General features: G+C 42.0%; 2 protein-coding genes and 1 long non-coding RNA gene across 3 annotated transcripts; 2 read left to right on the top strand and 1 right to left on the bottom strand.

The window, feature by feature from the left end:
* Positions 1 to 16,940: 16,940 nt before the first annotated feature.
* On the top strand, positions 16,941 to 28,799 carry SH2D1B (SH2 domain containing 1B). The gene is made up of 4 exons (XM_065423004.1): positions 16,941 to 17,074; positions 20,213 to 20,276; positions 22,943 to 23,114; positions 28,762 to 28,799. The coding sequence occupies exons 1-4, from the start codon at positions 16,941 to 16,943 to the stop codon at positions 28,797 to 28,799; spliced, it is 408 nt and encodes a 135-aa protein (XP_065279076.1).
* Positions 20,065 to 38,083, bottom strand: LOC135894958 (uncharacterized). The gene is made up of 4 exons (XR_010562459.1): positions 37,955 to 38,083; positions 33,469 to 33,546; positions 28,795 to 29,000; positions 20,065 to 20,295 (listed from the first exon to the last, which is right to left on the bottom strand). It is a non-coding gene; the product is annotated as an uncharacterized LOC135894958 (long non-coding RNA).
* Positions 38,084 to 38,305: 222 nt separating this feature from the next.
* Positions 38,306 to 69,602, top strand: CIP2A (cellular inhibitor of PP2A). The gene is made up of 21 exons (XM_065417065.1): positions 38,306 to 38,407; positions 41,991 to 42,138; positions 43,687 to 43,799; positions 47,086 to 47,180; positions 47,840 to 47,936; positions 49,483 to 49,605; positions 49,782 to 49,927; positions 50,289 to 50,364; positions 52,348 to 52,575; positions 53,157 to 53,316; positions 54,491 to 54,632; positions 55,516 to 55,615; positions 58,740 to 58,858; positions 59,521 to 59,713; positions 62,033 to 62,107; positions 62,213 to 62,323; positions 63,312 to 63,508; positions 64,780 to 64,893; positions 67,526 to 67,608; positions 68,223 to 68,362; positions 69,432 to 69,602. The coding sequence occupies exons 1-21, from the start codon at positions 38,306 to 38,308 to the stop codon at positions 69,600 to 69,602; spliced, it is 2,733 nt and encodes a 910-aa protein (XP_065273137.1).
* Positions 69,603 to 71,917: the final 2,315 nt, after the last annotated feature.

Raw genomic sequence — 71,917 nt, 5'->3', positions numbered from 1 at the left:
ATTGTTCCATTTATAAGCCCCATGGGGGGTGTTTGGCAATTGGTTAAGCCTTATGGGATTGGCGTTTTGCTTTGCTGATTTGTTTAGTGTGTACCCAGTCTGATGGCATTGTGCATGCAACCCTGCGAGGGTGCTCCGTTTAAACACCGCATATAAAATAGAATGGGGGGGATGTAGGGACGCATAGCTCCCGAATCGTCAGCTCACAGGTGCGGCACACTGTGTCTGTGGCTACGAGGCAGGAGTGGCCTTCACCCCAGCGTCTGTGATTAGGAAACTTACTGGCTGACTTGATCATCACCCTCGCAGCTGGCTTTCACGTGCACAAGATATGGGTTTGTTATCTTATGTTGTTGTACACTGTATGCTTCTTCTATGCGCAAGAATTTGACCAGTGAGAAGTGTTGTAAGCAGGGAAGTAGAAAGAATAAAAACCTCAGGGAAAAGTCCCTGAGGGTTTTTTTTGGCTGTCTGGCTACCACAGACCAGGCGTTCTGTTTCCTTTCTTCTCTCGTCGCCACACACCCCTGTAGGGGCCTGGGCCCTTCCCTCCAGGGTTCTCTCTCCCCCTTTCTCTGTTGGTCTTCTCCCCCTTCCTTCTTTCCTTTTTGGGGAAGGGTTCCAGTCCAACCCCAGGACCATGGTGTAAGGCAACCCCTTTATTACCCCCACCCACTTCCAGGCAAACCTTCCCTGCACCTCCAGGGGTACCTGGGCCATGGGACAATACTCCCCATCCCCGTGGATGCATTCCACCAGCATCCTTTCCCCTGGGATAAGCCAATGCAGCTTTACCAAGTGCCGCTCTATGAGGGAGCGGGCTGAGGCCATATCCACTAAACCCCTCTGGGGCTTTCGCCCCACCCGCACAGGGATGGTGGCTATTCCACGCCTCTTCTTCCGCCCCCCCACCAACCTTCGTCCACCCACAGATTTCAGCAACCCCACAGTCCATCACTGGGCAGTCATGGCTCTTATGCCCCGGCTGTCCACAGCGCCAGCACACAAGCTGCCCTGGGCGGCTAGGGGTTCCCTTGTGCTCTTCCAGTCACTTGTCTACCGGTTTCCCAGCGGTGTGCTCACGAGGTTTCTTGCCTCCCTCTGCGTCTCACAGGGTCCGATGCTCCCTCGGGGGGGGAAGTCTGCCTCTGCATATTCCTCCGTCCTTTTGACGGCGGCTCCTATGGTAGCAGGCCGATGTCGCCGCACCCAGACCCGCATGCTATCTGGGAGGCACTGTATAAACTGTTTGAGGATCACCTGATCCATGATCTGCCCCACGGTTTGGGCGTTGGGCCTCAACCACCACGTCACCCAGTCCGTCAATCTCTGGGTGAAGGCCCGGGCCACATGCCCCCCGGGCTGCCCGAAACTTTTGCTGGTATTTCTCTGATGAAAGCCCCAGCAGGCCAAGATGGCTGCCTTCACTGTGTCAGTCCCTAGCCTGGGCATCTGTCAGGGCCACATATGCCACCTGCACCTCCCCAGCAAGATATGGGGATAGCCACAGGGCCCAGGTTGTCCTGGCCCATCCCGCGCCCAGGGCCACCCGCTCAAAGGTACCCAAAAAAGGCATCGAGGTCATCTGCTGGGGCCATCTTACAGAGGCTGAGGCTCAGGGGCTGGGTGCCATCTCCCCCTGCAGGACTCACCAGTTTCTGCAGGAGCTGCTGCTGCACTGTTGCCTGTTCCTTGATAAAGTCCGCAAAGTCTGTTGTTGCTCAGCCTGCCAAGCCAGTAAAGCTTGCTTCTCTAGCTGGTGGGACTGCTGCAAGGCCTGCAGTATCTTCTGCATCTCCCCATGTTGCTCTCTGAGCCACTGCAGAGTAACCTCCATCTCTGGGTCGCCAAACTATGTCTCTGGCAAAGGATCCTGGATGAGCCTCCACATGTAACAGGGTTCACAACCCGCCCCTCTTCCTGGGGCCTGCTTGCTGCCCCCAATAAGGCTCAGAGAGGCTTCAGGGTTGTGCAACACCTGTGTCTTTATTTACATACCGATCTTCCACCACCGATGTCTGTCTATATACAAGTCTTGCAGGATTAGTCACTTCCTTTACAGGCAGAGTCTGGCTGACTTCTCCCTGGCTGCCCCCTGCCTTCTGGGGCCCTCCCAGCCTTTATAGCCCTTGGCTTGTCAGGCCAGCAGGTGTTGCCAATCCTCAGGCCGGCATCAGGCCTTTTCCATGAGCCCCAATCTGCTTCCCCTGATTGGAGCTGACTGTGCAGGGGCTAATTAGGTGCTTTTGCACCAGCACCCTGCTACAAGACCATTTAGTTTCAGAACCAGCTGCTCCACTTACACATTTTGCAGCCACATTCCAGGTTTCTTCATTGTTTTTTCCAGGTTTCAGGACAAGTTGGAATTTGATACCCTGTTTTTTCATGTCCTCAAAGTACCTCTCCATACACAGGCTTCTGGTGATATCAGAAATACAACATCAAATGGAGGAAAGGACAATGGAAAGGGAAAGATGCAGAGTACGGAAACACTAACACAGGTAAGATTGTCCAAAGACATAAATGCAGCACCGTACAGCTACTCTAAGGTGCCTTCTAGCCTTCAAATTTCTGCATGTTAATATTCTTGCAGCCCAGTGAAAGAAACAGCAGTACCTTATCCTCAAGCAAAAAACTTGTGCTGGAATGTGGTCAAAGTATCTTAGCCTTCAGAATGTCATCTATTCAGTCCTTAGGGTTATTTCTAGCTAAAGGGTTTCTGCATTTCAATCCCTTCCGGTAAGTTGAAAATCACAAAGCTGCAGCATATGACTGCCCTTTTGCTCATGCCCCTGCATGAGTGGTGTTTCACAGGGCCGGCTCCTGGGTTTTTGCCGCCCCAAGCAGCAAAAAAAAAAAAAAAAAAAAAAAAAGCCGCGATCGCGATCTGCTCTACCGCCGCCGTTTCATTCTTCAGCGGCAATTCGGCAGCAGGTCCTTCGTTCTGAGAAGGAGTGAGGGACCTGCCGCCGAATTGCCGCCGAAGAGCCGGACGTGCCGCTCCTCTCCGTTGGCCGCCCCAAGCACTGCTTGCTGGGCTGGTGCCTGGAGCCGGCCCTGGTGTTTCATGCCACACTTATACTACACTATGTGTTTAAAAACTTATGAATTGATTGAAAAGCCTTATGAATTGATTCCCAATGAAGCATCCACCCCAAATAATAAAAGGTTGGGAAGTGGACAACAATCAAAAACAAACACAGCAAAGCAACAAATAAAAACTTGCTACACTTGTAAATGGCAGAACAAATTTATACTTGCATTAAAAAAACTTAATTTGAAGAATGTTTGTTAGGCTGCACAGTCAAATACTCAAAAGTTAGAAATGCAGAGGCAACCTTAATTCTAGCAACTTTAATTTTAGTCCCTTTATGCATTATCATAGTCTTTAATTACATGATCACATGCTATTTTTCCCCACAGGACTCCTTTATGTATCTCCATCAGCTTCGCAGACAAGGCCCTGAATTTACTAAGGATGCAGAGGTGGAAATTTGACACTACCCATTTTCTTTGCTACTGCTTCTTTTGTAATGAATATAGTTATCAGTACGATTCAAATGTACAAAGGGCAGTTAAGCAACCAATTCACAGTTATTTCCTTTCAAAACTCTCTTCTTCTGAGATGGAACCACATATTTAAAGTGCACCTTCAGTAGAAGGCAGGCATTCATTAGAATTGTTTATCTGCTGTGCTGAATTGAAACAAACCAGAACAGAACTTTATGAGCAAGAGTTACTGAGTTGTACTAGTGATACTGTCATATTGAGGAGGCCTTTTATTTTAAGCCCCTCTTCTCAGGTATTTAACTTTCTGGAAGGATGTCATCCTCTAGGTCAGTGATTCGAATCCAGTCAAGTAACAGAAAACTATTACCAACTGATGGCAGAGTGACCTATGAAAAATGAATTGCTGTCAATACCAAACATGATGGTAGCTAGTTAGCACTAGGACCTGGATTAGTTGTCAATCTTAGCACGAAAGCTAAGTTAGCAGGCAGGCAGTTCACCAACGGTAGATTCTCTTTCTTTTCAAAATGATAGAAAGCTAGAAGACCAGTTAGGGATTCAGTATAGCATTGTTCACTAAGCAGCATAGGTGGCTTTATGTATAGTCTGATGGGTGGCAAATGGTACCACGGTACTGTTTGCTGATATCCTCGGAAATCCTCAAAGCCGCTATGGGAGGAACCCAAGTGGGAATTACTAGTGCTGATTTCATAAAGTACAGTACTTGATAAAGAAGTAGTTGAACCAATTCTGTCTTACCAGAGATGTCACAGAATTTAGACCATTAGAGCTGACACAGTGTGCAGTTCCTCAGTGAAGCAATAATAATGTGGTCACACTGTTTTACAGTGCAGTTTGTGGGTTATGTTCACATGGAAGCCAGGTTATTTCCCAGTAAAACTGTGCAAAGTGCTAGAATTGTCACTTCTACATGAGCAGTGCTTAATTATTAAATGTGTTTAATCAAGTGATCAAAACAACTGGCTACAGAGGAGAAGGGGATGGTAGAGACAAAAAAAACTCATTAAGTGTGAGCATCACAAGAATTCAGAAAACTTAGAGCCCTCTGGAATTTGATATTTATCTAAGTGAAAGCACTGTCATTCTGTTTTAAAGCATGCAATGGTGGATTAACATAGTGAAAATAATCTTACTTACACAATATCTTTAATTTAGAAAGATCCTTGAGGATTTTGTAAACTGAAACCATTCAGGTTTCAGAGTAACAGCCGTGTTAGTCTGTATCCGCAAAAAGAACAGGAGTACTTGTGGCACCTTAGAGACTAACAAATTTATTTGAGCATAAGCTTATTTATGCTCAAATAAATTTGTTAGTCTCTAAGGTGCCACAAGTACTCCTGTTCTTTTTGTGAAACCATTCAGTACAACTCCAATGCAGCCACCTCCAGGGTGGCAGACTAGCCAATGGACACCTAGTACAACCATGGGCATTTTGACCAAGGACACAGAGATGAAATCCTAATTTTAAGAAAAGCCAAGGCAAAGAAAAACAGGGCCAAGGTTTTAAGGGCTCAGGAAAATTGGAGAGTAGACATTATATACTGTTGCCATGGAAATCATTAGTTTGGATAAACTTTTTCTAAGAAGAGGCTAAAGCAGACCATCTCAGCCAGTCAGACTCATACTCATAAAGGGCTTGTCTACAATGGCAAGTTTTGTCGCCAAAAACTGCCCTTTGGCGACAAAACAACAATAGTGTTCACACTGCAATGGGACTTTTGTCAAAAAAAATGCCCAGTTTTGGCGACAAAAAACTTCCACCCCTGCGAGAGACTTTTGTCTTTTCCCCTCCCTTTATTGTCGACAAACAGCCCGTGTAGACACCACACCTTTCCTCCCCTCCCTCCCCGATTTTATTGGCCTCCAGAAAGTGTCCCACAATTCCCATGCTGCTGCTCTGGTCAGCGGTTTGAACTCCACTGCCCTGCAGCCAAACCGCTCCTCCCCTTTGCAAGCTCCTGGAATTTTAAATCTCATTTTCTGCTTGCTGGCTCCCGCTTGGACCACCACTGAGCTGTTGGATCTGATCAGTATATGGGGAGAGGAGTCTGTTCAGTCGCAGCTGCGATTGACTCATAGGAACCGGGACACATATGGGCAAATTTCTCGAGACTTGTGCGAAAAGGGCTATGATCAGGACACGCAGTAGTGCAGAGCAAAGATAAAGGAGCTGAGGCAGGAGTACCATAAGGCGCGGGAGGCAAACCATCGCTCCGGTGATGCACCTAAGACCTGCCGCTTCTATAAGGAGCTGAATGCTATCCTCGGTGGTGACCCCACCTCCATCGCCGATAGCCCCGTGGATACTTCGCAGGCAGCAAAAAGAGGGGGTAACCCGGAGGCTGAAATTCTGGATGAAGAAGTGGAGCTATTAACATCAGAGAGGCTTTGAGGAACCACTTTGACAATGAGGGGCCCTAACACGTGTCTGCTTTGGAGTTGCTTCCCTGGTGCATCCATGTACAATTTTGGGGCCCAAGATCCATGCAGCAAAATACTTTAGAAGCCTGTTCCCTCACTCAGGGATATGAAAAATCCATACCCCGGAGCAACATTGTTAAACCAGCCAACCCCCCCACGTAGACAGAGGTAATCTGCCTTTCGGGGCAGTGTCCACACTGATGAGCTACAGCAGCGCAGCTGTGCCACTGTGGCATTGTAAGTGTAGACAAGCCCTTAATAGAACTGGTTTCCCTAGGCTTCAGCCATCCCATTGTCCTAAGGTGCTCCTTCTGAAGGGGCCCGCCCTCACTCTAGTAGGGAGGAGACTAATGAGCTCTTCTGGGCTCGTTCAGCATTAGCCGGGTGCACCTGTAAGGCTTGTGCTGCCTGGAGGGGGAGTTTAGAAGGGGAAAACCTGCCACAGGAAGGAGTGGTGAGCAGGAAGAAGACTGCTGACCACTGGGACAGATCAGCCAAGAGGGAGACAGTTGCAGGCCTCAGTACCCCTGAAACTGCACAGACCTGCTGTAAAGCAGGGTGCCGGATGTAGACCCTAATTAAAGACAGTAGACCAGCTGAGTAGCCAATCGCCAACGGGCTGACCCCAGAAAGACTGCCTAAGAAATAAGCTATCTTTGCCTTTGTTTCACACTGATCCCATGTCTCATGAGGGAAAGAGAGAAAGAAAAGGGCCTTTTGTTTGTTTTTGTTGGGAAAACCATTATGCTGCAAATGGGGAAGACTTGAATTGGGGTCTGGTGGAGACTTGGGACCCCCAATCCTCTGACCCCCCCAATCCCATTAAAATGTAAGATAGTCATCTTAATAACCCTCCATTGTCCCTCATCTAGAAGGATATGACACCAGCCCTGTTAGCAGATTGCTGACTCCACATACATGGAGGCATTCAATGATGCAGCAAATTCACAGGTTGTACATAGATCTCACATATGGTTACATCTCTTCACCCCATTCTCCCTTCAAAAGGAATGAAGCTGGGATACCTCCCAAGTACCCCAGAAGAGCTCTTATACTCCTCATCTGCTGTTACCTCTTATTGTTTCAAACATTAATGTAAAACAGTCCCAGGAATCATCCCACCAATATGCAGTTTTCATTACAGATCAGTTCCCACATACGTCATACAAATCTCTTCCATCATGATCCCACAGGACAGGTACACATGGGCAGAGTTTGTGTGCCCCATATGGGCTTGTCAATACTTCTGAGTGGTTGAGGGGGCTACAAAAGGCCTGGCCCCCTGCTGAGTGAGCCTTAGCCCTGCAGAGCTTCTGGTAGATATGAGGTCCCTGTTCCCAAGTGGGGTAAAGTCTCCCCATTTAACCCCTGAGTCAAGTCCCCATCTCCTTCCCACCTGCTGAGGAAAGATGAGTGGCACTTGTTCCCCCATCATTCTCAGGTTCATTTATGTTTAGACTGACCAACCTGTTATGGATTTGGGAGAAATTCCCATCACCACCTTTTTTCTATGATTCTCCAAGCAGTTGCTTTACATTTATCTGGAGCTTTTTCCACCCTCTGATGAATATAATACATTTGGCTCTGTTCTTTCCCAACCTCCATTTCCCTTCCTCTAGTAGGGTTTTGATTCTCAGCACCTGTCAGCTGCAGTTTCTCCTGCTTCCAAGCAGGAGTTCTGACCAAAAACACAGTTGGCACTGACTTTGTTTCCCTGGTAAGGGTCAGCAGTGAGACCCCTGCTTGCAGTCTGGCTTTGGTGGGTTTGCATCTGAGGCCATGGCTACAGTACTGAATCCATGTTGGCCTAGCTATGCTGGCAGAGCTCCCTAGAGTAGATGCTGCATATGTCAATAGAAGCAATTCTTCTGCCGACAGAATAAAAGTGCAGGGAGGACATTAGATAAGCTGATAGAAGCACTTTTCTGTTGACTTAATTGCGTCCACTGAAGGGATTTTGCCAGCATAGCTATGTCACCTAGAATAGCTTAGTTCTCATGCTGTCGCATTAGTTGCCTCCATGATCTTCTGTCTTAAGCCAGATCTTGTGCACTACGGGGTAGGATGCCAGTGAGGGACAGGTGTCCAGTGACACCATCCAGCCATCATATCTTAGGTCTTCCAGGGGGGTCTTTTCCATCCTGCTTTCGTTGGGTCAAAGTCAAAGATGATTCTCACAGAGAAGTCGGTAGGCATTCAGAGCAGCTGATCCTACTACCTTAGAGAGTTGGGTGACTGTTTGAGAGAACAGCACTTGTCGTCTTTTCAATCTTCACAGGGAGGGGCCACATTTCAGTCCCATAGGTCAGAATGCTGACCACTAAAGCATTATATATCTTTAGCTTTGTCTCTGTAGGTATCATAGTGGTTTGGTTTGTGAAAGATGTTCTTGATGAGGAACCTTCTTACTGACTAAGCTTTTGCAGTATGGGTCTCAAGTTCTTTCTCAAGGCCACCCATGTTATTGACAACAGAGCTGAGGTAGGTGAAATCACTGACAATTTCAACTAGATGGTCACCCATTACGATTCTAGAACCTGTAGCATATTTCGAATTACTGGCAGGAACTATTTTGGTTTTACCCCAAATAATTTTCAGTCTGAATTTTGCTGCTGAACTTTCCAGTGCTTTAAGTGCCAAGATTAGCTCATTTGTTGATTTAACAGCTAGTGCTATGTCAGTCGTGAAATCAGTGCCGATGAGGTTCTTATCAAGGCATATGCCTAAAATGTATTTATTTAGTGTCTGATCAAGCTCATAGTATATGATGACATTGAACAGTTCTAGGGTGGCAACACATCCTTGTCAAATGCCTGACCTAATTTGGAAGAAGGCAGTTATTTTACCATTAAGTACTCAGCTTGAGGAGCTATTCTACAGAGCATGTCCAGGAGGCCTGCGAGTTTCAAGATCGGCCAAAGCGATTCCTTGTCAGAATCAAAAGTGGCCTTGATATCTGCAAATGCAATGTGAACAGGGTACTTGAATTCTCATGACTTCTCAATAAGCTGGTGCACTGTGAAGATTGCTCTGTCATGGAACAGCTAGGAGTAAAGCTGGCTTATCTTGGTCCTCACTTGCCCTTAAGATATTAGCAGCTCTGGCCAACAAGACTGAAGCAAAAACTTTCCCTGGGACAGATAGACAAGTAATGCTGTGATAGTTACAACAGTCTTGTTTGCCTGTTTACATTTCCCAAGTGATAAAATAATATACTTTGCCAGTCGGGCAAGACCAACTCTGTTCTCCGGATGATATTGAACAGCGCCTGCAGCCACAAAAGAATACCTGGTCCAGTGTTTTTTAATAGGCCTGCAGGAATTCCACAGATTCCTGCTGCCTGACTTACCTTAAGCTTCTTTACCTCTTTGTGGATTTCATCAATAGTAAAATCACCAGGATCATTTTGTGCAGAATGGGTCAGCTCGGCAATGGCCTTGATGTAAGGATCCAAACAATTTGGGGGGGTGTTTAGCAGCTGGCTAAAATGTTCACTCCAATGTGCCATGCACTCTGCTTCAGTATGGATTAGCTGACTAGAACTGGAGTAGACGACACCGAGGTCTATGTCACCTAGAGGGTGTGAATTTTTCACACTCCTGCTGGCATAGCTATGTCAGCTAGAACTTTGTAGTGTATATCAGGCCTCAGCTGTCTGGATTCAAGCCTTCCACATCATTTCCCGTTAACACACCAAAGGAATATCCTACACTATCCCTACTCTCGGAATCCCAGAACTTTCTTTGGTGTCCATATTGACTCAGGCAACTGGCAGGGTGATGGGGTTCATCATAGGGCCTTTTACCCTCATCTGTTTACTTGCTGGCACCTGCAAGGGTTTCACCACATGGTGTTTGACTAACATGTGACCAGTAACAGTGTGTCTCCACCCCTGTCTCCCCATTGATTCTTGTCTCCTGTTTCCACTGGGGGATCTGGCTGTATATGACTCTAGGGTGCAGGGAGGGTTAGGGTATGCATTCAGTCTTCTGCATGTTGTACACTCCCTCTTTGTTTGCACTTATATGGATAGTCTGCTACACCTGTGGGGCAATGTCCCAGCACCCCTGCCCCAGTCAAGCTGCCACAAAATTAATCTGCTGTGGTGTATGACCATGGGTAATTGGCCGGTTTGCCTGTTTCCCCTTTGCAGAGAGCACCCTCATGTCCTCCTTCTTAGTCCCATGTAGAGGCCATTCCCCTTTGGGCCTTCTCTGAGACCCAACTATCTGCAGAAGTATCAGCCCGTTTCCCTACAGTGCACCCAGCCCTTGGGCTTCGGCCTACTAACCAGGATTTTTAGATCAGGGCAGCAGAGTTTGTAAAATTGCTGTCTAGTCATTTCTCATAAGCATTTTTGACATTATTAACTCCTCAGACCAGGGCCATAGCAACAAAGAACGTGGCCCCCTCCGAACGGTGGCCCCCTCCGAACATATGTCCAGGCGGGGCCCCTTACAATGCAGAAACTGGAATGCGGTATTTATTTTGCCACTTTTAGGGGCCCCCTTCCTTGCAGGGCCCCCTCCGGTCGGAGAGTACGGAAGGCGCTCGCTACGCCTCTGCCTCAGACACTTCCCCATTTTTGTATGTAATTTGGATTTCAACTTCAAAATAACTCAGATCTCCTTTTTTCTACCCCTCCACTCCTCTCTTCCCTCCCCACGAAATGTATTCCTCTATGCCTCAGGTGTTAGTTTAAACTTCCACAGTAGAGCTTGGTTACAGGGCTCATAACTGCCACAGTCTTCCCTAGACAACTGGGTGAAAAGCTTCTAGTGCCTTCTGTCAGCAGGGGGAACAGATACTGGACCTGGTCCTTGTTGATTACCCAATTTACTTCATAACTCCTCTCAAAAGCATTTAAAATTACATCCATGTCCTCCCACTCTCTTTAGTGTGGTAATCATTTAGAATGTATGCCGTCTGAGGAACCAAGTAATCGGGGTCTGTCCCTAGCTAGCAAATCAGGGTGCTGCTGGCACATTTTCTCCATTTCAAGTTCATGTAATCTCTGCCTTCTCTGTCTTGCTGCCAATCAATCAGCTTCTGTCACTCCAGCTCTACCTGCTCACTCTAATGCATGGCCTCCAACTCCATCCATGTCTTCCCCATGAGCAGCATTTCTCCTTCAGCTGCAACTTCTTTCATTCAAAACCTGCTGCTCTGGAACTCTAATTCTCACCACTGTGTCTGCTGGACTGTCTGTGGCACAGTCCCCTGGATGACCTACATGCCCTGTAGGAGAATTGGAGACATCTTCTGGGCCCCCATTTGAGGCAGGTGTTCCATCCTGCCCCAGATCACGGCAGTGCAGGGTGGACAAGAGCTCTGACTTTTTGAAATCAGCAGCAGGCAAACCTCACTGTGCACACAAACTCAAAAGCTGATTGTTCTTGAGCTCTTTTGTAATTCCTGCTTGCTATCTGACTTTACTCCAAAGGACTAACAGATCTGCTCTTTGTTTCAGTCCTGAGTAGAAAGTTTAGATCCTTGCAAAAGTCTCTCTTACACAATCACGCTCATCACCCTCGCAGCCACCATCAAAGCTCTATCTTATGCAGTACATGGACAAAGCGGGATAACTGGTGGTAGGTACACTGCATGAATATGGGGAGAATGCTGTGCTTTCATAATGAGCATTTTGTCCCCTGCCGTATTAGTAGCTACACTTCTTTTTTCACAGAGGAGACTGAGACACAGTAACAAGAGCAAGATTCAAATTCATAATGCATTTTACCCAAGAGTCTGGAGACCCCACTGCTGCATATGCTTAAGACAGCAGCTGATTTTTCAAGCTGTGCAGCAGTGCGCACAACAAGTGTTCCTCCCAGGGGTGCGGGAAAGCCATATTCATGAGAAGTGTATTGAAGACACCATCCACTGGAGGGTCTGAACATTGTTCTGTGATACTTGTTGTGTAGCACTGTTCCAAAATAACATTGGGTGGACTCTGAAGTGTTCCCTGTGGCCATCGTTACAAAGTCCCGTGCCAACAGTTACCATTAGGGTTGGCTGAAAAACTTCGAATGAAACATTTTCCCTGCGGTAAATGGAGTTCGATTGAAATCAAAATTTTCCACAGGAAAAGATCTACTTCAGTGGAATTTTACATTGGGAAAAAATCTAAACTAAATGTTTCAGGTTGATCTGTATCTCTGTATCTGCCTGAGCTGCTGCAGTGCCTCATGGGAGATGTAATTCCAGGTTCCTAATGCCTCCATTCTCTCCTGCACTTCCAGCTCTCCAGCAAGACTACATCTCCCTTGATGCACCGTGGTCTCTTCTTCAGGGGTGTAGTCCTGAATGGGCAAGTACAGATACTACCGGAGCGCCCCTGCCAGCAAGACTTCACGCACACGGTGAATGCGGAGGATGCCATTTTCAAAACGAAACTGCATCCTCCATGTGGCAAAAGTGCCAGAACACTTCCAGCACATGCCACCTGAGAGGCTGAGGTGCCTCATGCCGCAAAATGCTTCCAACTGGTAATGCTGAAACATTTCATTTTGCTAGAAAATGTCTAATCTTATTCTTTCAACATTTGTGAATCAAAATTTTTCGCAACTTATGTATAGACCGAAAACCAATGTTGAAATATTGGAATTTCCTGCAGGATGGAAATCTTGGTGGTCAATCTGCTAATGGTATTGTGGATAAGGCTACAGTTAGGTATGTTGCTTTTTAAATTCTGATTTATCAGAGGCAAATTTGGGTGGTTATTCTGTTTCCTAATTCCTTCATAAAAATAAGCTAAAAACTCTAAAGAGAATTATGGGATCAAGTTTCCTCTTAGCTTTTCAGTTTGGAGGCAATCTAATAATATATCTTTATTCTAGTGTTGCAAAACTGACTCTAGTAACACCTATTATCTACAGATCTTGGCAATTACATTTGCTTCTTGAATTTACATTATGACTATCCTCTTGCAGTCTGAAGATCTGATTATCCTGCTGTAACAAAGAGCCTGTCTACAATGGAAAAATCTATCTAATTGGAGAGCCCAGTTACAATGAAGCCGCACACTGAATAGGCTTAAAATGTGGGTTGGTCTTGCAATGTAGATGAGACCAAACTATATACCTAAATCGTACTACAGGATTGTAGGACATTGCAGACTTCAGTGTGGTCTGGTAATATGTTGAAAACCTAGTTTGGTCAAGTTTGCACTGTAAATCTGAGTCATATTTTAATTTTATGATGCTATTTTGAGAGGGACCTGCATCATGGCAGTTTTCACATATTACAGAAAGAATCAAAGACCACAGCAGATAGAGTTGGAGCTCAGCATTGTTTTTCTTCTCCCACATATCCGCTTTTATTATATGGTCAAAATACAAGTGACCACTTCCTCTATTTCCTGTTTTCTGCTCACATGCTAAGCATTTTGTTAATGTTGTGTGTAGTTCAGACATCTGTGTCATCAGATCCCATACTTGTTAGGCAAGTTCCTCTCTGGTGCTTACCATCAGTACACTGGCTGTTCCCAGCGGTGCTGTGTTGGCTGGGTCACATGATTGGACTTCCCAAAATTCGCTGGCTGCCTTTCTTCTTTCCTATTGTTCTCTTAACTGAAGATGAAGTAGAATTGAGTTTGATATTGAATTCCTCTTACAATGTGAGCCAGTCTAGTCTGATCCATCTGCTCAGCAGTCACTGTTCCCCTCTTGCCAGCTCTCTGTAGCAGTTTCTCCAGCCTCCGTATATAAGCTGAAACCTTCTTGCCCCTTTGCTGTCGGACATTAAGGAACTTAAAATAAATATCCTCAGAGTTTGTTGTGTTCCAAAAGGTGTGATTGAGGGCCTCTAGGCCAGAGGTTCTCAACCTTTTTCTTTCTGAGCCCCCGTCCCCCGACATGCTATAAAAACACCACGGCCTTTCTGTGCCACATCTGGTTTTCTGCATATAAAAGTCAGGGCTAGCATTAAGGGGCTGCAAGCAGGGCAATTGCCTGAGGCCCCAAACCACCGGGAGCACTGAGAAGCTACATTTCTCAGGCTTCTGCTTCAGCCGCAGGTGGCAGGGCTCAGGGATCTGGGCTTCAGCCCCGTGCTGTGGGGCTTCGGCTTTCTGTCCTGGGCTCCAGCGAGTCTAACGCTGGTCCTGTTTGGCGGCCCCCCGAAACCTGCTCGCGGCCCCCCAGGGAGCCCCAGACCCCTGGCTGAGAACCACTGTTCTAGGCAATCCTTCACACTGACCCCAGGGTTACTGAGCTTCAGGGTGCGAATCATGTCTGATGCTGGGCCCCTGAGGCTCTCTACTGCAGTGGTTCTCAAACTTGGGATGCCGCTTGTTCAGGGAAAGCCCCTGGCAGGCCGGGCCAATTTGTTTACCTGCTGCGTCCGCAGGTTCGGCTGATCGCAGCTCCCAGTGGCCGCGGTTTGCTGCTCCAGGCCAATGGGGGCTGCAGGAAGCGGCGCGGGCTGAGGGATGTGCTGGCCGCCCTTCCTGCAGTCCCCATTGGTCTGGAGCACCGAACCGCGGCCAGTGGGAGCCGCAATCGGCCGAACCTGCGGACGCGGCCGGTAAACAAACCGGCCCAGCCCGCCAGGGGCTTTCCCTGAACAAGCGGCGGCCCTAGTTTGAGAACCACTGGTGTACAGCACTGAATGTGGGAAATGTTCTTCTTCAATGGGGATGGAGTTTGCGGGGAGGGGAGGGGGAGGAAGTGGGTCAAAGCAGGATTTGAAGTGAAACCCAGGACTGTGGGGAGGTATGGTATTTACCTGTGCACTATGCTGCTTTGTTCCTCATGATGTCAAAGAACCTATGGCTTTCCTGGCTCTTAATCATTCTTAGAAGGGAATATGGGACTGGGATTTAAATATCTGATTTTTAGCTTCCAAGGTTGAAGTTGGTTCCTTTGTAGCCAAAGTCAAACCATATATTCTTAAACGGCTATTAGTCAAAAATGGCATGGAATTATGTAAAATTAATCGATATAAAAATGTGTGTGTGTGTGTGTGTGTGTGAATCCCCAGTATGTGGAAATTTGTGACAGCCCTTCCCAACGCCACCCTAACTCTCGTTCACATCCAAATTGTCTGTAACTAGAATAACTGGATTCTCAACAAAATAGCTCTTAGGTAACCTCAAATGATACATCTGAGACCACTAGACAACACTGGACTGCAGGACCCTGTGATCTCTGACATGGTATTGGATTTCTGTGCAAAATTGCTTTACAGATCAGCCCCTCACTCCCAACTAAATGTTACAAATGTATGGTAAATAGCACATCCTGCAGATCCCTAGATGATCCTTTCCTATCCAGAATTGTAGGGATTGCAGAGCTGTATTGCTTGGTGAATGGAGATCTCTTTTGTCACTTACAGTCTTTTCATCTCCCTAGTTACTTAGGAGCATTGGTACAGTGTAGCCAAATAGCATAGTGCAGATTCCCAGTTTTAGAATGGTAATTCTTTTAAAGTTAAAATTTCAATCTGGGAATGAGTAATGAACTTCATCTTTTGAATAAGGAACTGGGAATCTGAATAAGGAAGTGGGAATAAGTGGACCAAACTCAGCCTACTGATGAACCATCTCCATCTTTCTCATCGTGCCAGTTATAGATGTAATGATGCAGCCAAGTTCGCCAGATATTGGCAGACAGCAGAGGAATGGTGAGTCTTGGGAATCTTGGGTTCCATTCCAGGCTCTCGAGGGGAATATATTTGAATGGGCATAATCTCACAGACTATTCTGTCCTAGTTCTGTGTGTCTCTTGCGCCTTCTACACTTTACAGGTTCCTCAGACTAGTCTTAGTCTCTTTGCTTTAGTAGTCCTGGATTCCTCCTCTGGGTTTCCCTTCTTCATTCCAATCTAATCCCTCCTTTGCCACACCCCCAAGTCTGCCTCTTGTCCCCTCTGCATTCAACTCAGAATGCTCCCTCCTTCTCCATGCTACCTGGGCAGTAAAAGGTAGACCACTGAGCAGGGCCAGGGCCAGCTCCAGGCACCAGCTGAGCAAGCAGGTGCTTGGGGTGGCCAAGGGGAAGGGGCAGCACGTCGGGCTTTTTGGCGGCAATTCGGCGGAGGGTCCCGAATTGCCGCCGAAGAAGAAAGTGGCGCGGTGGAGCTGCTGCCGATCGCGATCGCGGCTTTTTTTTTTTTGTTTTTTTTCCGCTGCTTGGGGGCGGCAAAAACCCCGGAGCCGGCCCTGCCACTGAGAGCACAGGAAAGACAAATTCACTGCTCTCAGTTCTGCTGCCTCCGTGGCTGGGAGCAGCAATTCCAATGAAAGTTCTGCTTTGTCCCTACATCCCTGGGCTGGCACATGCTCAGTACAGACTGAATCTTGGGCAAATTTAGCTGCCAAACTCTAGTCTCTGCTGAGCATGTGTGAATTGCAACATTTTTCAAAGAGTTATAATTTGGCCAAGTTTGAGTAGATTTTCATGGGGACAGCAGAAGGGACAGCCTTGACAGCAGAGCAACCCACCGCCCAGCCAGATTTCACATTCCATGTTCTAAATCGTGGCTGCACTACAGCTGCTCCACAAAATGGTTGTGTACAATATTTAACATGGGTAAAACATGTTTTTCTCTAATTTTGTTCTCAAATAGTTGAGCAACATTTGCGGATACTCCCCCTTCTTCCCCCTCCCACCCCCCCACACCTGAGGTGCACACCTAACAGGAAAAATATCAGCCCAATAGATTAAACTTTGCCAAAGCTATGAGCATTGGAAAACATGATCTTATAATGAAGCGTTGGCGGATGGGGCCTATTTCAGCTACACCATTGGCCATTTCACATTTCCTGTGTTGATCATATTCATTTGCTCTCTGTCTGCTAGAAGAGCTTTCCAGAACGGTCAGTAACAACCACACAGATGAACCCACTGACACACTCAATGCTTCAAGAAAATCTTCTACCACACAGTTTCAGTTTCAACATCCTCTAGCCAACTTCATTTTCATGCCAGACTGCTGAATTCACCTGGAATCAGTTATAAAGGCAAGGGGTCTGATTGCTGTTCTTCCATGGAGTTCCCATTTTATCATGGAAACATAACGAGAAAAACCTGTGAAGAATTACTAAGCAAGAAAGGCAAGGATGGCAGCTTTTTATTACGAGAGAGCGAGAGCGTGGCAGGAGCCTTGTGTCTTTGTGTTTTGTAAGTACTGTACTTATACTTAAAAATTGTATTAATTTTAAGACAATCACAAGTGGAAGTTATTACATCCTTAAAGGTGAATAAGTAGCAAATGTGAAAGTGATCTCACAGGCCAGAAACTTAAATAAGCTGCATATCCCTAGTTAGTGTACAAAATACTTCTGCAGAAGAAAGAGGCACACATTGCCTCTGGCATAGGAGGGAGTGAAGACTTTGGGCATGGGGGGGAGGGGAGGGCGGTAAACACCTCTGGCATGAGGGAGGTGCCGGTAGTTAGAAGTCCCTGAAATTGAAAAGGTTGGAAGGGTGGCACACAGGATGCTTTGCATACTGTTGGCATGGTAGTATGTTAAAGGTCAAGTCCCATATATATCTCTAGCTGCAATTCAGCCCAATCAGATATACTCTAGGTTAAAGTGACCTGGCTTATTATCACACCTGGAATCCCCATGGGCAGGCCAAGCTTTAGGGTTCTGGGTAGGTTTGGATAGCCCACGTTAAAGCTTGTGCTGCCACAGCTTCATTGTTCTGGACCTGAGCTAGCTAAATTAAAGTTAGCTTTGGTATGTCTGCTCCATCCTCAGTCACACCTAGTGACTGCACTACAGACAGGCTCTTAGCTGTGCTGCTTCTGCACAGGAACAACAAGAAGATTACTTTAATCTAAGATAAGCAAATCTGGATCCTAAAAACTACCTGAACAGATCTTGCATGCGAAGAAAGTGCTATTTTTACATAGTCACATTTAACCACCCTTTGTTTTTAAAACATAACTTGAAGCAACCACATCAGACAAACAGATGTCTGTTTCCAGGGTCTGAAAACTCTAGATTGATAAATTAGCAAGGCTTTGGAGCTGTGCTCCGGCTCTGCTCCAGCTCCAGGCAAAAATCTGCAGCTCCACTGCTCCAGAGCTGCTCCACGCTCCAGCTCCGGGCTCCGCTCCAAAGCCCTGTAAATTAGGGTTGTTAAACAAATAAAACAATTAATCACGAGATTTAAAAAAAAATCGCAATTAATCACAGTTGTAATTGCACTGTTAAACAATAATAGATATATTTGAAAATGTAGAAAACATCCAAAAATATTTAAATAAATGGTATTCTATTTCAATTACAACACAGAATACAAAGTGTACAGTGCTCACTTTATATTATTATTTTTATTACAAATATTTGCACTGTAAAAAAGACAAAAGAAATAGTATTTTTCAATTAATCTCCTACAATTACTGTAGAGCAACCTCTTTATCATGGAAGTGCAACTTACAAATGTAGAGTTTTTTATTTTTTTACATAACGACACTCAAAAATAAAATAATGTAAAACTTTAGAGCCTACAAGTCCACTCAGTCCTAAATCTTATTCAGCCAATCGCTAAGACAAACAAGTTTGTTTGCATTTACAGGAGATAAATGCTGTCCGCTTCTTATTTACAATGTCACCTGAAAGTCAGAACAGATGTTCGCATGGCACTTTTGTAGCCAGCATTGCAAGGTATTTACGTGCCAGATATGCTAAATATTTGTATGCTCCTTCATGCTTTCATGCTGATGATGCTCATTTAAAAAAGTGTTAATTAAATTTGTGACTGAACTCCTTGGGAGGAGAATTGTATGTCTCCTGCTCTGTGGTTTTACCCACATTATGCCATATATTTCATGTTATAGCAGTCTCAGATGATGGCCCAGCATATGTTGTTCGTTTTAAGAACACTTTTATTGCAGATTTGACAAAACACAAAGAAGGTATCAATGTGAGATTTCTAAAGATAGCTACAGCACTCGACCCAAGGTTTAAGAATCTGAAGTGCCTTCCAAAATCTGAGAGGGATGAGGTGTTCAGCATGCCTTCAGAAGTCTTAAAAGAGTAACACTCTGATGGGGAAACTACAGAACCCAAACCACCAAAAAAAGCAAATCAACCTTCTGTTGGTGGCATCTGACTCAGGTGAAATCAGTCCACACTGCTTTGGATCATTATTGAGCAGAACCCATCATCAGCATGGACGCATGTCCTCTGGAATGGAGGTTGAAGCATGAAGGGGCATATGAATGTTTAGAATATCTGGCATGTAAATATTCTGCAATGCCAGCTACAAAAGTGCCATGTGATCGCCTGTTCTCACTTTCAGGTGACATTGTAAATAAGAAGTGGGCAGCATTATATCCTGTAAATGTAAACAAACTTGTTTGTCTTAGAGATTGGTTGAACAAGATTTAGGACTCAGTAGACTTGTAGGCTCTAAAGTTTTACATTGTTTTATTTTTGAGTGCAGTTATGTAAAAAAATAAAAAATTCTACATTTGTAAATTGCACTGTCATGATAAAGAGATTGCACTACAGTACTTGCATGAGATGAATAGAAAAATACTGTTTCTTTTATTTATCTTTTTACAGTGCAAATATTTGTAATCAGAAATAATAATATAAAGTGAGCATTGTATACTTTGTATTCTGTATTGTAACTGAAATAAGTATATTTGAAAATGTAGAAAATATCAAAAAATATAATAAATTAAAATTGGTATTCTATTATTATTTTACAATGTGATTATAATTGTGTTTAATCGCGATTAATTTTTTAATCGAGTTAATTTGTGTTGATTTAATTGCTTGAGTTAACTGTGATTAATTGACAGCCCTAACATAAATCTAATGTAAAAATGAATGTGTGCCCAAAACTCTCCAGTATCCTTTCATGGTAGTGCTTGAAAGCAAGTGTTTATAAATGCACACAATACACTTCAGGTGCCCTTTTAAAAAGGTAAATGGACACTATTTCTGTTTTAAGGAACTCCTGCTTTTTCTTTAGATTTAGGCTGCAAAGTTAGCTTTGGGGTATCTACCTTCACTAATTAAATGGCTAAGCATTTTCTAAAATAGCTGTTTGTACAAGTGACATACTTTGTACTTTAGAAGAGATTTAAATGGTATGTAATTGTTGTTAGCAAAAAATGTAATGACAGACATTTCCTGAGATTGGCTCCCTGGGGTTTTAGTCATTTATTGTTTTAGCTTGGTTTACATTTAAAAAAAAAAATACTTCCACCAAAAGTTTTAGATGTAGTGGTGTCTAGCCATTGTTGTTCCTTGAATGTTGATAAAAAACAACTTATGAAAGGGTATCTCTTCACAGCTTTGAACGGCTCATCTACACTTATCGAATCTTCAGGGAACATGAAGGTTACCTTAGGATTCAGGTAAAAAATGTCATTTCATCTGCAAGAAAAAATATTGTTTAATGTCATTTTCTGATTAAAAAATCATATACATAAAATCTCACCTTCACAAGGTATTTTCATACCTGCATTCTACCCCACTCAACCCTTGACAACACTTTCTGTCATTACCCACTAGCTTGGAAGTAACACACTATTGCTATCTCCACAGTAATCTCTTTGTATCCATCATTTATTGCGTGGCTTGCCCATAGCTACTGATTTGACCATGTCTTTTTGACAGCATAAAATCTATCTCTTGAGTATCTACTCACATACTTTTTCTTCCTTTTTCTGATGGAATGCGCTTCCATTTCACCAAAGACATTGCTGGGTCCTGTGTACAAATACCTTGTGCTTCTGAATGTTAAGGGGTTTTGAATTTTGGAATTAGTCCTTTCCTTTTACAAAGATCTGTATATAATATTTTTGTGTGACTGTAATGCTCCGAGAGCTGCTTTTGAGCATTACTGATTTGGGCTGGATTTCTAAGCAAGGGCATTCTGCTGTATTTTATTTTATTTTATTTTATTTTGTTGCTTTCCTCTACACCACAGAGTATAGACTGCTTGCTAGGATCATCTGGGGATATCTCACCAAACTAATTCCCTGGCATTCCAGGGGCATCAGGTATTGGTGGTGGGTATCTGAGTGGAATTTGATGGCCTGTGTTTATTCATTCTGTCCTTTATGGTTGCAGAGCAAAGTTTGCAGACAGACTGTTCAACCTAAAGACTATGACGTCAGAAGACAAAAATAACTCAAAAGTACTTTTTTAAAAGTATCCCTTTTAAGCCAATCTCCTGATTTTGGAACACTTGGAATTGGCATTACAGCATACCCTTTTTTATAGGTGGATAACTTCCAAGCCTTATCTTTCCCACCACAATTCTTGAAAGCCTTCTCCCCTCGATCACAGCAGCCTGGGCCCTCAATCACATACATGACCACCTCCCGAGTGTCTCAGTGCTGTTTACAATGTTGGGCATAGGAGACTGCTATACACCCAGCTGAATGTGATGGATGATGTTTGGAACGTGAACTTTGATTCCCTAAAGCTTTGTCTACACTACCACTTTTGTCGATAAAACTTTTGTCAGTCAGGAGTGTGAAAAAACCACTCCACTGACCGACTTAAGTTTCACCAGCAAAAGTGCTGGTGTGGACAGCGTTATGTTGACAGGAGAGGCTCTCCTGCCGCCATAGCTAACGCCGCTTGTTGCGGGTAGTTTAATTATGCCGGCAGGAGAGCTGCTGTTCTGGGGAAGCAACAAAAACATTTAGAACAGGGTGGGTCAGATTGACTATTTGAGAAATTCAGGCAAGGTGTACACTAGAAAGTTTCCCTGGCATAAAAATGTCAGCTAAGAGTGTGACTTCTTTCTCTCTCTCTCTTTTTAGCAGTATTTCTTGACTGGCACAAGCCTCAGTGTAGATGCAGATATATCAGTATATCTTATTTCACTCGGGAAACCAAGTATAAGCTATAGCAGAAGCACTTTCTATTTTATTTTTTTAGGACATAAGCTGTTTCTACACTAGGAAGATTTGCTGGAACAGCTATCCTGGCAAACCTTTTCTAGTGTAGACGAGGCCTCAAAAGGACAGTCTCTGGGACTGAAACTGAATTCAGGCTGGGTGCCAAGAGTTCTGTGGCTTCCTAAAAGGGCAGAGCCAAACCACATTCCTTTAACTTAAGAGGAAAGGCTGTCTGTTTTAGCTTGTAGCAAAGCGTCAGACTAAATATACATGTAGGCTGTTTACTCTAAAATCCTTTTCTCTCTAACGCTTTTGCTCCAACTGGTAAATACAAATACTTTGTTTTAAGGAGGCTTTTGGTCACTATACTACTGGTTACAGATTCCCAAAGGGAAGAAATGCAGGTGCCTAAAATCCAGTTGGTCTTACAGAGTGATAAGTGGTTGGTATACACAGGGTACAAGCACCAGATCCCAGTCTTAGAGTGGGAGACTTGTGTGATTCCACCCTAAGACAGATAAGGACAAGCGTTGCATCACCAAAGAGGGTACACTCAGAGAGACCAGAGAGGGGACAGAGGTACAGCTAGCTCTGTAGCTGCGACATGAGCACTTCTCTCTATGATAAGATTGGTGCTTTTATAAATAACTGAACATTTTATTTTTATTTATCTATCAGTCACCAAATCTGTTCAGCATTCAGTTAAGAATGAACTATTGGTCATGCACTTACAGGACTCTGAATGAATAGGGTGACCATACGTCCCGTTTTGGCCGGACAGTCCCTTTTTTAAGCCTTGTCCCGGCCATCCCCACTTTTTTGGCAAAAGTGGGCATTTGTCCTGTTTGCTTTTGCCAATTTGATCAGTTGGCAAGAGCAAATCGGACAAATGTCCACTTCTGTGAAAAAAGCAGGGTGTGGAGGAATGTGCGGGCAGGGAGGGTGAGCAGTGATGCCAGCCCCATGCCTGGGGTAGGTAGGACTTGGGCGGGGGACAGGCAGTGCTTGGGCAAGCAGCGACGCCAGCCCTGTGCAGGGGGGAGGGAGCTTGGCCAAGTGGCTCAGGACAGCCCCGCGCCAGGTGGTGTCCTGTTTTCCCTTTGGGAAATAGGGTCACCCTATGGATGAAACATACATGCAATGGCAATGCTTTTTTCACTTTCCTTCAGACTTCTGAAGACGTTCCACAACGGGTCTTCAAAACAATAAAGGATTTAATATACGCATATGAAAAGCCAAATCAAGGACTCGTCATCAACCTTCGCTACCCAGTAAGGAGACCGAAGCCCCCAAGGAGGAGAGTAAGGAAATCCAAGGTAGAGGTGGATGAAGATTATGATGGTAAGAGGTTTATTTCTGTCTTTTTAGCCTAGTACTGGATTGACCGTTCTGAGAGTGAATCCCTTCTGTTTATCCTCAGTGCACAGAGAGCCCAGACAGCAGTTCTACACATTTCCCACTCAGTCCTTGCCATGGTGTTTCAATAACACTTTGAATCACATTTAAGAGTGAGAAGGGAGCTCTGTCAGCCTTTCTTAGCCTGCCAATAAAGGTGCCAGTTAGTAACAATATAATGGCAACTCTTGGAATAGGTGTCCGTGTCACAATGAGCAGGCATGTGAAAATCTATTCAGCCTACTGTAGATGGGTAAAACTGAGGCACAGAAAGGTTTGAGAATTCATCTAAACTCTCTTAGTATGTCATGGTGAGAGTCAGGAGTGATACTCAGAATTCTTGCCTCCGATGCACCCTCCGGATGGTTATAATCTTAAGTACTACCAACACAGGCTGGATCTGAACCCATGCGTTAGAGGCAAAATATTTTGCATTCCTGAATCATTGAGTCCCCTATACTTGATTTTAAACTTTCTTTTTATTTCAAGATGAAAAGCAAAAATTACATATTCTGCCTAAGTGATCAAAATCCTACCAGTGACATTAGCTAAATAGCCCCCTAATGAAAATGGGGACAAAGACATACATAATGACTTTGATGGAGTTGGGATTTGACCCGTAATGTTAAGATTTAAATAAAAATATTGTCAGTATGCATTACTTTAGTATGGTTATTTACAATATAGTTCCTATAAGGTGCTGAATCCACTGATTTCAGTGAGAGACCGGGTCCTAAATTACCTTCATACCAAAAATGGCACAAACTAACTAAATTATCTTTGAGGGCCTCGGGGAGAAAATATAATCGAACTTCAAACTCATCGTTTTTTTGTTTTGCTTTGTGTTCTAACATCATAAGTAGTCTTAAATCCAACCTGTCCTAAAAATAAAAATTTAGGGAGGAAGTATGATCCAGTGGTTAGGGCACTGTCCTACTAGTTGCAAGGTCAATCCTTGCTTTGCCATAGTCATCTTCTGCGAAGCTGGGCAACTCACTTTGTTTCCGTCTCAGTTCCCCAATTGTAAAATGTGCCTAATACTTCACCAAGGTGTTTAGGATAAATACATTAAAAATTATGAAGCTCTCAGATATAGTATACTTTGATTGTAGTCATGTGTCTTTACTGTAACATGCCCTTGGTTGTGTTAGGATGAATTTAGTAAGAGTGGTAACTGTTAACTCGGACAGTGCTGTTGACACAGAGCAAAAGACTTTAAGAAGTGCTGAATAATGCTTAATTGCTGAGTTAATCAGGCAATTAGAATCAGGAAACCTGTCATTAGAAAGGTTTCAGAGTGGTAGCCGTGGTAGCCTGTATCAGCAAAAACAATGAGGAGTCCTTGTGACACCTTAGAGACTAACAAATTTATTTGGGCATAAGCTTTCGTGGGCTAAAACCCACTTCATCAGGTGAATCATTTTAGCCCACGAAAGTTTATGCCCAAATAAATTTGTTAGTCTCTAAGGTGCCACAAGTACTCCTCGTTGTTTTTGTCATTAGAAACCGTTTCTCCATTAGAATTGCTTCCCCACAAGAGTAAGTGCTTATACCAGCAAAAGTGTAGGAATCGTGTATGCATGACGCAAGAGTCCTCACTTAGGCACATTGGCTATATGAGTGTAAATTCACAGAGTTTCCAATCCTCTGCGTGAGTTACACCTCTTGTGGGTAGCCTGGAGCCCTGAATGGCGATCTTTGAAATCGCTCCTAATTTAAGGTGAACTGACATGTTATGTTTAAATGGCACAGTTTTTAAGGGTCAAAATCATTAATGGAACACATGGGTAGACTTAAAATGACAAGTACATGCTAATAGTTAACTGAAATTTATTTTTATCTGGATCCCTCAGTAAGAGCTAAGCCCTATCCCTGACATCTAAAGCGGTGTAAGGAATGCAGCTCTTGCATTGCTTTAGAGCCTTGTCTACATTGGCACATTGCACCTGTTTTTCAGCAACGGTGCAGCTACCCTGGTGCTGACAATGGTTTAAAATTCTTAGACATCTTCAGCACAGCATCAAGAAGACTTGCTCTGGGAATGCCTTGAGCCCTATGCCTACTAATGTTCAACATGTAGATGCACTGGCACCAGCAACACCATTGCCAACAATAAAGGGTAGTAAAGTTGCAGCCTTGTTTATACTAGCAGTTTTTCTTCAGCCTCCCCACAATTGCCCGATAGCTGGTAGCCGTGGTGGGACCACTAGGGTAGATCAGTTGCCATCTAGACCTGCTATGAGCTGAGGTGAAAGGCACTGAGCAGGTTTCCTGGCATGGTGGCTACAATGCTGGTCTAAACTAGAGCTCTCATCATTGTTAGCATGAGGGGAGCTCTACTGGCGGAGAGTAATGGTGGGAAATTTTAAGAAAAAGGCTAATCTATAAAACATGCTGCAGTATCTGATGCTAAAGCTGCATCGGCTCTTGGAGGAGAAAGACTGAAGCCTGAACTTGGCTCTTGGCCTGGCAAATACTTAACGCTTAGAGTGTAGGCCAGGGGTCGGCAACCTACGGCACGCGAGCCGATTCTGAGTGGCACGCTGCCTGCCCGGTGAGAGGAGGAGGAGGGGCCGGAAAGCGCCACGCTGGGGGAAGAAGGGGGAAGAGGGAAGCTTGGCTGCCGCAGGACCAAGCTTCTGCCTCCTGCCCCTGCAGGGGAGAGCAGTGGGGGGGTCCCGGTCCCCCGCCCCACTCAGTCCCCCGCCCACCGCTCTCCCCTGCGGGGGCAGGAGGCAGAAGCTTGGTCCTGCGGCAGCCAAGCTTCCCCCCACCCCCGTTTCTTCCCACAATGTGGTGCATTCCGGCCCCTTCTCCTCCTCCCCCCTCTCCCTGCCTGCGACGGCCCTTGCGAGGGGGAGCGGAGCAGAGCAGAGCCGAGTTGCAGCGTGCTCCCTGCTCCGTAGAGGAGGCAGAGGGAGGTAGGGACAGGCCTTGGGGAAGGGGGTGGAACAGGGCATATCCCTCCCAGCCCCCTGCCATGAGCCGCTCAGAGCAGGGGCCTGGGAGCACCCCCATGAGCCGAGCACCCCAGCCTTCTGCCCTGCACCCCCCACACACCCTCCAGCCCTCTGCCCTGACCTCCCCCCAACACCCAGCCTTCTGCCTTGCACCTCCACACCCCCCCAGCCCTCTGCCCTGCACCTCCACACACCCCCACACACACCCAGCCTTGTGCCCTGCACCTCCACACACCCCCAGCCTTCTGCCCTGCACCTCCACACACCCCCAGCCCTCTGCCCTGACCTCCACACACCCCCAGCCCTCTGCCCTGCACCTCCACACACCCCCAGCCTTCTGCCCTGCACCTCCACACACCCCCAGCCCTCTGCCCTGACCTCCACACACCCCCAGCCTTCTGCCCTGCACCTCCACACACCCCCAGCCTTCTGCCCTGCACCTCCACACACCCACCAGCCTTCTGCCCTGACCTCCACACACCCACCAGCCCTCTGCCCTGCACCCCCACACACCCTCCAGCCCTCTGCCCTGACCTCCACACACCCCCAGCCTTCTGCCCTGCACCTCCACACACCCCCAGCCTTCTGCCCTGACCTCCCCCCAACACCCAGCCTTCTGCCCTGCACCTCCACACACCCACCAGCCCTCTGCCCTGACCTCCCCCCAACACTCAGCCTTCTGCCCTGCACCCCCCCACATCCCAGCCCTCTGCCCTGCACCTCCACACACACCCCAGCCCTCTGCCCTGCACCCCCCCACACACACCCAGCCCTCTGCCCTGCACCTCCACACACACCCCAGCCCTCTGCCCTGACCTCCCCCCAACACCCAGCCCTCTGCCCTGCACCTCCACACACACCCCAGCCCTCTGCCCTGACCTCCCCCCAACACCCAGCCCTCTGCCCTGCACCCCCACACACCCTCCAGCCCTCTGCCCTGACCTCCCCCCAACACCCAGCCCTCTGCCCTGCACCTCCACACACACCCCAGCCCTCTGCCCTGACCTCCCCCCAACACCCAGCCCTCTGCCCTGCACCCCCACACATCCTCCAGCCCTCTGCCCTGACCTCCCCCCAACACCCAGCCTTCTGCCCTGCACCTCCACACACACCCCAGCCCTCTGCCCTGACCTCAAGTCACCCCCAACACCCAGGCTTCTGCCCTGCACCTCCACACACACCCCAGCCCTCTGCCCTGACCTCGAGTCGCCCCCAACACCCAGCCTTCTGCCCTGCACCCCCACACACACCCCAGCCCTCTGCCCTGACCTCCCCCCAATACCCAGCCTTCTGCCCTGCACCCCCACACCCCCCCCAGCCCTCTGCCCTGACCTCCCCCCAACACCCAGCCTTCTGCCCTGCACCTCCACACACACCCCAGCCCTCTGCCCTGACCTCGAGTCGCCCCGCTCAGCCCGCTGCAGGCCTAGGTGAACAGAACCCCAGGCTGGAAGCGGGCTGAGCAGGCTGGCGGCGTAAGATCAGCATTTTAATTTAATTTTAAAGGAAGCTTCTTAAACATTTTGAAAACCTTGTTTACTTTACATACAACAATAGTTTAGTTATATAATATAGACTTATAGAGAGAGACCTTAAAAAACATTAACATGTATTACCGGCACGCGAAACCTTAAATTAAAGTGAATAAATGAAGACTCGGCACACCACTTCTGAAAGGTTGCCTACCCCTGGTGTAGGCATTTGTCATAACACTTTGGGATTGGAAACATAGTTTGTATTTATTTTTATACCATTTCTGTTCCTTTCTACATAAAGCTCCACTTTGCAGCAGCCTTGGCTCCTGTGTAATGCTACTGAGTTGCACAGATGAGTTGAGGGTTGAAAAATAATGTTTGTCTGCCATTGGGTATCTGGAGAGGCCACTGGTGCCTCTTAAAGGAAACCACAATATCCTTTTGCCGGCTATCTGTCCAAAATCTACAAGTAGCTGGGCCTCTGCTAAACTTCCTTTCTCTCACAAAATTTGAATATGTGAAAGTAATATACGGAATGTTCTGCGCAGATATCTGCTTGAAAGGACCTCGAAGCTAATGGAGAGGGAGAGGAGGGTCTGAAGAGCTCAAATCTCATCCTTGTCCCCAACTAAATACAGAAGTTAGTTAGCATTACATTTATTATTCTCAGAGAAAAGGAGTCTTAGGTTCTTTTACCCTACAGTTTACAACTGCCTTTCTATTTGGAACTACTGTACGTAGCGGAAGGATATGTTGCAGCAATGGCAATCAGAGCCACTGACCTGTCTTGTAAACTGTTTCCACTCAGAATCAGTTGAGTATTTCTTTCTATGAGGCATTCCTAACTGTACTTCATGGATATGATAGTTCAAGAACTGAGCTGTCTGGTCATGGAGAAGAACAATGCAGAGTCTCCTCAGCTTGAGTTTCAGGCAATTTCACTCAGATGAGTGGCGGAGGAGTGGTCTTGGGGGGCCAAATCTGCAAGACCCTAGTCCTAACTGGAGTCATATTTAATTGGTGTCCAGAACATTGAATGATTCCATCTCAAAAACCAAAATAAAATGTGTTATTTTAGAACAAGCTCCTCTTTCCTCCTCCTAAAAGAGCATTGGAATGTACAAATGATGACATGTTGTTATGCTGCTTTCTTTACAGAAGTTGAAGAGGGAGATTATGTTGATGTTTTACCTTAAATCAGCTGCGACCTGGTTTTTTGTCAGAGGCCACGTCTTATCCTGCCCCACATCTCAGCAGATCAAATGTAAAAAGCTTGCTCTCAGAACTTATCCTTGCACATGCCACCACATCTGCTGGCTGGACATTCTCATCAGTGGACTTGTGCCTCTGAAATTCACTCTCCTGGGCAGCTCATCAAAATAACAGACTTGTACTCTCTGGAACACAATACAAGTTATATTTATTTTATTCATTATTAGAATAACTTATTTTTATTTTTATTTGTTATTTTCCTTTCTGCTAACTGAAGTTCTAGCTGCCCCAATCTGCAGCATGTTAGAACATAGTAAGGTAAATATGTTAATTGCATATGGGTAGATCAAATGATAATGGCAGAGCTGAAATCTACTATGATGCAAACTCTATAGACTCCACAGAATGTTAAAACCATGTTTTGTTGTGTTTTCATACTTTGTGCAGGAGACATTCATTTTGCCTCATTTTCAGCTAACTGGATGGTGTATTCAGCTTCAGAATCTTTAATGTCTTGAAGGAATAATATCATCCTGTAGCACTGATACAATCTAAGGCTGCTGACAAAAAAGCATTGACAAGTAACAGCAACTGAAAATAGAAAATATACTATACAGTGTAAATAAATGGCCTGGACTGTTTTCATATCTATAAATGGTATTGTTGAAGACTTACTTTGGGACTGCAAGTTTTACACAGATGCTTTTAGGAACAGTTTATTTTTTTTATATTTAATATTTGTTGCATGTATTTGACACAGCAAACAAATGGCTGTGTGGTGCCTATATTTCTTTTTTTTAAACAAGAGTTGGCTTTAAAGAATTAAACCAGGGATCTGCTTATTGTACAGCTTTGTTCTGAAGGTCACTGCTTGGGGAAGTAGCGTGTCTAATGGTAACCACCAGAAAGAGAACTCAGGAATATTGACTGGCAGAACTAAGAACTGAAAATGGATTGTTCTGTGACCTCTGGCAAGTCATTTAACCTTGCTGTGTGCGTTCCACATCTGTAAAATGAAGATACAGAGGCACGACAAAGATTGTTTCTTTAATGTTTGTAAAGGGCCTTGAGATCGTCAGGTAACATGCCATAGAATTATGAAGTATGACTATTGGCTCGTTGTAAATTTAAAGTGCTGGTGATTCCATATGTTGGAATCAGAGGGTATTTGCAGTGTTGTGGTACAAACAGGTGTTTAAATTAATCCTTAGATTTAAGATTAGTGTAGACAGCCAAAACATTGATTTGTCTGAGAAAGTAAGTGGTTGCCCAAGGGGAGAAAAAACTGTTCCGTATTGTAGGGAAAATCTTACTTAAAGAAATATAGGGATTAATGCTTTTATATTAGTAGAGCTCCAGCAGCCTGCTCCACATTCTATCATCAGACTGCTACAGCACTGCTGTAGCACGTCAGTGTAGACACTCACTACAGCAACAGGAAGGATTTTCCTATCACTGTAGTTAATCCACATCCAGGAGAAGCAGTAGCTTGGTTGGCAGAAGAATTCTCCCATCAACCTAGCTCCAGGGATTAGGTCATCTTGTAGGCCAAAAGCCTAGTGGGAAGAAATTGTTTCAAGTAAAATTGTACTTTATTTTGCTTATTTTGCCAGCTTTAAATTAGTAAAAAAAAAAAAATTTTTAGCCTCAAATTAAAACCACTAGCCCAAATTGTAGCCTTGAATTAGTAAGAAGAAATTGTTCTGAATTTATTCTTTACTAATTGTGTTTAATAATTGTTTTTAGAAGGATAGAAATTTTATGGCTGTAATTGCCTTATTTACAGTTTGGTGTAAGTGAAGAATGTATGGTAATTAACTAAGAAAGAACAGCCAGCTAGGTCAGATGGTCAAGAAGGAAGTGGAGGAGTCAAGAGGCACCAACTTTCACCCAGATGGCAAATTAACGACCCTAACGCAAAGGCATACACCCCAAGAACAAGATAAAGAGTGAAGCCAGAGGGACGAGATAAGAAACAGCTGGGAATAACTCCCAGTAACAACCCAAATAATGCTAATTAAAGCAACCTTGAACAGCTCCGGTGTAACACAGCAAGGTCCAAAGACTTGTATGGGAACTTATTACTATTTAAAAAAAGGGTGTATTGCCGTGGGACTTTGGGTTCATTCTGCATCAACATCGGAGCTTCGAACACGCTCGACAGAGTCCAGCTCCCCCTCCCTTGTGTGCAGTTTCAGCTGGCCACTGGAAGTGACAGAGCAACACTAAGGACTGGTAACTATAAGATCCAGCTGCAAAACCTTTTTTTTGGTGGGGGAGTGGTAAATGGAAGCATATACTAAATTTAATGCTTGAACTGTACTCTCAATAAACACGGCGTATTGCCGTATCCCCTTTTTTAAAATTCTGTGTGCTTCTTATAAGCATAACAATCTTAACTATGTCACTCGGAAGTGTGGATTTTTCACTTCCCTGAGTGACGTAACTGAGTTGACCTAACTTTTTAGTATAGACCCCACCTAAGAGCCCGCAGTGTTCAGGTTCCCAGATTACAGTATGGTACGTCATTGGACTAAGCTCCACAAGAAGCTGTGTTCAGTTCTCCATGGCCTGAAGAATAGGTGAGCCAATTACATATCCTTTGGAAGAACATATGAGAGAACGAGGGACTCGATCCTGTGAAGTTGGAAGTAATAAGTGCAGTAGATGTCAGTAGAAGCACAGAGCAGTCAGCACTTTGCAGGATCAGGCCCTAAAAGAGGGGAGCAGGGAGGGACTATGAAGATAAACTGAGCCAAAATACCCACCTGTACCTATAGGACTCGTTGGAATATGCAGTAGTTGCTCTTTGGACAGTGTGTGAGATTATTGGCGGGGGGAGGAATACATAGTCAGATGTCTTATTTGTCATTAAAATCGTGACATGTTTCTAGATAATTCACGGGCCTTGAGCATCAGGAAAATGGTCCCAAGTTTCTAATACCTGCATGCAAGAGATCAAGGCCTGGCCATGGTCTGTGTTATGCAGGAGGTCCGACTAGATGATAACAATGGCCTGAAATAATGAGTGGGGTATTAACTCTATAAAGGTTTCAGGGAAAGCTCATGACTGTATATATAAGAGGCAGCTTTATGCCAGTATCCTAGGCAGGTACTGCATTACATGTATGTTTAAAAAAACGAAACAGCAAAAGACCATCCATTTTTCTTGCAAATGATCTGAATGAAGTTCACTAAGTTAGCTTACTAACTTCACTCCTGCAGAAATCTTTGCTAGGTGTTTTCTAATTAACATATTAGGTCAACACAGGCCATATACACTGAATGAGTAAAACATTGTTGAAAATCAGATTTAATTCTGGGGAAAGACTCTAGCTTGAAAGCTACAGAGAATGAGTCACTCCCCTTTCTTGACTTTTAAATAGCCTTAGAAGCAATACAGCACAGGAAACCACAAGCTTCTCTATCTCTCTTCTCCAATGTACTTTAACTGTAACTTGGAGGGGCCCTTGTGAATCAAAATTATAGTTTGATTTCCTGTTCAACTTTTAGCCACTGTCGAGACTTTCAGTGGAACCAGTCACTATCAATGAAGTGATGTTGTTTTTCTGAGATAAACACTTATTCTCTAGACCAGAGCTGACCATGTCATTTCACCCAGGCTACTGAACAACTTTAGGATGGTAATGACTGTTGGTCACTACCAACCTGGGCTGGATTTGAATAGGTGACCTAGAGATGAAGGGCTTTTGTATGTTCCTCTATTATCAGTGCTTAAGGACCCAGCAAAAAATATTGCTACAGCTTGAGCCAGTTAGCTGAGGGATGCAGATTTCAGCCCTGTCTGAGGGAAAAACCTTGCTGATTTCATTGTATGCCTGCCCTACCTGTCTGCCTCCCAGGGAAGAGCAAGCGATCAGAACTGCTGCAGGAAGGAGGGAAAAGATCTGCCTGGCTCCTCTCAGGAGCCAAAGTGGCTCTCACAGGAAGGGAGAGAGGGGAGCAGAAATAGCCCAGCCACTTAGGATGGCTCTGCTCCCTCCTCCCGTCCTGTGAGCAAGAGGATGGCTCTGCTGCTCCCCTCCCCTCCCTGCTGAACCCAGCCTGGAAGAGGTACTGGGGTATGACATTTCAGGGAGCAATCCAGACCAGTGAGGGGCTGTGTCACCCTTGCCCTGCAACATGGGGTGTCTCACAATACTTTGTAGCTGTAGCTCCCGCCTGGGCACTCACAAACAGACAAACAGCAGGCAGGTCACACCCTGAGAGTCTGTGTATAGCTGTAGCCTGCCAGCCACATGTTAGTCCCACTCTGGCTTTCACCAGCTTTGATTACTACTTGCAGAGTGATCCCAACATACTCCCAGTCCCGAATTTTCTCCCAAAACATGTATTCTGCAGTCCAGCCCTCTCTTTGCCAGTCCAGATATATTAGGTCTGGTGCTCCACTTAGGGGATCAGTATGCAACAGTTTGCTACCCTAACTGGAGTTACCCACACAATTCAGTTTAAAAACAACACTGGATTAGTTTTGATTAAAGAATAAAAAAGTTTATTCAATTACACAGAGGTTTAAGTGAATACAAGTATAAGGCATTAAAGTCTGAAATGGTTACGAAAGAAATAAAGAGAAAACTCTTCCTAGTACTAAAACTTAGCAAACTAGACTTGGTTCAAGGTAAAATCTCTTACCACATGTTCCCAGTATCACGGCTGATCAAATTCTCAGGCCAGGATCTCCCCAAGTCCAGAGGCTGTTTCTTTTGTCATCTTGGATGAAGGGGAGAGAGAGAGATGGACAGAGAAAGATAACTATGGGTGTTTTTGCCCCTCATTTTTATAATTCGGTCACCCTTTGAAATGCATTTTCCTGATAAAGTTCCTTCCCGCTGTGAGGACAGCAGCAAGCTGTCTTGTGGTGAAAGAGGTTTCATGCTGTTGTTTGATAAGATGTAGGTCTGTTTGTTCCCCTTCCCTTTGCCAAAAAATGGCCACTTGACAGGTGATGGTCCATTAGCTTTGATGACACCTGGCTAGAGGTGTCAGTTTGTCCTTTGTCTTTGAGAACCGGGTTTACCCACTCCTCAGACTTGTCTGGTAAACATACTACAGTCATGAGTTCAGCGCATGTTCATAACTTTACATCTAATGTTGCTATATACATCTCACCATGATATTATTGACCAGCACCTTTAGTTTTTCAAATGATATCTCAAAAGGCATATTTTCACAAAGATTAGTACAATAGTGTATAGGGTGTGAAAACGGGTGTTTTCTGTCACAAGGGGATCCTGCTGCAGCCCACATAGGCCTGGGAGAGGGGGTGACGAGCCCCAGGAGAAGCAGAGGTGGAGAACACAGAATTGAGGTGGGGCTGGAGGGGGGTAGAACAGATTTCACTTTCATTTCTGTAGAAAAAGACTCCCCCACAAGCTCTTTTTTTCAGACCGCTTTAAACACTGCCTTTAATTGTTTAAAATCTGAGACCTCCAATCTCCTACTGAATTTATTGCCAATCCTTCTTCCCTCCTCCCCAATCTCTTAAATTTTAAGATTAATTTCCTACCTTACCCAGTTTCTTTTCCAATAACCAGATCACAATGCAATGGGAATCTGCCCAGGGAAGGACCTGAACTATAATGAGAATTTTTGTTTATAATTAGAAAATGTCTTCAAATTCGCCATCTTACGGGCCTATACACCACTGTAGCTAGATGCACAGTGGAAGACACTGAAATACATTGCACAACCTCAGAAGGATATTGTCAGTCACACTCATTATTAACTAAATTATGTTTCCCACTGCATGGTATGCTGGGGGATGATGGCAGTGGGGGGAAGCACTGGCTATAGCTATTCGAAGCTACAGTACCACTTTGCCCCCACCCCGTGCTTCAAGGGAGGCATTATGCTTTTCAAAAGCTTAATGCTTCCAGGCACAGCACCTGAATAACTGATTTTTCATTTTGGAGGCTCCTCCACCCCTCCCCCATCCAATTTGGTTCACATTGGATTGAACAAACATTTCATTTGATCTGAAACAACATTTGGTGGGGGACGTTGTTTTTTGGATAGTTTTTGTTAAAATTAGCTAAATTTCAAAATGAAATGCTGTTTCCAAATGAAAAGTTGAAACGTTTAGTTTCAAAATGGCCAAACAAAATGGTTCATTTCCAAATGGCTGAAATGAACTGTTTTGACTCTTGAAATTTTTTTTTCTTTTTTTTTGTTTTGTTTTTTTGTTTTGCAGCTGAAGCTATTTGCAAACTTGAGTCAAATTCAATGAATCACTTCAGAGCCCTGAAAAATGGATTTTTGGCAAAATTAACCATTTGCCTAAACACTTCACCTAGCTCTAATTTTCATTTCCCTTAATATAGCACAGCCTGAGAAACAACATAACAGAGCCAAATAAACTGTAATTTTACATTTACTCACTATTGGTTTTAATGTTTTGGAAGTTTGAGGAAAAAAATCTTGTTCCCTCACAATTTGTCTAGGAAAAATGTGTTTTCTAATACATAGGAATTGCCAGACTGCATCAAATTGATGTCCATCTACTCCAGTACACTGCCCCTCATAGTGTTCAGTATCAGATGCTTCAGAGTAAGGTATAAGAACCCCACAGTAGGCAGATGTAATGCATTTTAAGTGAGGATTAAAAATATGACAAGATTTGGTGTAGACCGGTTTAAAAACCGTTAAATTGCTTGGAGTCAGCCTTAAGGACAACCCAAGATCTTTTGAAAACTGCTTGTAGACATACGAACTAGCAGTTATTTGTGGTGATTACTTAGCCCATACTGCTTGATAGTCTAATGAACTCTATCTTACGTTATATTCCACATTGGGTCAAGTGAAAGATGATAGTGGAGGGAGCGCTGAGTGTTGTGCTCATTTCTTCAGCCTCCAAAAGGATTTCTGATTTCAATTTCTTAAGTATTTCTAACTCAGTAATCAAAGTGAGAACACCAGGTGTGTACATAAAGTAAATTAGAATCTAAAATTAGGGATGTCTTTCCTAATGAGGAACAGTTTAGAGATGATTAACTGTTTCATAATGACACCATCTGATCCTTCCTTGTAAGCCTCTCTCTCTTTCGGAGCATTCAGCAAGCCTACAGTTGTGGGACAATATAGGGCAGGGCCAGAACATTTTGTCTGCAGCTGAACTGCAGAGCTGGTGAGTTTCCGCAACAGCAACTAACCATAATTAAGAGATCATCCCAAAACAAATCTTTTAAATGGATTAACAAATGTTCCATGTTGGATTAAACTACACTATCATTTTCACTGGAAAGGCTTTTGATGCCAGAGGTGAACTCTTCCATGTGCAGCTCAAGCAGGGACTGGAACCTATCAAGGATTTATTAGCTTTTTCTTGAGGGATTCCGGCAAACTATCACCTGTATTCCACACAAACTATTAAAAGTGTTAGGTAGAAAATTCAAGCATGCAAAGATTAGCAAATTATACATTTATAGTTGCCTGTGCAGCCTTAACTCTGCTCCCCTTATGGATTCATCTGTGCACTGAGTGAGGCAGGGGTGTAGTGGGAAAAAGTATATAATCATGTAACTAAAGGCTATATCACACTATAAATATGCAGGTAAAAATAAGTTTGCACTTGCAGTTCCTAATTTGAGTACTTGATTCTGAAACATGTTTATTATTTTTATTTGCTTTTTTATAAAAAAGGTAAATATATATATATATATATATATATATATATATATATATATATATATATATATATATATATATATATATTTTTTTTTTTTAAACTTTAACAACTAATTTCTCCCTATGAATCATAGCAGGGTTTGAGCCTTAAACCTTCACTATTCTAGTACAGATTGCTATCATGTGAGCTAAAGGGTTAACAAAATCATTTAATCCAAAGAGAAGGCTGTTTTTTCTAGAGGGTGGGACAGGAGGGATGGGTTACTATATTGAGAAAATTGTAGGGGGTGAAGCCCAGGGCAGCCTGTTTTCCACTGTCTTCCGCCCCTTGATTTAAATCAGGAGAGGTCCTGTCCCTCGTATTAACTGAGCTCTCCCCCTTCTGGCCTAATGTGTTACCTATACCTTTCCTGTTACCACCCACTCTCCTGCCTATCACATTTTCCCTATGTTGGTGGAAATCCATGGGCTCAGTCTACTGTGCCATACATTTGAAGGACATACAGTGTCAAGAAGTCATAGCTTTTATTGGACCAACTTCTATTGGTGCAAGAGACACGCTTTCATGCTCTCACAACGCAGAAGATGACATAAAGAAAAGCTGTGTGTGGCTGGAAAGTTTCTCTCTCACCAACAGCAGCTGGTCCAATAAAAGATATTACGTCACCCACCTTGTCCTTCTAATATGCTGGGACCAACACCTCTGCACACAGAAAGCATTGTGCTGGTTTTCAGATGCCTACAGCCCACAATGTTTTCATCACGCTGCAAAATTATACCATGATCTCCATGCGCGGGATACTTTCTGTCAGTGCTACTTTCACATGCCATAGAGTGGGTGTCATGTTAACTGGCCAGGGCAGGTGGCCCAAGCTAGGGGCCAGGAACACTTAGCCCTCATATAGCCTACACAGCCCATGGGCAGCATCCTGTCCTGTTAGGTGGCTGGGCAGCACCAAGGACACGTTGGGTCACTTGCAGTGTCATGGCGATGGGGGCTGGGGACATTGTGGCTCCAGGGGTGCAGCAGGCAGGCAGACGCACCCTCCCCACATGTGGGTGGAGCAGAGGGTGTTGCACTGAGGCACACCCAGCTCGCAGCTACCCTGCTCCCTCCCATCGGTGCGGGAACTAGGGGTGCTGCTGCCCCCAGTGGCTGGAAGTGGTTCGCATCACGCACAGGGTTTACAGTTTGGTTCAATGGCTCTCAGCACCCCCCATACACATTGTTCCAGCCCCCCTGCTAGCCAGGCACTGGGCCGCCCACTCCCCCTGTAGCCCCATAGTAGGGTGACCAGATGTCCCGATTTTATAGGGACAGTCCCAATATTCGGGGCTTCGTCTTATATAGGTGCCTATTACCCCCACCCCCTGTCCCGATTTTTCACACTTGCTGTCTGGTCACCCTACCCCATAGGGACAAAGCACCCATCGGGCGCCTGGTCTCCCCCCGTTGGGAGCGAACCCCCACAGAGCGATGGCGGACGCAACGCACCGGGGCGAAGTTCTCTCCACAGAGCAATGGCGGCCTCACTTCCAATAGACAGTACCCCGGCATAGGAAGCGGGCGGGACTCTATCCCCACAGAGGGATGGCGGCCGCCGCTCCCAGCATGCACCGGCAGGAAACTGACTCCGCCCCGCAAGCTGGACCGAGCTCCCAGGATGCCCGCGCACGGCCCCCCGCCCACAGCGCCATGGCGACCGCCTCAGCTAGCGCCGGTCCCGTCATGCACCGCGCGGGGGTTCCGGGTTCGGACGCTCTCGGAGCTAAGATGGCGGCGCGGGCGCCAAATACGATTGCGAGCCGGCTGCGCGCGTGAGGCGCCGGGCGGGGCGGCAGCGGCATGGACGCCTCGGCCTGTATGAAGTCCCTGCTGCTGGCCGCCACCCAGTACCGGGCCGCCAAGAGCCCGCCCCACGCGGCGCAGCTGCAGCGCAGTCTGGAGGTGAGCGCGCGCGCGGTCGGCCCGGGGCCCCCGGGAGAGACGGGACCGGGAACCGCGCAGCTTCCTGCCTCACACCCCTCGTCGGGCTGGGGGCTCCTCGCCCGCCGCGCTGACTTCTCTCTGCTCGGGGGAATAACTCTGGGTCCCACAGTATTGGGTGGGTGTTTTCTTAAAGCCCCAGCTCCGGGAGTCCCGGGATCAGCGGGGGGGGCGTGTCACTTTTAAAAAAAATCCGTGTTAAACTTGGAAATGTGACTCAGGTGCATTAAACTCGCCCGCCCCGTGGTGTGGCCCCCGGGTAGCAAAACGAGCCCTCCCAATCTGTGCTGCCTCTTAAATCTCACCCTCTTCTGTCAGCGAAATCCACCTGGTGGTGTCTTTGCGCTTGCCGCCTTTTTTTTTTTTTTTTTTTTTAATGCCAGGGGTTGACAAAGCGGCAGCCCCATCACGTTCCTGGGGTCATGCACCCAGTGTTTTTATTTAGTCGCCTTGATCTCCTTCTCTCCCCATCCTTGCCTTTTGTTGTTGAATTAATTTGAAGCTGCAACTGGATTGCAAATGCGTTTACAGAGGAGACTAGCTCAGTTCAGTCAGGCTGTTCTTGCCCCTGCATGGACCATTGAGCCCCTGGTTTGATTGCCCCCTACCTCTGTAGAGTCTCTTCCCATGTTTGCTGCTGGTTCTTGTTAAAGAAATCATTGTCTTTAAAATCGCACTTCTCTTTGGAAATATTGTTGTTTCCTGTTGTTTCTGGGGACACAACTTGGCCTATAACTGTAACTGACATGATTAGAGGGAAACTTTTTTTCTGTATATAGTTAATTACTTTTTGAGTATGATCAGTTTTATAGCTTCCACTGTGTAGTAAGTCAATTTGCCCTGTTCCTCGTTTGGACCTTTCATACAGGCATAGAGTCAAGGAAAACACTTTTAAAAAAATATGCATTTATAAAACAAAACAATGAAAACTGTCAGGGAGCCTAAAAGGCAGGTATACACTTGAGACTTTTAAACTTATTAAATTGGTCAAAGCTTCAGGATGATTGTCTCTGTAGAAGATATGCTAATACTTTCTTGCTGTCATTTAATAATAGTATTCTGCATTTATGTAGTCTCTTAAGGACTCCAAAGCACTTCTTAGTTTGATCTACAGATCATACACTGGGGTCATTTCATAACTAAAAATTGTAAATATTAACAAACAAATCCATGGGGTGAGACTTGAATGAAGCAATTTCCTATTTTATAACATGTGTATTTACAGTTAAAGCCTCCTTCCCCAACCCTGTGGATAGGGTTAAAAAAAAAAAATCCAAATACATGTTAAAACTAGGGCTGTCAAGGGACATTGTACTGTTGTAGCCGGCATCACAAGATATTTACATGCCAGATGTGCTAAAGATTCATGACCCTTCATGCTTCAACCACCATTCCAGAGGACATGAGTCCATGCTGATGATGGGTTCTGCTCAATAACAATCCAAAGCAGTGCGGACCGACGCATGTTCATTTTCATAATCTGAGTCAGATGCCACCAGCAGAAGGTTGATTTTCTTTTTTGGTGGTTCAGGTTCTGTAGTTTCCGCATTGGAGTGTTGCTCTTTTAAGACTTCTGAAAGCATGCTCTCCACACCTAGTCCCTCTCAGATTTTGGAAGGCACTTCAGATTCTTAAACCTTGGGTCGAGTGCCGTAGCTATCTTTAGAAATCAAACATTGGTACTTTCTTTGCATTTTATGAAATCTGCAGTGAAAGTGTTCTTAAAATGAACAACGTTCTGGGTCATCATTCGAGACTCCTATAACATGAAATATATGGCAGAATGCGGGTAAAACAGAGCAGGGGACATATCTTACCAAAGGAGATCAATCACAAATTTAATTAACAAATTTAATTCCATGCCGAGCATCATCAGCATGGAAGCATGTCATCTGGAATGGTGGCTGAAGCATGAAGGGGTATACGAATGTTTAGCATGTCTGGCATGTAAATACCTTGCAATGCCAGCTCCAAAATTGCCATGCAAATGTCTGTTCTCACTTTCTGGTGATCTTGTAATAAAGAAGAGGGCAGCATTATCTCCCATAAATGTAACAAACTTGCTTGTCTGAGCGATTGGCTGAACAAGAAGTAGGACTTGTAGGTGCTAAAATTTTACATTGTTTTGTTTTTGACAAAAAAATCTACATTTGTAAGTTGTACTTTCATGATAAAGAGATTGCACTACAGGACTTGTATGAGGTGAATTGAAAAATACTATTTCTTTTGTTTATCATGTTTACAGTGCAAATATTTGTAATAAAAAAATATACACTTTGAATTCAATTACGACACAGATTACAATATATATGAAAATGTAGAAAAACATCCAAAATATTTAATAAATTTCAATTGGTATTCTATTGTTGAACAGTACAATTAAAACTGTGATTAATCGCGATTAATTTTTTTAATTGTGATTAATTTTTTGAGTTAATTGTGTGAGTTAACTGCGATTAATTGACAGCCCCAGTTAAAACCCTAATCAACCTTGTTTTCCCAAAATGCACTTGACAGTCTACTGGTGCGAGTTATGAATGGTACATGAATGCTTTACAACTGAAATTGTCAGTTGCATAACTTTCAAAATATGCTCAAATGCAGATAATTAATTTAATGTTTTAATGAGTATGTCTGTAAATCTTTCATGTTCATTTTTGTTCTTGTCTATAGCAACCAACTGTAGACATAACTGCTGTAACTTTTTTTGTTGTCTATTGTATAAACTAGTTGTAGCAAATTATTCCATGGTATAGGCTGTAGAGTTAAAATGAGATTAATTCCAGCGTATTTTAGTGAATTTGACGGTTCTACATTAAAGAAAACAAGTCATTCTTTGGCACCCCCTAATTTGGAGTTGAAGAAACAGAGTTCAGTCTTTCCTGCCTTGGTTCTTTAACGCAACAGATTAGCAGAATGTTGTTTGTGAATGATATTTCATATCTTTGTACAACATAATTCACAGTAAGACACAGAATTTCAATAAAAAGGCATTAATCTATCATATTTAATTGGGAACTAGTTTTCAAACCTTCTGTTCAAACAATACATTTCCAGGCTATGTAAAACCAATATTTTTTGTATCCTAAAAGATGCATAAACTGATGGGTAATTTACCTGGTGCTGTATGTTTCTTATGTACAAATACAGACTTGTAGTATTTTTGTATTTATAAACTAGTAATGATTTGTGTTCACGCAGCAGCTGTTAACTTAAAATCAATTCCCAGTGGTATAATTGGTAGTGCTGTGCACAAAATAATCCAACTGTTAATTATGAGTCTGAAACGGAAGAAATACATGTTTTTCAAATATGAAGGACACACATACAGTAATCAAAAACATATTTCCAGAATTCTACAAATTCAACAAAAGTGAGCTAAAAGAGGCAAGCGAAAGTATCCGTGTGCTGTCAATGATGCCACTGGTGTTGGCAGTATATTGTATTGAACTGAAAATACGACTCCTCTCTGAATCTTCTGCTGAACTGAGACAAATATTGTTGCAGTTATATAATACTTATTTAATTTAAAATGTCTTTTTAGGTTATCTCTGGATTGAAGCTAACAAGATTGTTTGCATCAAACCAAATACTGCCAAGTGAATGTCTCAGCTGTCTAGTAGAGCTCATTGAGGACCCAAATATAAGTCCATGTCTAATCCTGTCTGTGATTACTTTGCTGTCACAACTAGGTAACTTGTTCACATCTTTAACTTTTCTCTTAGGGGAATTAAGGCTAAATTTTTAAAGATTTTTAATAAGTCTTAAAACAGTTGGAATCAGTGAAAGGTTGCATGCGCAGGTGAGTTATCTGCTATATTATTTGTATATTATCTGTGTAAATTGCATTGATTTGAGGGATGCGGAATAATTAACTCTGTACTATAACAAAATTAACAAGTATTTAGTTTTCTTGCCTTCTATGGGAGCACAGAAATTGCCAAACTGAATCAGAAAAAATATCCATCTGTTTTAGTATCGTCTCTAATTTGGCCCGTACCAGATGCTTCAGAGAATTCTGTAAAAGCTCCTGTGCTTGACAGCTATCTAATATACCCATAGGAAAAGTTTGTTCCTAAATCCATATAGTTAGTGGTTGTTTTACGTTCCAAAGCATGAGGGTTTCTCTCTCTCTCTCCATCAGCCTAGCTTGTGTAACTGATGAATGACACTTGCAGTATTCATTTTCTTTGACAGCTGCTTTCCCTTTGAGATTCTTCCACAGTTGCAGTTAGCAGAAGTGTCTGAGGTATAAAAGAGAGGGTTGCTGGCAGGGCATTTGTTACGGGGCTGCACATTTGGAACTTGCTTCTGCTCTTTAACAGACTAAGGCTGATTCAAGCCAATCTCCAGGGCATGCTTGAAGGATGATCTTTTCTTTCTGGCATTTAGCCCATAAAAGTTGGGAAATGAATGAGGTTGCAGAGCATTTGAAGGGGGCTGGTCTTCTTAGGTTTATTACATTTGGTTGTATGTTGGTATAATATGGGGTAGTTGGAGTCTGTTTTGAAAAAAAAAAAAATTGGTAAGGATTTTTATGGGTTCCTAGAGCTTGAAACAGTGGTTTGTTTGTTTGTTTGTTTGTTTTTAATTTTTTTTTTATGTGTAGCAGTAACCTAGACAAAATGCCTGTTTTAAGCTTATTAAGTTCTTTTCTGTGTCTTGTGATCTGAGGGTGATGGGTCATGGTTAGAGGTAGACTTGACACTGGATAGTTTGTAAAGGCAGTGATCACCTTTGTAAAAGTCTGCTTGTTTACTCACTAGAGTAAAGAGTAGTTCTATCTTGCAGTGTTTGTAAACTTAGTTTTGAGGGCTCTACCCCCCCAATCTTGGTTGAAGAACTACAAGTAGATTTTTCTGTGTAGGCTAATAAAGCTGCTTGACAGTTTTGCGCAGCTGGCCTATAATACTTCAAGAGGGTTTTTTAGACAGGGTAGAATGGTCCTTACAACATCCTGTGAAGTAAGTGGTAGTGGTCTCATGTTGCATTTGGGCAAAAGGTAGTCTGGAACAAGCAGAGAGAAGTTTTGACTTGCTCATGGTCACAGAGCATGTAAAAAGTTACAGAGCTGGTTTAAAAAAAACAACAACAAAAAAACCAAAAAAAAAAACCCACACAACAAAGGGATACAGCTCAGAGTTACTGGTTCCCAATTCAGTGCTCAGACTGCTAGCTAATATTGCTTTTATTATTAACTGCTGTTGGGCAGGACTTTAACAAACGCCTTTACACTGTAGTTTTGGACAAAGAGACCAGAGAAGTTCTTCAGAATACTTATAATTTGACTAGCGTGCTGGCAGGAGTGGTTCACCGAAGCTCTACCAATCCTAATGATCCAGTATTGTTACAGGTAAGACAAAGTAATGCTTAATATTTTATTTGTATCATAGAGTTAATTCTTCTAAAGAGTCTATTCTCAAAAATGTATAACAAAAGCAAAAATGCTATATTTTAATAAGCAGGGATCCCTAATAGAAATCGTGCATTTTAGGAAACTCAAGGTCAGGGATTCTCACAAGAAATGTTTTGGTGGCCTTAGAGTGCAGCCACCAACTCTTGGTGGTGGCTGCTCTGACAATTTTTCTTAAAATACTTAACTTTAAGAAAAACAAATATGCACATATACATGTCCAAATTGTAATTTATTTAAATAGGTTTTTTGCTGACTCAATAATAAAAAATAATGTACAATTGTCTCTCTTCTTTACTGGACATAAACAGAATAGAAACAAAATAAGGTGCTTTGCATGGTCTTGTCTTTTTTGTTGTTTCTTTTGCTCTTTTCATTCCTTTTTTTTAAAGACTTGCTAGATAGTAAGTCTACTGCTGTGAAAACTGATACTTGTATATTTGCTAATATCACTTTAAACAGAAGACTTACTATATAGCTTGGAGGCAGTGAAGAGTGATGTTAACAAACATACAAATATCGCTTTTCACAGCAGAGTTATTCAGCCCCGGCACAAGCCGGGCAACAAATTAAGCCCTGAATAGAGAGGTGGGTTTGGAGGCAGCTGGGGCCAGGGGCAATGGAGGGCTGAGGGAAGTGGCAGGGTCCAGCGACATTGCGGGGGTTGGTGAGCCTGCAGCCTGAGCTTGAAGGCCTGCAGCCGGGGGACGGAGCCCCACAGCCTGCCGCCCACCACCCCAGGGCGGAAGCTGGAAGCCCAAGCCCCACTGCCCCTGGGAATGTGGGGAACTCACATCATCTGCCTGCTCCTCTGGCATTTGTGGCTCCAGAAAGGAACAGGGCCCAACCCCTGCCAGCAGCCCCAGGAGAGGGGCCACTGCTTCCCCTCCCCAATCGCTGCCCAGGAGTCTGTGGCCGCAAGAAGAGTCCCTGGTGGCCGCGTTTGAGAAACATTGTTCAAGGTGATCTCCCTGATTATATAGAATCAAAGTATTTAAGTTGTATATTTTATTTACTGTCTCAAAGTTTTCTATATATAACGCCATCATCGTAGTATCTATGTGATGTACAAATGGTTTTAGGTCTACTTTTCAGTATTTACTTACGGTAAACTGCTTATTTACTTTTATCTTGTGTTTTCACCCTGCTCTAATTTAGAAGAATTATTGACTTAGAAATTGGCAATGTTTACTTCAAGAAGCTAGTGTGTGTGGGGGGGAGTGGGTTCATTTTCTGTTGTTTTGAAGCAAGTATTTAGCTTTAAGGATATCGCTCTTGATAGTCTGACATATCTCTGTCTTGTATATTTCCATCTTTAAATTTTTGTTACAGACCCTTTTAATCCCCCATCTCTTGCAGCACTCTTCATCTGTAGATCTCAAAGCACTTTACAAAGGAGACAGACATCTCTATCCCCTTTCATAGACGGAAGAATGAGTGATATAAATACCTATAGACACTGATTCTCTGGTCAACTTATTTGTGTCTACTCTAGCATCAGTCATTAATGAAGGGAAAACTGGCTTTTTCCCACTGAAGGTCTGCAGGTTACTTACAGTGGGTCCATGTTTTCGTTCTTCCATCTGTTTACAGCTATTTGAAGGCAGAACCAGACCTATCATCCAAGGAAGAATGGGCATGGCTGTACGTTTTTTAGACCCTGCCATTTATGTTCTGCCACCAACAGCTGCAGCCAGATCCTACTCATTCTTCTTAAAGCAGTCCTCCCCAGATTGATTTCACTGGTTTTGGTCTGTCCTCTTTATTAACCAAGAGCATTTGGCAATGCTTTTTTTAACCCCTAGAGATTTTCTTTTAGCTGGTACTAGTCTGCCAGCTGTCATTTCTCTGCCATCCTTGTGTTGCAGCTCTTTCTTTATGGTGGAGACGACAGACAAAAGAACAGGATCTGCCTGCAATGCTGCACTCCTTTGGTAGTGTTTAGACAGGGATCTGCAGGGACCAGATTGAGTCACCATTGCAGCCCATCTCTTTTGATCTAAGGGGACTTCCCGAGGTCACAGGGCCTGTGAGGGACTGTTAAGGCACCAGGCGACTCAGGCAGCTCATGGGTTTGTCTGGTGTTTAACATATGAAAGCTTCTCTCAGTCTGAAAATTCCCATTTAAAATAGCAATGAAGTGTCTAGGATGGCGGTGGTGGCAACCAGCCTATTTATATTTGTCCCCACTTCCCTAACTTAGAAATTTTAACTTAAGTTATATATTTGGGTGATATCCTTTGCTATGCTATGTAAAGGTTTACAGTCAAATCTCAAATTAGCTACTTTGGGAAGTTGAATGAGTAAACTCATTTCTCTGCACATAAAAAGGGGAGTTGGGGGGTATTTATAGTAGAGTTTGTAGGAAAATTTTTGTTGTAAACAGACATTTCCTATGGAAATTTCCATTTTGACAAAAAAGCCATACTCCTTTGGGGAAAAAACCTTCATATTAAATAATTATACTGTTCTTAATATGCATGTCTACTTACAATATACTATTGCTGTTGTAGATTACATTTTGGAGGTCTCTAAATAGTTATATGGGATTTGTTCAAAAAAAAATTCAGGAGCCTCACTGAAACCCAGTTAAATATAGAGAACCCCTCCACCTCATTGCAAGTTTATTGGCCAAGCTGTGTGAGAGAACTGGGCAGCCTATTCCTAAGCAAGTCATATGTGTTTGTGAGCATTCAAATGTACTAATCCAAGATTGTTACCTTGCTTTCATTAAATAAGTAAAGATATGCTAAGTGAATATCCCACATGTATCAATACTACATTGTTTCTGTAACACCATAACTTTCTACTTACGAGATCTAAACGTGATTCAAGTCTCAAAATTAACACTGCTTATTCTTATTACGCATTAAACCAGTGGTTCTCAAACTTTTGTACTGGTGACCCCTTTCACATAGCAAGCCTCTGAGTGCGACCCCCCCCCTATAAATTAAAAACACATTTTTATATATTTAACACCATTATAAATGCTTGAGGTGAACGGGGGTTTGGGGTGGAGGCTGGCAGCTCGCGAACCCCCATGTAATAATCTCATGACCCTGAGTGGTCCCAACCCCCAGTTTGAACTGTAGAGAAGTATCCTCTGTCCCAACCCCTGCATTAAACTGTAGAGAAGTATCCTCTGTAGTCTTAACACCAAATGTCCATGTTCTACAGTAGAATGTTGTGGGAAGGCTATATAATTGACTTGGTTTTATTTCTTCAGAGTATTCAACTTCTGCAGAGATTAACCTACAATGTCCGAGTTTTCCATGCCAGCACTCATATTGACGAATTGATTTTATTCCTAATGCATCATGTGTAAGTATGTGTTCAGTTTTCTTTTTGGGGAGAAATCTTTAGCTAAACACATTTCTAAACTTTCTTTAATAGCTTCATTAATTTGTTATTTCACAAGCTTTGGATGTGGCATTAATTATGTAGTAATCACTTCTAAATCACCAGACATTTTGTCTCTTTCAAAGTGCTATTGTTGCAAAGAATATTCAAAGATGGGGCATTTACTCTACAGCTGGTAGAGTTTAAGGAGAATTTAAGCTTTTTGAAGAAATAAGATAAAGAAAGAAATAAACCAAAAAACTAAAATAGCAGTGAGAACACTTCTGCCTGGCATTTAGACTTATTTCACAATTTGAGCCACCAACTCTACAACAAGCTTTGTCCTGGCAGATCGCTGTGCCTGTGTAGAGCTCTAGTGACTTTAATACATGCACCTGAAGCTCATTGCAGGTTTAGGACCATAGACATGAGTGAACTGTCATGTGATTGGTCTTACGCTTGTATTGTGGGTAGCTTTTCCATACTGAATATGTATTGCAAGTTTATAAATGTCTTTAATACATGACTGTAATTTGGATGAATGTTTATGCATAGAAGGAGATTTCATTGAATTCTGAATATATAAATGAAGCTAAATGGCTGTAACTATTAAATTCTTAAGTCCTGTGGAACTTTTTTAGTCAGTCAACAGAAGATGAATTAACGATACCGTGTTTGGGACTAATGGCAAATCTTTGTCGACACAATCTCTCTGTTCAAGCTCATATAAAATCTTTGGTAAGAAACTTCTCTGATTATGTACTTTCTCTTCTGGGGATAGAGGAAAGGAAGAGAGTAGTCTGAATCTGATCATTTGAGGACTTAGAGCTCACTTTTTCACAGACATCCTGTTTCTACCCGTCCCTCATGTAGCAGTGATGATTCCAACTTTCCCTCCAGAGCTTGCAGTGCCACTTTAAAATTGGGGGAAATGATCAGTGGGATAATGTGGAGCGCCTACCCTTCTCTGTGCTTTTTTCACACCATTACCATCCAGTTCAGATTGCACATGCTGCTTCCATGCATCTTTAGTGAAAGATTAAGTTGAGGTCTGAAGCTGACCCACCAGTTGAGATCTTGTGGGAGAAGCTAAATTTTGTCAGTGTAAAAGCATGGCATCTTCTCTATACCTTTAACGTGAGACCGTTTTAATGTTAATATTGTAGATGGATTTGGGCAACCAGTGTTGATTTTTGGCATAACTTGAATATGAAAGGCTTTTGCCTTTCCGAGAAGAAAGCAAACATCACCCCTGATCTTGGTGTTGGATTCATGCCCTTATTCTGCATCGACACAAGTTTATTCAACAGTAATATACCTTTCATCATTGTTCCCACCACTGCACAAATTAATGTTAACTATGGTTTGTAGCTGAGTGATGAATTCACAGCAAAGTGGAAAAATTGTGGCATTTTATGGGAGAAAAAGACAGATTCCATGCCAGAGGAATTAATCCAGATTAAAGTGAAAGGGGAAATCCACATCTCAGTTAGCTTCCCTGTAGACTCAAGCAGGCATCATCCTGTTGCTTTATATTTGGCTTGTCTTGGTTGTTTTTTAAATTTCTCTACTATGATAAAGGCTCCAAACATAATTTTGTGCCATGAGGTGAAGTCTAGTGCTGCAGAATTAGAGTACACAGGATTCTACTTAAAAGCCTGTGGAGTAGTTAACACCCTACTCCTGGTTCCTTAGGGCAAACTAAAGCTAAAATGTTCACCAAATAATTCTTACCCTAATTAAGACTACAAGGGAATAAAATGGAAATGTGAAATCTACCCTCAGCTTTGCCAAAGTATTTAGGAGCATACATAGTTATTTCCAGCATGTGGAGAAGTTAATTCTTCCATAGATGACATTGAGAGTAGACTTCCATTGTAACCCTGATATTTATAAAGAAAAAAATATAGCTGAATTAGACAGGAATCAGGTGTCCATTTACGATAGCTAACTTTTATCTACAAAGACTTGTGTTCATGAAATAGCATTCCATTCATCTTGCAAAATGAGGGTGAAAATCCTCCCTCCCCTTTTTCTTTACCATTCAAGTTTGACTTAAAATCTCTGTTCTAGAGGATGCTTTTCATACCAGTATGTGCCTTATGTCGTAATCACATTTTGTATATTTCCCATGTAATTCACTGCCCTCTTTCTGGGTATCACCTTAGAATAGTTTTTAGGCTAACTTGAATCCTTATTTATAAATCATTATTTCAGACAGTTCTGTCAATTATGTTCTCATTAAAACTGTCAAATGCTAACGAGTTTCTCCTTTTTGCTATAGAATGACGTGAAGGGTTTCTATCGTACCTTGATCAGTTTCTTGGCCCATAGTAGTTTAACTATGGTTGTGTTTGCACTTTCAATATTATCAAGCCTTACTTTAAATGAAGAAGTTGGAGAAAAGGTAAGTAAATATTTTGGAGTCTTGTTATGAAAATCTCATTGAAATTTCTAAACTTTGTGTAAAACTATCAAATAACCATAATGACTGGGTCGGTTTTTCTGACTGTAGTTTGTTTTACTAGTGGGAGATGATTTATTGGTGGTGTAGCATAAATAGCTCTCATTTCCTTTTATTAGCTCTTCCATGCCCGAAACATTCATCAGACATTTCAGTTAATATTCAACATTCTTGTAAATGGCGATGGCACACTGACAAGAAAATATTCTGTTGATCTACTCATGGATCTGCTGAAGAATCCCAAAATTGCAGATTATCTTACTAGGTATGACTTCACTTTGTAAAATTAGCCAGTTGCAGTTTTAGACTCATCTTCAAATAATGATGAAAGAAACTTAATATCCTGAGTTCCTAATAAAAAAAAATTCTTTAGATAGCAACATAAAATACAAAAACAAGCTTCAGGAGAAAGTGATTTTTAAAGTATAGCTTAGGCTTTTAAAATATAGCAGTTACAAGGTTGAGGATGCTTTCTTTGGCTTTTATTTCTTCCTATTGGCTTTTCATAACCATTCTAGGAATGGAGCTGGGAGAGGGCATTTTAATCCACTGCTGTTCATAAATGTTTAATCGAGTAACTACTTCATTGAAGTAAGAGCTAAGTTTATTTCTCATTTATAATCTAGATATGAACACTTCACCTCATGCCTCAATCAAGTATTAGGCCTTCTTCATGGAAGGGATCCTGATTCATCATCAAAGGTATTTTATAGTGAGAGAAACTATGCAATCTAATTTACCAAGCATTTGGCCCAAATTAGGAGCTCATAACTTCTAATACTGTCTCTAGTTACTTTGTGGCCTTAAGCAAATCTCTCTCACAGGTGTTCAGTAGCTCTTGAAACCTAAGTCCTATTAAAGTCAGTGGGAGTTGAAGGTGCTCAGTACATTCTGGGATAAGGCAATTAATCTCTGCGTCAATTTCACCATTCATAAAATGAAATAATTCCTCTTGTTTTGAAGATTAATAGTCATACTGCAACCTGGAAATTTTACAGGTTAAATATTATTTGCAGTTGTACCTTGCATATAATGTAAACGTAGCTATTTTTAAAGGTTTTTGTAAACCTTCCTAAAATGAATTTTACAACATGGCAGACGATAAATGCTAAATCATTTTAATGTGTTGGACATTGAGTCTACTAGTGAACAAAAAGATAAATGCTTGATATGTGAAGGTTCCTAGAGGTTCATTATTTAAAATCTCTTCTTTTGTGAATGTGTACATTTTCATCCATTAATATCCTAGTATATATACACATGTGCACTGCCAATAGATTGCTGGGCAATAGTCTTATTGTTTAACATCCAGTGTGCATGGGCAATGTGTTGTTTTGTTTTCTTTTAAATAAGCCTGATAACTTGGTCAAATTAGTTGGGTTTCCATCTGACCATTTAAAGGGATATCTACATTTTAGGGAATTTGAACCTGCTAACTTCATAGAAAAATAATTGCCCGTAAAAGAGAGCAAGTATACCTAATTTCTTTAATAGAATAATGTTCTGAGGAAGCTGCAAGCAACTGAGTGATCTTTTGTAATGGAAACCAGGGTGGATGATGATTTCATTTTTAATGAGAGAGTGGATATTGATTTAAATTGTTTTTTTTATTTTAATATTTTTTTAAATGTAATTTTATTTAAAATTTGAATTTTGCAACTTATTTTAAGGCCTAAACTGGCTAATATATTAATTTAAATGACTTTAAATAAATAATACTCAAGCAGTACGTGTTTGCTGCCAGAATTTTAGAGAGACAAACTACTGTACTAGTGGATTTCGCTGGCCAAGTACTTGGAACTAGAATTAGCTTGAAATCCTAAACCAGCTTTGACAGCGGTGGCCGCTTGTGCTGGTGTGAGAGAGTATTTTCTTCATTTCATTTTATTCAGCTAGTTCAATTCAATGAGTAGCTCATTCAAAATTGAGAAACAGACTGGGATCTGAAAAAGCTTGTTTTCTCTTCCAATCTATGAATAAAAATCTGTCTGAGAGGATGAGGTCTGCTAGTTCTATAATCTTGAACAACATTGTGACCAGGAAAAATCAGTTCAATTAATTTTACTACAGCTAATACTTATATTTAATACATCCGTTTTAAATGCAAAACATGTTTTGATAATTTTTTCTTATGTATCCAGCACTTTAAGGTAGTTTAAAAAAAATATTAGTTTAAATAATTCAATTTAAATTTCTATTCAAGTGCAGCTTGACACAAGTCACAAATTGAAGTTAATTTAGTAAACAAGAAATGCATTATTCACCATTTTCTAACATTAACATGTTCAGATTCTTAATTTAAGCTGTGTAATTGCTCAAATGTGTATAGTGTATCCTCTTAGTAGCAAAAAGTACCAAATTTAGTGTAAAGGCTATATTTAGTTGCAAATAAATGTTTTCATGGTTAAATGCCAATGAAAATCAACTTTTGTTTATAATCTTGTTTTGCATTTGTACTTTAGCTATTTTCCTAATCAGTGACATAAATCAAGATTTCCTGTTTGCTGAATTAAATCATAATTAATATCAGTGATTTAAATCACTTTAAATCAATCCACCCTCATGGAAGTGCTGAGATATCCTTGGCAGTAGGTGTCACTGTGCACAGTTCTAATAAACACTGTATTTGCTTTATTTGCATGACTGTTAAATATTTAACTCCTCTTCTACTTCTGATTTGTACAGGTCTTGGAATTACTACTTGCTTTTTGTTCAGTGACTGAACTGCGTCATGTTGTGCGTCAGACAATACTGGAGCCATCTGGTGTGCCAGTCTCTGGAAGTACCAGATTCACAGCCCGTTCTAAACCTTCAGAGCCATCTATTGTTTTAGTGCACTGGTTAAACCAACCATTGGAAGGATCTGAAAACTGTTGTGTTCTAGCTTTAGAATTGTTCAAGGAGATATTTGAGGTACCAAGACTGATTTTAGTGGTCACCTTGTATCTGAATTAATATGTTATCCAATTCAGAAACACGCACCTGTATTTTACAAATCATAAATTGTGTATCACATACATATTTTTATTTGGAAAGCAAAGCGTGAAGATAAACCCTAAATGTAATTGCTGTAATGTTTCATTCTAGACTTCCACATTTTGTAACCTGGTTTTCCCCTTAAAAGGACACTGTCAGTCTAGATCTTATATCTGATATACATTAAAACTGTTACCCAAATGCATAAAGTCTTGCATTTGGTTCTAAAATTTCTTCAAGAAATAATGAACAATTGTAGCTATTTTGAAGGACTTGCAGAAGTGTGGTGGTCTCTGCTGATTGTGTGTCGTTAACAAGTCTTTCCTCAAATCTGATGATGCTGGTCAATAGTTTGAAAAGTAAATCTAAAAACAGCATGATCAGTTGGGAGTAGGGCTGGAGAGGCCCCTAGGCTGGGATGCATGAATGTCACGGGGACCAAGGTGAGGAAATTAGTAGGCTGATCTAGAGATAGGAGTAGGTTGCATATCCTTGATTGGTGGTTTAAATCTCTGCAGGATGTTATTGATACCGGCAACAGCACTTCAGCTGAACGCTTTGTGGATCTTTTACTGCCTGTCCTCCTTGATCACCTTCAGTTGCCAGAACAGAATCTGGATGAGCTACTAGCGAAGAAGAAATGTGAGAGAATGGTCAAAGTCATTGACGTCATGCTAAATATCCTTATGCAAGTTATTCCTGTTGGCGGTGTAACGTGAGCTCTGTTATTATAAGATCTTATCAGTTGCTATTTTTATAGATACTTGTAAAATCACTTTTTTTTTTTTTTTTTTTTTTTTCAAAAAAAGTTTACTTTTTTAAAAGATATTAAGATGACCTGAAATTAATATGCCTTAAAGGAAACTTCAAAATTAAATTTTCCTTTTCCCTTGCAGCTTGAAATCCTTCAGGATGAAAAGTACTTTACTAGTTATTGTAACCAGTATACAGAGATGACCTTATTTAACATTCAGTACAGGTGCCTTTAGGGTGAAATGTGGCAGGCAGCTGTTTAATAGCACATGGTACCACTACCCACAATTATGACAGGAAATAACCTTTTCTAGTTGAAACTGCAGGGGAAACTTAAGTAGCACATACTTGCTAGGTTGCTTTTGCAAAGAATCCATGGATTTTAGATGATTGCAAAAGAAAAAGGATTGTTTTGTGGTTAAGAACCTGGACTGCTGTTTGGGCAATCTGGGTTCTGTTTCTGCCACAGACTTCATGTGACCTTGAGCAAGTCACTTTCTCCCTGTCAGTGTCCCATCTATTTAAAAAAAAAAAAGAAGGGGCGGGGGCTATTATTATGCTATTTCACATCAGTGTTGATAAATTCATAACAATGTGGAATGGTCAGTTACTATGAGGAGCACCATAAAGCTTTCAATTCATGCATTTATTTGTAGGTCCTCTTTTGTAAATTTGGAAAGATTACATCTACAACATTAGTGATCTGTGTCCTGTGATGCGGGGAGGGGTATTCTTTTGAATGAGCTCTAAAGTGCAGGGTGCCTTCTTTTCACTTATTTCCTGTTGCAACTTGGTGTTCTTAGGAGATTCCCATCCAAGAATCTCCCATTCCCATCCAAACTTTGCTCTGCTAGTGATTCACAGCTTAATGTGGTACAAGTTTAGGTTTCTTAAGTGCCAAAAAAAATGTGTTTTGTTTGGAGAGAGAAAAACAAAAGCTCACTCCCTTGTATCTTTAAGGAGCTTCATTGTAATTGAGAAGTGGTGTTAACTTGTCAAGTGTCTCAAACATTTGATTTTTTTAATCTAATTCAAAAAGCTTTTAGTATATTATAATGCATACAAGAATAAATTAGTCTGCATCCTTAACTGAATTTACTGCTTTGTGGAGATGACACAATGAAAATGCATGCCTCTAAGGCACTGACTGCAAGCAGATGCACATCTCTAATAGAACACCAATTTACCTGCAGTGGGATTGATGTTAGCTTTGGGACAAAGGTAGTGGACTCTGAACTGTGGTGAGCATGCTAAAATCAAATTAATCTAAAACCTAATTTACTTTGAAAATGAGGGTTATAAAGTACCAAAAAAACCTGTGCTTCTGTTAAGGCTAATTTTCTTGGCAATAGAGAGCAGCATTGAGAGAGCAGAATGGTAGCTTTAGCTGTTCATTGAGTATTGTCTTCCTTAAATTGTTAGACCTTTTGTAGTTCTTTCAGGATAAATTGGAATTCTGGTTATATGGAAAAGCAAATCTAATATGTACTAGTCCAGCCTTAGTTATCAGTTTATATCCTAGGTGCCTTTAATGTTCAAGCCATCCATTCTTTTACATCTTGGGTTTAGACAACTGAACTTCAGAAATCTATTTGAAATTATTTTGGTAGAAACATTGAAAATACATGATTTCAGAGGGACCAAATGGGTTGGGGCATGAGAATGGGATCATCGTACGTTTCGCCTCAATGTCACCAATCTTAATCTATCCCATATGACTGGTGACTAGGAGTTATCATTTGTCCTCTATTAATTGGCTTATGTGAAATGAATTTATGTCCGCTTCAAGTTTTACAAATGTCTCATGTAAAATCCTCCGTTGTTGCTATTGGCTTCCTTATCATTGATCGCAGCAGAGAGACCACAGTGTGGTGACTGAACTTTCTGCTAGAGATAGTAGGTGCACATTGCATGGTAGAGTAGGGGAAGCCTGCATTGCTACCATCTGTTGTTTCTGTTCTATGAATTGGTAGAGGAATTCAATTTCCATGTTTGCTATTGTATCATTAAATTCAAGTCAACCTTTTTTCTAAAAAGAAAGCACATACTTTTTCTAAGTGTAAACTTACTCTCAATATATATTTAAAACTTTCACTTTTCATTCCAATTTTATTTTGTTTAAAGCAAACTTGCTGCTGATGTCATTTTGAAAACACTTGATCTTATGAGCAGACTTAAACAGTTGGTGCCTAGTATGGAAGTCAGTTTCTACAAAATTCTTCAGGTAGGCTTTAAATGATTTACAAAGAATCATTAAGAAGGTGAATGTATTATATCACCCTTGATTTGATTCTGAATGTGTTTCAGCATAAATCTTAAGTGTCCATAACACATTGAAGAACCTGCTCAGGGAGCTGAGATTCCTCATGTTTGTTGTTCAGTCCAAAAGGTTTTTTTATGTTTAAAGTATTTAGTTTTTAAAGTTTTGAGCCTTTTATTCCAGTGATGTATGTTAAGATATACTTAAATATAATAAGCAACAGAGGGTCCTGTGGCACCTTTAAGACTAACAGAAGTATTGGGAGCATAAGCTTTCGTGGGTAAGAACCTCACTTCTTCAAATGCAAGTAATGAAGAATAGTAGTAATACAGTAATAGTAAAAAGCAACAGAGTCTCCTGTGGCACCTTTAAGACTAACAGATGTATTGGAGCATAAGCTTTCATGGGTGAATACCCACTTCGTTATGCATCTGACAAAGTGGGTATTCATCCACGAAAGCTTATGCTCCAATACATCTGTTAGTCTTAAAGGTGCCACAGGACTCTCTGTTGCTTTTTACAGATCCAGACTAACATGGCTACCCCTCTGATACAATAATAGTGTTAGGACATTTTAAATTTCAACCCTATACTCAGAAAATTATTTTGGTTCCTATATCAAGTAGCTGGCTCGGAGGATTGGTTACTAGGAAATGAAACTTTTCACCTTTTGTCTGAATCCAATTTAGCTGTTTTGTCCGTATGGAACTATATAAGTCATTACTGACAAGTCCGATAAATTGTATTCAGTATGCTTTCTTATGGACAGGTGTTCACAGTGCAAAAACCATCATAATGCCTGTATTTGCACCCTTTTTCTCAAATGCAAGGACACTCAACTTCCTTCTAGTTCTCATTGGGGTGACCCTCTAAAACAAGATTTGTGTAGCTTTCAGGACGGTGGATGACTTAAGCTATTCTAGGCATGCATCTAGCATGATCTTGTAAACCCTTTCAGCTCATGAGTCCTCATGTTCAAAGTGAAGCACGTGCTTAATGGATTGCAGGTTTGGGGCATTAGTCTTCCTTCTGCTATCCACGCCAGATGGGAGGAATACTAGTATTTGGACACAGCAGATGATTTTGTGCTCAGAGACCATAATACCTCTCTCATTACACATCATCTGAACTGAATGCTTGTATTACATCAGGGGTCGGCAACCTTTCAGAAGTGGTGTGCTGAGTCTTCATTTATTCACTTTAATTTAAGGTTTTGCGTGCCGGTAATACATTTTAACGTTTTTTAGAAGGTCTCTCTCTATAAGTCTATATATAATATAACTAAACTACTGTTGTATGTAAAGTAAACAAGGTTTTCAAAATGTTTAAGAAGCTTCATTTAAAATTAAATTAAAATGCTGATCTTAAGCTGCCGGCCTGCTCAGCCCACTGCCACCCTGGGGTTCCGTTCACCTAGGTCGGCAGCGGGCTGAGCGGGGCCTGCGGCCGGAACCCCAGCTGGCAAGGGGCCGGCAGCCAGAACCCCAGACCAGCAGCGGGCTGAGCGGGGCTGGTGACCGGGACCCCAGACTGGCGGTGGGCTGAGCAGGGCCAGCACCCCAGACCAGCAGCGGGCCGAGCAGCTCAGCCCGCTGCCGCTCTGGGGTTCTGTCCGCTGGCTCCTGCCAGCCAGGGTCCCGGCTGCCGGACCCGCTCAGCCCGCTGCTGGTCTGGGGTTCTGGCTGCCGGTCCCTTGCCAGCTGGGGTTCCGGCCGCCGGCCCCGCTCAGCCCTCTGCCAAAAGGTGCTCAGGGTGGGGATATGGGGAGTGCAGGAGTCAGGGCACGGGGTGGGGGGGGCTGGGTATGTGTGGGGAGTGCAGGAGTCAGGGATGGGTTGTGGGGGGGATGCAGGGAGCTGGGGTGCAAGGGGGGTGCAGTGGTCAGGGCAGAGGGCTGGGGGCGTGTGAGGGGGGTGCAGGAGTCAGGGCATGGGGTGTGGGGGGCCTGGGTTAGTGTGGGGAGTGCAGGAGTCAGGGCAGGGGTGTGGGGGCGGCTGGGTATGTCAGGTGCAGGAGTTAGGGCAGAGGGCTGGGGGCATGTGAGGGGATGCAGGAGTCAGGGCATGGGGTGTGGGGGGGCTGGGTATGTGGAGGGTGCAGGAGTCAGGGATGGGATCATGGGGGGGGTGCAGGGAGCGGGGGTGCAGGGGTCAGGGCAGAGGGCTGGGGGTGTGTGAGGGGGTGCAGGAGTCAGGGCATGGGGTGTGAGGGGGCTGGGTATGTGTGGAGGGTGCAGGAATCAGGGATGGGGTTGTGGAGGGGGATGCAGGGGGCTGGGGTGCAAGGGGGGTGCAGGGGTCAGGGCAGAGGGCTGGGGGGTGGTGGGCTGGGATCAGGGGGGTGCTCCCAGCCCCCGACCCCTGAGCGGCTCACGGCAGGGGGCTGGAGGGATACGCCCCACTCCTACCCCTTTCCCCCTGCCTCTTCTCCGCCTCCTTACCGGTCTGAGCAGCGAGGGCGCTGGGGCTGCTCTTCTCCTCTCCCTCGCAAGGGCCATCGGCGGCAGGGAGGGAGAGGAGGCAGGGCTCGACACAGCATGCTGGGGGAAAAGGCGGGGGAGGGGGAAGCTTGGCTTCCGGTGAAGCCTGCCCTATAGCAGCAGCCGGCAGGACCAAGCTTGCTTCTGCCCCCTTCCCCTGGCGTAGAAGAGCAGGCTGGGCCGGGCAGGATTTTTAGTGGCACGCTGCTGCCTGCCGGGGTCCAGCTCAGCCCGCTGCCAGGGTTCGGCAGTGGGCTGAGCGTGACCCCGGCAGGCAGCAGCGTGCCATTCAAAATCAGCTCGCATGCCGTCTTTGGCACACGTGCCATAGATTGCCGACCCCTGTATTACAGAATTCTGTGCAGATAATGTACAGAATTCTGAAAGCAAGTTTTGCAGATTTGTAAAAGTTCATTGCTCTGGTTAACTAAATGGGTTTTCAGAAAATTGCAAGTATGTGTATATAGATAATTAAAAAAAAAAGTATTATTTTTTAACACAAGGGTAACTGAAATTTAAAAATATATATCTATTCACATTGGCTTCGGTCTATTGCAATGTCTGGATTCTTTAGTTGATTATAAATTGACATAAGTGATTTCTTCTCAGGATCAACGTTTGATTACACCTTTGGCTTTTGCTTTAACATCAGACCACAGAGAACAAGTACAGGCTGGACTTAGAATACTGTTTGAGGCAGCACCATTACCAGACTTCCCTGCCATAGTGTGAGTTTCTTATGTGTGGTAAGGGGGTAATAATATGATGTCTTTCACTTTCATTACTTTAGTCTGAGTGACTTGTTTAAAATCTGTGTTTGAATCTTTTTAATTAGGACTACTAATGTTCCAAATGTTTGAGTAATTGTTACCTTCTTCAAAACATTTTTTCTGTTCTCGTAGTTGAATCTTTCTTCTCATCACCCCCAATGCTGGTCTGTCATGCATGCTGGGCCACATTCACAGTTCTCGGACAGGTTTAAAGTCCAGTAACTCAAACTATCATAGCTAGAAACAGATGTTGTGCCATTTGAGAGGAGCTGGAAATATCCTTTCCAATAGGATACGGCACTTCTTTCTAGATATAGTAGATAAAGAGTTATGGAACCTTAAAATTCACATAGTGATTGTAGAGAGAAGTTGCTATCAGTGAACAATCAACCTCTGTTTTTTTTCTTTAGCATTTCTCCTTTTTAGATCTCAAAATATTTCATGCTCATATCTAACTGAAGTACCTAATACAGTATGATAGTGCAAGTAGGGTTGATATGTTTTCGAAGTGTAGTGTGTAATTGTTGTAGACTCCTCTTTACAAAAAATCATTGTCTCCTACCCTCACATTAACATTCTTGCCAGGTTTTATTGCTTACTTCTTTTATCTTGTTATATAGGCTTGGTGAAAGCATTGCAGCAAATAATGCTTATAGACAACAAGAGACAGAGCATGCACCAAAAAAAATCCATATGCAGTCATCCATTACTAGTGTTATGTCCATGAAGTGCTCTACTTCGTACCCTTCAAATGATGATGCAACAACTTCAAACATTCAAGAGCTAATACAGAAACTTCAATCTGGACTGGAGGTTAATAGTATTTTTCATATTTCTGGTAGGATAACTACTAACATTCTTAGTGTTTACAGAAGAGGTGTAGCACCTGAAACTTTTAGGCTACAAATGTTAACTCGGACACCTCACCTGAACTCAATATGTATGCTCTTACATTCTCAGGCAGAAGCCCAAATAAAGAGGATCCCTGTTGTGTCCAGAAAAGTCAACAGTCTGGTCTTCCAGACTTTCATAGTTCAGAATCTTTACCCCGAGAGTGTATTGCTTATGTTTACTTAGCTTTCAGATATGGGGACTTAGCAGATGTGTCCCAAAAGCAGGGCCGGCTCCAGGCACCAACCCAACAAGCAGGTGCTTGGGGCGACCAAGGGGAAGGGGCGGCATGTCGGGCTTTTCGGGGATGGAGAAAAGGAGCTGCCGCCAAAGAAGAAAGCGGCGCGGTGGAGCTGCCGCCGATCGCGATTGCGGCTTTTTTTTTTTTTTTTTTTCCCCGCCGCTTGGGGCGTCAAAAACCCTGGAGCCAGCCCTGCCCAGAAGATCTAAGCTGTTGCAATGATGCACAAAGGGAGAAGTTTTTTTTACAGAAAGACACTCCCTGGGGGGCAGATGACATTCTGGCATTTAGGATCAGGGATAATCACCCATCTTTTAGATGCTTGTATGTGCCCCCCAAACACAGTAGTATTTGAGCACCTCCTGATCTTGATATTTATCCTCACAGCATCCCTGTGAGGTAGGGAAGTCGTTTTACAAATCTTGCTTCCCTCTGATATAGCATGCATTGTAAGTTGAGCAAATAGCTTTATTACATTAACATTCCTTTAATTTGAATTTTCTAAAGCATATCACCACAGTGTCTAGGCACCAAATGCAGAATTTGTTGCACTAAGTTAACTGTGGTTTCTCCAACACAAAGGGACTCCAAATACAGGAACAGCTCCTGCAACCCAGACCAGAAGATGAACTTCTGACAGAAAGAAAGCTTATTGGCATATACCTAGTGATGCACTTAACTCTTCTGATCAGAGGAGTTGCTCCTTCAAGGAGGGAATGACTTTTTAAAATTTGATAATTTGTTCCGTGAACATCAAACACTTCAGCCTTAAATGTTTAACACAAGCTACAGAAGAAAGGTGGACTCCTATAGAAGATGCCATCCTTTTATAATGTAGTTTAAGTTCTTCACATGAAGAAGCTAAATAAATTAAATACAAGATGTGCAGAAAACAGAATATTCCAACGAATGTTTTGTCATTGACTTTGACATGTTTGTACATTTAAATAAAATTCTAAATGAAAGTACTTACTCCACGTGATCCTTCAACTTTGTAACAACAACAGTAGGGTCCAAGAGGGTAGAGAGAGAGCTGAAAAACATACAAATGGGGAAAAGAATAGATGTCTGATCTCCTTCTGCATTAGGGAATTTTGAACTAATTTTCCCCTGTGTAGGAGCTGGTGCTGTTTTGAAAACAAGATGTTAGTAAACTACTATTGGATGATATTTATCTTCTATACTGAAAAGCGCAAACAGCTGGGCTCACTTGCGCAGCAGCATCTATCCGCATACAGTGAACAGTCTCCCCAAAACTGGCACTGGCAACTCCCCAAGCACTACCTTAATGGAAAGCTTAATCAATCCCCAGACCACCCCTGGAAGACCCTCTCCTCAATTACCTACTCAACTGACTATAGAAAAATGTAAATGTTTACACAAATATTCATTTGAATAAACATATAAGCCCTATATTGTGCCATAAAGGTCAGTAAACTCTTTAGTATGCTAAAGGATCTTAATGAAAGATGGAGGAGACATTTCACAAAAACTTTCTCTGTATTGTTTTCATCAAAATATTCTGACCTATCTCTGTCGAGGTCAATGAATTCTGAGATTAGAATTTTTGGCCATAATGCCCTGCCACTAGTCCTGCAGAACTGAAATACCATTTGTCAGGAGGAACACTTAAGCTTCCCACACCCAACCGAACCAATAGGCTTATTGTAGCAGCCTATGTAACGAGTTTTCCCTCATTTTTGGAGTAACACTAATTTATGATCATGATAGCTGATGTTATGATCGTCCCTTTATTGGGTAAATTTTATTCAGTAATTCCAATACTTTCTTACATTAAACTGAATAGGACTGAGCTATACCCAAGTTGATGCAGCAAGGCTTTTAATGTTTGAAGGCAGAGCAGCTGCCAGCCTGTGGGCTCATTTAATTACTATTCTCTCATCAAGATCTATAAGACAAATGACTGTTCATCCAGAAACTACAAATTAGACAACTTATCTTCAGGCTGTTGAATTCTACTACTCTAACTTCTCCCACAGATGAAGGAACCAATCACTGATGTGAGGATGTCTGACATAATGGATGTCTATGAGCAGAAACTAGCGGCATTAGCCGTGAGTACATATGAACATGTGTATTTACGTCACTGTTGAGTATGTGTACTTACTATGAAAGATAAAATTAATGAAATAGTGCTACTAATCTTTCTTAATCTTTAGTCCAAAGAAACCAGGTTACAAGATCTATTGGAGGCAAAGGCATTAGCGCTTGCTCAGGCTGATAGGCTAATTGCCCAGTACCGTTGTCAGAGAGTCCAAGCTGAATCTGAGGTGAGTATGAACATCCACACGCTGGAAGGTAGAGGTGGAAGATACTTGTAAGGTCATCTAGTCCAAACCCAGTGTTCTGTCATGGAGGCCCCAGTACAGAATGGTTCTCTACATTAAGCTAGAACTCTTAAGCTAGAACTTCAGTTTCTTTTAAAAACTAAACACAAAGATTAAGATTACCACTTGTGTGCGGAAAATATTCTAATCTAGTGTCACTGCTAAATTTTTCTTATACTTACTGTAAATATTCTTTTAGTTTCATCCTCTTATATCTATAACCTCTTTGAGCTTCCATATTTGACATTTATGCCCTTTAGGTATGACTTTGTGATTTTTTTGAAGCCTTCCCTTCCTCCACTGTTTAGCTGAGTTATGTATAAGACCTTTTGTGGATAGCTAGTGTTAATGCCCCATTAATTGTTGATCTTTCAGAACAGCCTCAATAATCTCCCCATCTATACAATAAGATTTACTATACTAATGTTACTGCTTGTTCTATAACACTATTTTAGAGAAACTGTACTTCTAAGTACAGTACTAAAATGTTAGGGGTTTGCAGACAGCCCTAGAACCTTTTCCTGTTTATGTGCAAGCTAACAGCCAGTCTGTACTCTTTTTTTGGATAGAGTTATGCTTTCAAATGAAGCTTAAGCCACCAGTATAATCACTTCAGATACTCTTTTTAAAAAAGTATCTAAACTATTTTTTGTTTTACTTTTAAGGTCACAAATTACTACTGTATCTCAGAGTGTAAAATAACTGATTCAGTCATCATTTGCCAAAACTTTAAACGTGCTTAAAACTTGCTATCTAATTTTAAATATAGTGCACTGACCATGGAGCATTTGATCATATAGGTTTTGTGGATAATTTAGCAGTAGTGTAAATTCTAATTCCATGTGAAATTCCCCATTGTTTTGAGTGAGTTAAGCCACATATCCTAGATTAAGCATGTAAAGGAGTCTTTGTATTTGCTTTTTGCTCAAAGGCAAGGACGCTTGCTGCAATGTTGAAGGATGCAGAGCGAAAAAATGAAGAACTTGATGTATTGCTGAAAGCTCAGCAGGTAGAATCTGAACGGGCGCAGAATGACATAGAGCAGCTCTTTCAACACAATAGGAAGTTACAAACAGTGGCTGAAGAATATGAGATACTGAAAAGATCTTCCGTTGATCTTCTGCAGAAGTAAGAACTTAAACTCTATCTGTACTACTAGTGTACTGACCTAAAACAGAAAATTTTCAGATAGATAACCAATCAAAAGAGAAAATAGGTTTTCACGGGCCCTTCTTAAAGGACCTACTTTGACCTGATTAGTCCTTTCAGCCAAGGAATGCGGGGTAGAGCTCTGTCTGAATCCAGTAAGTGCCCAATCTAGCTGAAGCAGAAGGAGGGCTTTGAGGTGTTCAAAGCACTAGCTTTTTCTAGGCTAATCATATTGCAGGACAGTGTATTAAAACTCTCTGTTTATAGGTTTTAGGAGGGTCACTGCTAATGTACTTGAATTTTATTTGTTCTTGGATCAAATTAATCTTGTTTGAAAAAGTTTGTAACTTGAGCAGAAAATAGAAATTGATGGATGAAGGTGCAGATTCCAAAGCTATTAAGTTAAGGAATGGGTGAGGATGATTTGAGTAATGAAGATTTCTATGTAAAGAAAGAATGGAACTAGTTTGTTGAGTGGACATGATAGGTGTACAAAATTAATGGCTGAGAGGGCAATTAGAGTGCTCCTAATTGCCTGTCCTCATAATACAAGAATAAGGGGACAGACACTTAGTGAAATAAAGGCAACAACTTTAAAGCTAATACAAAAAAAAAAACTAGGCTAAGAGGTTGATGGGATTCAAAAAAGTATTGCACTTGTCTGGATGAGACCATTCAGAGTTAGATTAGACAAGATCAAAAAATTTCAAAGAAATAAAAACCTTTGTGCTTTAGGCAGAGACTAACTTCTACCAGATACTCCTTAAGAAGGAACATCTCCTATGTGCAGATAATCCCATAATTGTCCATTATGGGAATTCTTGTACTTCCTCTGAAGCATTGGTCTGGCCTCTGTCAGACAAACTACTTCCAGTTACTGGTCTGATTATGTATAACTTGCTACATTTGTGTGAACCACCTGGTTGTGGTGAACTTTGTCTGAAAGAAATGTGTAGTCTCAATCCAATTCTTAATCTTAATAAACAGTCAATGATAATGTGTAAGGGTTCCAATGAGGATTGAGGTTAAGATGAAAGTTGCTGTTTGTTTTTTTATATTTTATCCCCTGCAGGTTTTTTAATAAGTGTTTTGGGGGTTTTTTGGCCAAAAGTGGGCGTAACAATTTTTGCTTGGAAGTGGAGTGGAAAAATAGCTCATTGGATGTCAAAAGTATTTCTTCTTTCCTGACACAGTAAAGCTTTTAAGAAGTACTTACTCTTCTTAACCATAACCCATTAACTAACTTTTAGGCATGAAACCACTGAAAGACAATATAAAGATCTGCAGATTACATGTAATTCACTAAATAAACAAACTGACGCCATGAAAAAGCTGAATGAATCGCTCAAGCAACAGAATGACAAGTAAGTTTAGTTCATTTTTTTTAAAAGCAAATTAAAGGGAAACCATCATCAAGTCACATCAATATTAATTGTGTAATTATCTATGGTTTCAAGTATCACCTGAGGTGTATGTGCGGGGAAGACTTCTCCACTTTGCTTTGTGTAGTTACTCACCTATTTCCTCTGCGTAATCATTTCTTCTGGTTTTGTTTCTGGTCTTACACACAAACAGGCAGGAGAACTTGAGGCAATGTATAATACCGGAGACTACTTACAGTGTATTTTATGGAACTTAATAGGTTTCAAGATTCCCTTCTAATGTACAAGGATTCTCTCTTCTCATGCGGAATATTGCTTTTGTCAGCAGACGGGGTCAAAAGTTTTGCTAATTAAGTAATGCCCTCTCATTAGAGGGCATCTTAAATCAGTGCCAGAGATTATTGAAATTCACTATCATTTAACTACTGTGGGCCAAATTTCAGTCTTTGATGAGGCAGGCAACTTTCTATTAGAGTCCAATAGGAGTTTGATTAGTCTATGGCTAAATTTCACAGTCTTTATTAGTACTTTGATAGCTGGTAGTACTCAAGGCAATAAAGAACTTGACAAAGAAGATGACTCTTAAACTCTCTCTTCTACAATTGTAGAGCTTCTAACTTGTTCATCACTTTCCTTTATAGCAGGGGTCTTCTGTACAACTTGAAGTAATGGTGGTAGATGGCTGCCCTTCATTGCAATGGGTCAACCTATAATCACTACTGTAATTCAATATATAATTCCCTTTTGCTGCACTTCATTCTCCTCCTGTGATGCAGGGCTTGAAACATGTTCAAACATCAATTACTAATTTAACTTCTTTCTTCACTTCACAAGCACAGGTATACTCCCATAGTCCTATACCAAATGAGCAAGAATTCTGAATTTTGTTTTTCTTTCATCTTTCCTAATCCATCAGAGTACCACCTGTCCCAGGTTTTTGAGGATAGAAACTACAGTTTGTTGCAAATTGATGGGCTGACAAGAGCAGGGGGGCGGGCAAACTTATCTTTTACTGCAGCAGCTGAGGGAAGAGGCTTCCTGGTTGTAAATAACCCCAAAACAATTTTTTTTCTTGTTTCTAACTGATATTTTAAAGGATGGTACTCTTCTGCAAAATGACAGAGTAAGGCCAGATCATTCATTTTACTTATAAAGTGAATTTATTTGATTTTTCTAGCTGCCAGCCCTGAAGGTCAAGCTGCATTATTCCTGGCTCTTGTATTGCCAGTAGTAAAAATTCTGCAATCAGAATTCAGTTAACTAGTCTGATTCATGAGGCAGAATGGAATGCCATTTACATTCTTATAGTTTGTGTCTTCAGCATTAATAGGTGTAAAAAATGTGTATTAGCAATCAGATATTACTCGATACACCAGGAAGCTGTTCTGCATTTCACATGGTCGTTTTCAGATTATCTATTGTAGTAGTGCCTAGGGACCCTGGTGTAATAGGTACTGTGAAATAAATAACATTCCACTTCCCTTCACCCCCTCTCCCCCACCCTGCAAATTTCCAGTTAGGATTTAGACAATAGGCAACAGGTGAATAACAGACAAACTAGAGGGAGGACAAAGTGACACACATTCGTGCATTTGCATAAGTTAGTGGTCACGGTGGTAGAGTAGAACTAAACTTAAATTCCCACAATTTAAAATGTTTAACTTAAGCAATTAATACCTTAAAGTGTAGATATGCTACCAGCAAAAAAAGATTGTCTAGTACAGTGGTTCTCAACCTTTCCAGACTACTGTACCCCTTTCAGGAGTCTGATTTATCTTGCATACCCCAAGTTTCACCTCACTTAAAAACTTCTTGCTTACAAAATCAGACATAAAAATACAAAAGTGTCATAGCATGCTGTTACTGAAAAATGGCTTACTTTCTCATTTTGTCTGTGTGAAATTTTAGTTTGTACTGACTTTGCTAGTGCTTTTTATGTAGCCTGTTGTAAAACTAGGCAAATATATAAATGAGTTAATAATGTACCACCTGGAAGACCTCTGCATACCCCCATGGGTACACATACTCCTGGTTGAGAACCATTGGTCTTAGTATATGTGGTCCTCCTAATCGATGAACAAAATTGTACTGGAAACTTTGCACCGTAGTTGCAAAAGACACCTTTTTTTTTTTTTTTTCTTGAAGCAGATTTTTCTAATTTGCTCAATATGGGATAGTGTAATATTAGTAAATCTAAAACACTAGATAAATTGGTTTTTAGAGTCTTAGTAGGATGGTTGGATTCATTTCCTTGGTAATATCAAGAATGCTTTACTGCTTGTAGTTGTGGGGACTGATTCTTCAGGATTCAAGCTCTAGGAACAAATGAGGTTTCTTAGGATATAGAGTTTCTACTGTGTGTTTGACAGAGGGAAGGAAATGAAACTTGAATCAGTATTCTTTCAACCAAATAAGGAATCAAAAGAATATATTTGTACAGCATGGAATTAAAGGTGCACTTTAGCCTGCCTAGCTTAAAAAAAAACTTTCCTGACCATGCAAAGCAATGCTGCACAAGTTATTCTAGCTTGCTGCTGCAAAGAAATGGAGACATGAATCTTGCATCTGTCTGTTTTTGAAATAACTGGTAATCGGGCTTTTCCTGCAATTTCAGAACTGTTGCACAATTGATGGAAACAGAAGATCATAGAAAAGAATTACTGAAACAGCTACAGGATAGAGATAGTAAAATATCAAGTAAGTCACTGTCTGGTTTTGTAAATCTTGTGCTATCCATACTGAATAGAATTAACTGGATTTAAATAGACTCATTGCTGAGTTATTTTTTGGTGAACTTCTTAGTTCTGTGGGCAGCTACCTTTTTGTTAAATAGATTATAAGGCTCAAAATCACTTCTCTGGCTGCCTTCTGCTCCTGAAAAGCCTGTAAACAGGCTCTATTGAAAACATAGACTTAAATATCTGTAAACTAAAAAATGAGGAATTGTTTTAAGGACAGATGGGGAAAGTTCAAGGATGTTTAAAAGTCTGCCAAACCTACACTTAAACCATTGCATTTTGCATGCTATCAAAAACCATAGCTGCTTCCTTGAAAACTTTCTTTTTAGAACAAGTTCACTAGAAAGCTTTCTGCTAAGCTACAAATTAGACAGGTTAGATCATAATTTTCAAAGTCTTCAGTGAATATGAAATGTCTGTAACTACCTACTAAAATTTTGCAGTAGATGGCAGTACTGGGTAATTCATTTATATTAGAGGCCCTGGTGTGTGTAAAACTTAAACATACTGGGAGTTTTACTAGCAATCGGACAAATTAAAACTTGCTAACTGACTCTAAAAATCTTTCAAAAGGCTTACAACAAAAAATAAAGATTCTGGAAGAAAAACTGAAAGCCCGACAGAAAGAAAAAACAGATATGGAAGAAACTATTGACATTCTCAGAAAGGAATTAAGTAAAACGGAACAGGCAAGAAAAGAATTGAGCATTAAGGTAAGAATTTTTGTTGGCAGCTTACTGAAAACTATAAAACCCAGAGTTAAAAAATAATTGCTAGAAATGAAAAATTGTATGAAAATGGTAGAAATAGCTAAAGTTAAGGCTGCTCCAATTTCTTATATAGTTAATTGAGAGAGGGACTTTTGAGATTTAAACCAGAGTGGTATGATTTGGGTTATCTGTGCTGTTAACGCAATGAGCTTCTTTTTGAGTTGGTGTAGATCCACCCTGTCCAGTAAGAGTTATAGGAGATGTGCTTCTGGGAGCCATGTCTCCTGGAACTACCTAATACGTTGAAGAATGCACATGCTATACCAGGTTGTGAGAGAGTGGTGTATGTTCTTCTGCAATCACTGACGAGCTCTATTGGTTAGTCTAGAAGACAGACATCTCTACTTTGGAGTTAGTTAAGGATCTGTCCTTGCACTGAGCACAACAAGGGTCTTGCCCCTGTTGGTGGCTGTGGAGAAAGAGAGGCTCTTGCAAGAGACAACTTGGTCTTTAAATTTTTTGAAATGGGGCTAATAATTACCTTTCAGGGGTGGGTATTGATATTTGTACAGCATTTTGAAGATGCAAATTACAGCAGGTACTTTTTACCAACAGTAGTAATCCATTCCCTGGAAATGCAGGCTAATTATCCAGAGACCCTAGTGTCTGCTACAAAACTGATAGTGCCCTTGTTCTTACACACATTTGCCTCTGTAAGGGAAAAAAGCTAGTTTTTATTCAACCACAAACTTTTGTTTAGGGTTTAACTCAATGTCCTGGCCATTAGGAAGATGACAGGACGACAAATAGCTATTTTAAAAAAAAATACCCAAACCATTTCTGAAGCATAATATCAGTAGTTCTGAGCAAAATTTACGTGCGTGTGTGTGTGTAGATGTGGGGGGAAGACGCATCCAAAACAAATTCCTTTGTTTTGAAACTGCCTTTGCTATTAAATATGTTGTTTAAATGTTTTACATCAGTTACTTGAGTTTGTTACACAGTAAGTGAAAGTGTTCTGTGATCTCTGTTGTGGAAGAGGCTATTGAACTGGCTTTTGTTCATGTTGCAGGCATCTTCCCTAGAAGTTCAGAAGTCCCAACTGGAAGGACGTTTGGAAGAAAAGGAAGCCATAGTAAAACTGCAGCAAGAAGAGCTGAGCAAACATTCTCATATGATAGCAATGATTCACAGTTTAAGTGGTGGTAAACTAAATGCAGAAACTGTCAACCTCAGTTTATAGGGCTCTGTAGTTATAAAGTTTGGTTTTGTGATATCTTGTACGTTTTTGTAAGTCTAAAGATTATACACCATCTTGCTCAAATGTCATAGCCCATCTAAAATTGACACAAGCGTAAACCATTGTTAATTGAAGAAAAACTTGATTGCTTGTTTTTAAAAAACACTTTGGCTTGAAAAATCTGAGCCATATTACAGAAGGTAGGCCTGCTGCTGCTTTAGTTGAGGTTTAATGGCCAAATTCCCAGTCACTGCAGTGGGAGCAGGATAAAGCCCTGGTCTTGTTAATGTGACTAACAATCCCTTGACACTGGAATAAAAAGGAGAAAGAGTCTTCTCTTCTCGCTACCCATCCTGTTATTGCCAGTGGGATATACTGAGCCTTTCATTATGGAAGGGTTAAGTTCCACTTCTGTAAGTAGACTCAAAATAAGGCGTATGGAATTATACAGATGTCACATATAGAAATATTAATGCAATATTGATTCCAAATGTCTACGGTACAAATTTAGAAATAAAATGGAGTCGATAATGTGGATTAAAAGGTAGTACTTGTTGCAAGAGACCTATTTTACAGCGAGAACTGTATTTGACATAGCTTTATTTGAAATTACATTAAGTATTAAAATTGAACTAATATTAGAAATGCCTCCACATATTTGTGAAAGGATATGAATTTGAAAAAAAAAATGCGTACTTGTCAAATTTCCAGAAAGTAGTGTCAATTAGAAAAGGTAGATTTATGGAATACTTTACATCTGTTTTATGCATCTTCAAATATCTGTTAAACTCCATCAGTACATTACTCTTAAATTTTACAGCACTTTCTTCTGATTCTTAGAGGTCTGCAATTAATTTGTCAGTTTTACCTGGCACACACTAGCTTTTTCAGCATTGTCAATTGTGCATTGTATAAAGGATTTTATACTGTTTTAAGCTTACAGTATAACTACTTTTGCCATTTTCATGTGAAGAAAATTTTATATTTTTACGCAGAAGACGTGTGCTTTTTTCGGGGTCATGGGAACATTATTTTCCTTGTAATTTACTAAAATTGGATGTGACATGAATAACATGTCTACAACCTCAAATTTCAAGAATGGCTGTGTGCATTTTCGAAAAAACATTATAGCAGCATTTTGAATGATGTAATGTGTACCACAATTGTATTATTACTGCCATTATTTTACTATTTATTTTGCACTGACCAGACTTTAAGGTCTTGCCATAAGTGCAGATGCCTTAATTTTTTTCAATTGTATTGTGGGTCCATCTTTTTAAATCTGTGCAACTATAGAGTCTGAGCACAATCTTTTACATATTAGACACATTTGTAAACTCTAGCTGAATAGTGGCTATTTTAACTTGCTTATCAATTGTATATTTATTATGACTTGGTGTATCTTTTGGCTGTTGGCCAGTTTATAGATATCGTTGGCCTCCAGGATGAGAAGGGGAATAAAAAAAATTACTCCATATTTTGTTTGTGCTTCATATATACTATAATAGAAAGTATTGGGCAACTTTAATTATAGATACAACTACAAGTCAATCTATTCCAGTTTTGATGCATTTTCCAGACTTTGATAATGGGTGCTTTAGAAGGTAAAAATTCTATTACCAGCTCAGTTGCTTGTCAGTTTTTTAGATTTGTATGCATATATTATATTGAGGAAATAGACGGTTAGCTAAAATGTATAGTTTAGCGTAAGGGGTTAACAAGTCTGAGGAATGTCATAAAATCATTTTACAGGCATGAGTGTCTTTTTGAAAAATCTTTCTCATGGGTGAAAAGATAGTAAATGTTTTCACCAGGCAAAAACTCCTTTATGTATGGTAGTACTTAGTAAAATGCTTGATACTTTGACTAATTCAACTGATAAATGTTGATATGGCATTTTTCTCCCCTTTTAAAAATAGGCATTCTGATCACTGAATTGAGACTATTCAATAAAAAAGTTTCATGGCTACAGCCAATTATAAATGAATGTTTGAGTTTAGTACACAGAATCCACAAAGATAAGTGCTCTATATAAATGTGTTTCTGTAGAAATGTACTACCCCAGTTTTGCTTTTCTAGCTGAGCCTTATTAATACTCTTAACAAATGAATACATGCACACGTGAAACCACTTTGACCAAACTTGTGTTTTGGTATTACTTGTAATTTGCATTCTCTAACCAGTAATACTGAATATTACCTAATGGAATTTACAAATAACTTAGGCATATTTTAAACAAAGCATTTTCTGCCAGTCATAATTAAATCCTGTTTTGGTGGGGGAGATTTGAGCTATTTATGGCCTGTTTTGGTTCCAGC

The sequence above is a fragment of the Emys orbicularis genome, chromosome 1 (assembly GCF_028017835.1).
Source record: "Emys orbicularis isolate rEmyOrb1 chromosome 1, rEmyOrb1.hap1, whole genome shotgun sequence".
NCBI lineage: Eukaryota > Metazoa > Chordata > Testudines > Emydidae > Emys > Emys orbicularis.
This window is presented reverse-complemented; position numbering and strand designations above follow the sequence as displayed.

Coding starts and splice junctions, on each gene's coding strand:
- SH2D1B (XM_065423004.1), top strand. CDS start 16,941: ATGGAGTTCCCATTTTATCATGGAAACATAACGAGAAAAACCTGTGAA. Junction 17,075..20,212: donor GCCTTGTGTCTTTGTGTTTT/GTAAGTACTGTA, acceptor ATCTCTTCACAG/CTTTGAACGGCTCATCTACA. Junction 23,115..28,761: donor GGTGGATGAAGATTATGATG/GTAAGAGGTTTA, acceptor CTTTCTTTACAG/AAGTTGAAGAGGGAGATTAT.
- CIP2A (XM_065417065.1), top strand. CDS start 38,306: ATGGACGCCTCGGCCTGTATGAAGTCCCTGCTGCTGGCCGCCACCCAG. Junction 52,576..53,156: donor TGTTCAAGGAGATATTTGAG/GTACCAAGACTG, acceptor AAATCTCTGCAG/GATGTTATTGATACCGGCAA. Junction 63,509..64,779: donor TCCGTTGATCTTCTGCAGAA/GTAAGAACTTAA, acceptor ACTAACTTTTAG/GCATGAAACCACTGAAAGAC.